This window comes from Eptatretus burgeri, chromosome 10 (genome assembly GCF_056783735.1).
Source record: "Eptatretus burgeri isolate ZD-2024b chromosome 10, Ebu_testis_v1, whole genome shotgun sequence".
Taxonomy (NCBI): domain Eukaryota; kingdom Metazoa; phylum Chordata; class Myxini; order Myxiniformes; family Myxinidae; genus Eptatretus; species Eptatretus burgeri.
The window spans coordinates 69,142,027-69,214,115 of NC_140970.1; the positions used below are offsets into that span (position 1 = coordinate 69,142,027).

General features: G+C 43.4%; 1 protein-coding gene and 1 long non-coding RNA gene across 2 annotated transcripts in view; one reads left to right on the forward strand and one right to left on the reverse strand.

Moving 5' to 3' along the window:
* LOC147018798 (uncharacterized) overlaps positions 1-7,457 on the forward strand; it is a 19,767-nt gene extending 12,310 nt beyond the window's left edge. The window contains exons 3-5 of the mRNA XM_085899902.1: positions 5,386-5,636; positions 6,520-6,603; positions 7,212-7,457. Coding sequence (XP_085756028.1) covers positions 5,386-5,636; positions 6,520-6,603; positions 7,212-7,311 — 435 coding nt within the window. The 3' untranslated portion in view covers positions 7,312-7,457. The remainder of the gene's footprint in view (positions 1-5,385; positions 5,637-6,519; positions 6,604-7,211) is intronic.
* A 7,411-nt stretch (positions 7,458-14,868) lies between these two features.
* LOC147018799 (uncharacterized) lies at positions 14,869-56,670 on the reverse strand. The gene is made up of 5 exons (XR_015062815.1): positions 56,477-56,670; positions 53,566-53,640; positions 23,251-23,343; positions 16,740-16,857; positions 14,869-15,133 (listed from the first exon to the last, which is right to left on the reverse strand). It is a non-coding gene; the product is annotated as an uncharacterized LOC147018799 (long non-coding RNA).
* Positions 56,671-72,089: the final 15,419 nt, after the last annotated feature.

The following is a 72,089-nucleotide window of genomic DNA, read 5'->3' on the forward strand; positions in this document are numbered from 1 at the left end:
GAACAAGATGCAGCTACTTATTACAAATACAAGCTTATACTTGCTCGAAATCATAAAGTAACATGCAACATTAGTGTAGTACATCATCATGCGACTTCAGAACGACACGATTCAACATAAGCGTGTCGAGATTCCACGTCAGCAGATCACAATGCGACAAGAGTACGTTATCATGACACAACAGCAAATCACATGAAACAACAGAATGTCACCACACGACATCAACACGTCACCATGCCACGTTAGCACGTCACAAAGCGACTTCATCACGTAACAATAACAATTGGTGACATAGGCGTGTGAGATGCGACATCAGCACATCGCAGTGCAAATGTGCGTGTCACTTTGTCACAATGTGACATTAGTATGTCAAAATACAACGTTATGTAGCATTTGTTAGGCAGTTTATAAAGAAGGATCAGTTAGTTGGAGGCCTCCCATGCAAGTAGGGAAACAAAACAAGAAGCGCGATTGTCAGTTTACGTCTAAAAATGTTCAAAAAGGAGTTTGTAGTATATGTGTAATTCTGTAAAAAATCGAATTTAAAAAATAAAAAATCGAAAAAAAATCTTTAAACGACAAAGTCGTTTTTGTTATTATTACATTAGTTTTGCAATAAGATAGGGGGAGAATCCCCCACCACCCCCTATATAAATCGATACTAATGAGTGTCAGTGTGTGTCTGTCTGGCCGTCAGTCCGTCTCCTCCATAACTCCAAACCATGAAACCTCGCGGTCCCAAACTTTACCTGTTTACTGAGAGAACTCCAAGGTGGTGCATGAATGAAAACTGGATGGTTGGATTAACTTAAATACCCATTCTGAGGATAACTTAGGGGGGGTGCTCATCCTGACTGCCAAGTTGGAGGTGATGAAAACAGGTTGGGAGGAATCGAAAGCGGTTTTTTTGTATTTTTTTTTCACCAAACGTGGTTAAAAACATTATTCGAGATGTTGTCAGTGACATAAAATACACAAGAATACCGAGATAATCGTTTATTGACGAGGTAGTCTTGCAGCAGTTCAGAACTCACCTCAAATGTTTACTTACCATCACAGTCTAAGCATGGACTCGTCTCAACGATGGTGAATCACCAAATGAGCAGAGATCACTCAAACTGACATGGACAGGACCTGACGGACCAGTCACTTCATGTGACTGTGCTCGGCATTGTATCAACACCACAGGCTTTCTTCGCCTTTGCGACAAGATCTCTCGGAAGATCAAACTGATGACCCGGGGTTTTACAGGAGTTGGTTTTGCACGTGACGTCATTTGACAAGCACCCTCGGCGATCGATCTTGTTCTTGCGAACTTGGGATAAGATACTTTCCTCTTTGGCATGACTGTGAGGCAGGACAAGTCGTATGTGCTGAACTACTGTAAACAGCAGGCCAAATGGTGGCTCTCTGTCTGTTGTTCTCATCAACAATACAAGCCTGGTGTTGGCTTAATGGTTGAGCTATCTGGCTGAAGATCTTTGGGTCTTGAGTTTGTGCCCCTGTCGGGCCGTTGAATTAACTCCAGGTGGGTTGACTCAGCCTACCATCCTTCCAAGGTCAGCAAAATGAGTACCATCTTACCGGTAACAGGGGCACTGCATCAGTGGCACAATCGCAGTTCTAGAAAAATTATGCAACCAGCAGGCACAGGCTGCATGCAAAACAACACCATAAACAATATATCATGCCACAAATGACCCTTCCAAATTAAAACTATAACCCGATGGCACCCATACAATACTTGCCCTGCACAGTCAACGGTTTTGGAGATATAGAGGTGCTATGTTTTTCGGTTTTTCCAAGATGCCGCCTGCACCACATGATCTATGACATCATGATTGTCATGAAACTATGCTACAGGAGGAGGCGCTCCAATGGTGAAAGATTTGTGTCCCACAGACAAACATTTGAAGAGAAAAAAATTTCATAATGATCGGATGTGTTGTACTTGTCGAATTATGACGTCATAATGAAGGCACCGATGACATCATCATGAACACATCTTATTCCCCATGGGAGATAGTTGACAGACAATGAGCCATGTCTCAATTTTTTTCCAAAGAGTGGTTTTAGAGATATCGAGGTGCAAAGTTTTTCCAAGATGGCGCCTGTACCATGTGACCTATTACGTCGTAATTATCATTAACATATTCTTCAAGAGAATCGGACCAAGAATTGCAAAGAAATAAAATTCATACTGATTGAATCAAGCGTTATACTTGTTGAATTATGACGTCATAATTTAGGTACTGATGACGGTACAAATTATAATCATTATGAAGATCATTAACACATCTTAATCCCCAAGAGGAGTACTTGACAGTAAGTCATGTTTCAATTTTTCCCATGGAGCGGTTTTGAAGATATAGAGGTGCAACTTTTTTCGATTTTTCCAAGATGGCGCCTGTACCACGTGACCTATGATACCATAATTATCATTAAAAGAAATTCTACAGGAGCTGCTCATATTCTGAAAATTTCGTGTCCATCGGACTAACAGTTGCAGAGGAAGTTTTTATTTTTCAGACTGATCAGACGAAGCATTGCACTTGTCGAATTATGACGTCATAACGAAGGCACCAATGACATCATCATCAACACTTCTTATTCCCAATTGGGAGTACTTGACTATGAGCCATGTTTAAATTTTTCCATTGAGCGGTTTGGGAGATATAGGAGGCAAAACGTTTTTCCAAGATGGTGTCCGTACCGTGACCTATGACGTCATAATTAGGAGTAAAAAAATTTCGACAGGTAGGGGCACTCATATGGTAAAATTGTGTGTCAATCGGACCAACGGTTGCCGAGAAAATGATTCATTAAAAATGCAGACACGTATGCACACATGTACGCCACATGTACGCCACATGTACGCCACATGTACGTACGTACGTACGCAACCAAATACCGAACCCTGCTTTTCTCTTCACGAGCGCAGAGTAATAAACATTCATGAAATGGCATATACTGCCCTCCAGACTCCAGCCAATGAAATTGGATGGGATAGTGTCTGTACTGCACTCAAGCCTGTAGCTCTGTAGGTCTTTGGTATCACGTATCTTATTGTACACCGCTCCTTCCCACTTCCAGGCAATGAATGACGTCATCGCCGGGCCACAAGGGAGCACTCAGTTTTTACTCCATTTGTTTGTTTTCTTGCTTGTCCAGGCGATATCGCAGCCATCCTTTGAGCAAGGAAGCTGAAATTTGGGGACAAAAGTGAAGATGTGCTTTGGCAAAAAAAAAAAAAATTTTGATAATCAATTAATTGATTAATTACTTCATTTTTATCGAATAATTTATTACTTATTTATTTTATTTCTCACCTTGGCAATATCTCAGGCCCCTTTTGAGCTTGGAAGCTGATATGTGGACGTGATAATGAACAAGTGCTTTGGCCATAAAGAGTATTTTTGATTTATTGATTATTTACCTAATTATTATCGATTTATTAATTACTTATTTATTTTATTTCTCATGCTGGCAATACTCAGGCACCTTTTGAGCTTGGAAGCTGATATTTGTACATGACAGTGACCAAGTGAATTGACTTTATAGAGTATTTTTGATTTATAGATTTATCAATTAATCGATTAATTATTTTCTTTCTTGCTTTCTGGGCGATATCTCAGCCATCCTTTGAGCTAGGAAGCTGAAATTTGGGGACAAAAGTGAAGATGTGCCTTGGCAAAAACAGTAGTTTAATTTTTTGATTATAAATTAATTGATTAATTACATATATTATTATCGATTTATTAATTTGTTATATATTTTCTTCCTCATCTGGGTAATATCTCAGGCACCTTTTGAGCTCGGAAGCTGATATTTGGTCACGACATTGAACAAGTGATTTGGCTACAAAGAGTATTTTTGATTTACTGGTAAATCAATAAATCGATTAATAATTATTCGTTTTTCGATGTATCACTTCATTTTCTAAAAGTTACAGATTCAGATGAAACAGTGGTGATTTTGGGATACTATTAGCTAAGTGATTAAGAAATTAAATATTTTAAGACTATTATTTATTTTAATTATGCAATTAATCAATTAATCAATCAATTATTGTACACTGCTTCACCCTAAATCCATCTGAATATGCTGCATGGCGAGGCAGTATAATTTGTACACATTCACCTCATAAGTACATTTGTACACATAAACTAAGTATCATTTGTACACATTTACCTCAAAAGTACATTTGTACACATAAACTAAGTATCATTTGTACACATTTACCTCAAAAGTGCATCGCTCCCTCCCAATTCCGTCTCCATGTGCTGCACGGTGGCATCACCAGGCACCAAAGGTGCCCTGGCAATGTCACGTGCTGGAGGATTTATTATTTATTTATTTGGCATGGGGCAGTGTACGTTGAATGTGCCTCGACTTGTTTCATTATTTTTTATTTTGAATTTGGGAATTTGTAGATACCTTGTATGAATGAAAGCAATCTGAATCAAATCAAATCCTACCATTTTAAAACACTCAAAAGTATTGACAAATATCACCAAGAAGAGGAAGAGCCCATCAGTGTTCAGAAATAACAATATTATTTATCTCAAAACAAAGACAGTATCTAGGAACTAAAAACATTGTTATATCATCATAACTAAAATCATCATTATATCATCGTAAAACCATCATTACATCATCGTAAAACCATCGTTATATCATCGCAAAACGATGGTGATATCATCGCAAAACCATCGTTACATCATCGCAAAACCATCGTAATATCATCGTAAAACCATCATAAAACCATTGTTATATCATCGCAAAACCATCGTTATATCATCGTAAAATCATTGTTATATCATTGTAAAATCATTGTTATATCATCGTAAAATCATTGTTATATCATCGTAAAATCATTGTTATATCATCGTAAAACCATCGTTATATCATCGCAAACCATCATTATATCATCGTAAAACCATCGTTACATCATCGCAAAACCAACATTATATCATCACAAAACCATCGTTATATCATAGCAAAACCATCCTAAAACCATCGTTATATAATCGTAAAACCATTGTTATATCATCGCAAAACCATCGTTACATCATTACAAAACCATCGTTAAATCATCCCAAAACCATCGTTATATCATTGTAAAACTATTGTTATATCATCGCAAACCATCGTTATATGATCGTAAAACCATCGTTACATCATCGCAAAACAATCGTTATATTATCCCAAAATTATCGTTATATCATCATAAAACCATCGTTATATCATCGCAAAACCATCATTATATCATCGCTAAACCATCGTTATATCAACACAAAACCATCATTATATCATTGTAAAACCATCGTTATATCATAGCAAAACCATTGTAAAACCATCGTTATATAATCGTAAAACCATTGCTATATCATCGCAAAACCATCGTTACATCATCACAAAACCATCGTTATATCATCCCAAATTAATCGTTATATCATCATAAAACCATCATTACTTCATCACAAAACCATCGTTATATCATCCCAAAATCATCGTTATATCATCGCAAAACCATCGTTATATCATCGTAAAACCATCGTTACGTCATTGCAAAACCATCGTTATATCATCGTAAAACCATCGTTACGTCATTGCAAAACCATCGTTATATTATCGTAAAACCATTGTTACATCATCGTAAAAAAATCGTTATGTCATCGTAAAGCCATCGTTATATCATTGCAAAACCATCGTTATATCATTGTAAAACCATTGTTATATCATCACAAAACCATCGTTATATAATCGTAAAACCATTGTTATATCATCGTAAAACCACCGTTTCATCATCGTAAAACCATCGTTATATCACTGCAAAACCATCGATACATCAAACCATCATCATATCATTGTAAAACCATCATTATATCATTGAAAAACCATCGTTATATCATTGTAAAACCATTGTTATATCATCACAAAACCATCGTTATATAATCGTAAAACCATTGTTATATCATCGTAAAACCATGGTTTCATCATCGTAAAACCATCGTTATATCACTGCAAAACCATTGATACATCAAACCATCATTATATCATTGTAAAACCATCGTTATATCATTGTAAAACCATTGTTATATCATCACAAAACCATTGTTATATAATCGTAAAACCATCGTTATATTATCCAAAAATTATTGTTATATCATCATAAAACCATCGTTACATCATCGCAAAACTATCATTATATCATCGCAAAACCATCGTTATCTAAACACAAAACCATCATTATATCATCGTAAAACCATCGTTATATCATCACAAAACCATTGTTATATCATAGCAAAACCATCGTAAAACCAACGTTATATAATAGTAAAACCATTGTTATATCATCGCAAAACCATCGTTACATCATCACAAAACCATCATTATATCATCATAAACCCATCGTTATATCATTGCAAAATCATTATTATATCATCGTAAAACCATCGTTATATCATTGTAAAACCATCGTTACGTCATTGTAAAACCATTGTTATATAATTGTAAAACCATCGTTATATCATCGCAAAATCATCGTTATATAATCGTAAACCCATTGTTATATCATCGTAAAACCATCGCTTCATCATCGTAAAACCATCATTATATCATTGCAAAACCATCGTTACATCATCGCAAATCCATTGTTATATCATCGTAAAACCATAGTTATATCATAGCAAAACCATCGTTACTTCATCGCAAAACCATCGTTATATCATTGCAAAACCATCGTTATATCATCGTAAAACCATAGTTACATCATTGCAAGACCATCATTACATCATCGTAAAACCATCGTTATATCATAGTAAAACCATCGTTACTTCATCGCAAAACCATCGTTATATCATTGCAAAACCATCATTATATCATTGTAAAACCATCATTATATCATTGCAAAACCATCATTATATCATTGCAAAACCATCATTATATCAACGCAAAACCATTGTTATATCAATGTAAAACCATTGTTATATCAACGTAAAACCATCGTTTCATCACCGCAAAACCATCGTTACATCATCGCAAAACCATCGTTATATAATCGGAAAACCATTGTTATATCATCGTAAAACCATTGTTACATCATCATAAAGCCATCGTTATATCATTGCAAAATCATTATTATATCATCGTAAAACCATCGTTATATCATTGTAAAACCATCGTTACGTCATTGTAAAACCATTGTTATATAATTGTAAAACCATCGTTATATCATCGCAAAATCATCGTTATATAATCGTAAACCCATTGTTATATCATCGTAAAACCATCGCTTCATCATCGTAAAACCATCATTATATCATTGCAAAACCATCGTTACATCATCGCAAATCCATTGTTATATCATCGTAAAACCATTGTTATATTTTTAATTTCTCCTCAAGAGTCCTCATATAAAGCACGATAGCAGCGGACTATGTAAACAGCAGTTCACATAACTGGTACTCAGGTACTCGTGCACGGTAAGAAACTAAATGCATACTTCGAAGATGCTCATTCAGAAACCTCAAAAGTGTACTCGCACAGCAGAGGCTTTTGATGGAAGATTTTCTCATTTATTGGAGATAAGATTCTTCCATAATAATTCTGATATACTGTGATTTCAAAATTTAAGTTTACAAATTATAATAATATAATTTATAAGCTATATTGTTAGTTTATAACTTTTAAGATTTAAAAAAAAAAAATCTAAGGAGAATGTGCTGGTGAAGAGGAAGAAGAGGCTCAGGAGCATCCAGAATGAAAAAAAAGAGCAGTTTGTGAGTGTCTCGTCTGGAGCGTACGTTCCGAAAGTGCTTACAGAGGAGTAAGATGCATACAAAGCTGAGTGGTACATTAAAAATTGGAGTGGCATATTGGAAAGCAGACGAGCACATTCAAAGCTGACAATTTTTGTGTGAGTTTTTTTTGCGTGAGTATCAAACCGCTTCTGCTAGTACTCATTGGAGAATCTCATTAAAAACAAGTTCGAATGAGCTAAGATCCTAGTCCTCTTAATGATGACGTTACAAAAACGAATATGACGTCATTATGATGTATCAGGTTTGCGATAAATTATCTGTGCTAATGCCCGGCTTGATTCCTGCAAACAAAATTCAAACAGCTTGGTTAGTTTCGGAGATAATGTTATAGGCGATTTCCATTAGCGCCGATATTATGATGTCAACTTTTTTTTCTTGGAAGAATTTCCAAAATCGGAGATGGTTACTGCCTGCGAGTGGGCTTTCTGCATATACATGACAAGTTTCACGAAAATCCGATGAAAACTCTGGGTTGTGAAACAAAAAATGTCAAAAAATAGGAATGACGTCATAAAAGTTGATATGACGTCATAGTGATGTATCACATGTGCGGTAATTCATCTCTGCCAATGCCCTGTTCGATTCCGGCAAACAGAATTCAAAAAGCTTGCCGAGTTTCGGAGATAATTTTTTAGGCGATTTCCATTAGCGGAGATATTTTGACGTCATAACTTTTTTTCTAGGATGAATTTTCAAAATCGGAGATGGTTACTGTCTGCGCAGGGTATTTTTACATATATATGCCAAGTTTCAGGAAGTTTCGATGAAAACCGTATGCTGTGAAACAAAAACCCTCTCATTAACCCTCTCGGGGTTAACCCTCTCATTCTGAAAAGTTAATTACATTTCTGTACTGTATTCACAGACCTTCTGAAAAGTTAATCTCATCCATTAAATAGTTAATGGGCAGGAAAAACATTGCCCCAGAAATGACGTCGTGTGATTTCCGGGCATTCCTTGACACTAGAATTTCTGTTTCCTTTTTGAAAATTCTCACTGGTGAGGTTTTCTCTGTGGTTGAAGATGTGCTTTTGTTTTATCAATATCAAGCAGTATTACTTGTTTGCTGAATTTTTAATGTCCTGCATTTTTCTTTTTTCCAATTAGCTTACTATGGGTACAGTACTATATTCCACATTAACTTTTACTTGGAAACATGGTGTATGATTTCTATGTATTTAATTTTTTTAATTATTCATCTCGTTAGGGGGGGGGGTGCCAAAGGAAGGGTCCACCCCACCGTGGGTGCCAAATACCCGAGGTATGCCCCTGCCCTGACCCATGACGTTTATTATTATTCAATTGATTTCAGAATGGGATTTCAAATAAATTAAATTCAAATCAAATAGAAGACCAAATTGGCACAGTTCTGCATTGGAGTCATCATAACCAACCCAAACAAGCAAAGAGCAAAGATGAAGTCATCAGGAGGAACCAGGATAGGATTCAGGTTTCAGCTGCTACTCCTCTTCCCTCAAACCCATCGAGGCACAGCAAAGTAAATCTTATTCAAAAAAACAAAAAACATAGGAGAAACACCCCTGGGTGCTCACCTGGTAGCGGCTGAATAAGATAACTAGGGAACCACTGGTAGGCATGGATGACCCACAAAATATGTTATGCAGAACAAAGTAAATACCTATGGAATTTTTTTTAATGCTGTGAACATTTGGTACATCATGGGTGATGAAGGTTGTGGTCAAGTTTAATCGAAATTGTGTGTGTGTAGTTTTGGAGAAGAAAGCAAACATATTTTGGGGGGAACTGCTCCCCCTTACTCCCCATTAAACCCCGAATTTTCTCATGTCATGAACAAACTTTGGTCCATCATGGATGATGAAGGTTGTGGTGAAGTTTAATCGGAATTGTTTGTGTAGTTTCTGAGAAGAAAGCAAATACCTCTTTTGGGGGGAAAACCCCCCGTAGACTCCCATAGACCTCAAATATTTTAATAGCGTGAACAAACGTTGGTACGTTGCGGGTGATGAAGGTTGTGGTCAAGTTGCATCGGAATTGTGTGTTGTTTCTGAAAATAAAGCAAATACCTCTTTGTGGGGCAATCCCTCCATAAACCCCCTTCAGACCCCGAGTTTTTTAATGCTGTGAACAAACTTTGTGACATACATCGTGATGAACATTGCAGTAAAGTTTCATTGAAATTGTATGTGTAGTTTCAGAGAAAAAGTTGCAAGTACTTGTGAATGGACTGACAGACAGACAACGCGCCATCCCATAAGCTCCCTGGAACTGTGTTCCAGGTCAGCGAAAAGTCAAAAATAACCCAGATCAAAAAAAATTAAATTCTGACTGCCAGACCATGCATCCGATCAGGTTGAAATTTAAAACATATGTTCCCAATCAGTACTCGATCATATTTGTTTATTGATGAAGCGGTTCAAGAGAATTTTTTTTTTTTTTTTTTTTTTAGATTTTCACTCAATCCAATATGGTAATTGAATCCAATCCAAATATGGTAAATTTAATAGGGCTGTCAAACCATGTGACCTATGATGTCATAGGTGTGAACATTTTCTTTCACACAGATAGGTGGTCATACCTGTAAAGTTTCACCTCAATCTGTTCAGCTGTTTCAGAGAAGAACATTTTTGTAAACTTTTCAAAAAACAATATGGCTGCAGAACCACATGGCCGATGATGTCATCAATTTTTTTCTGTGAATGAATTTATCCTTAGATGACCAACAAAAGTTTTCATACTGAATGGATGTAGTGTTCTTCATATGCAATTGTGATGTCATGACAAAGGCACCTATGACATCATAAAAAAGTCACACTTATTCCCTACGAGAAGTTCGCCATGAGGAGCCAAGTTTCAATTTTTTTCCTTGGTGCAGTTTCAGAGATACAAAGGTCCAAAGTTTTTCCTTTTTTTTCCAACATGACTGCCACACCATGTGACCTATGACATCATAATTATAATTAAAACATTCCACATGAATAGCCACTCCTATGCTGAAATTTTTTGTCAATCTGACAAGAGGTTGCACAGAAAAACTCACGTTCTGTGCGGCAAAATAAACAAACAAGACAAAGATGTCATGCAGAGCACGACACGTGCAAAATCCATCAAATCAAATTTGACCTCAGCAATAATTGGTGTTTGAATTAAATGACCAAATATGCAACTCCTCTTCAAGTTTCAAGTCAATCAGATGAAAATTGAAGATTTTAGATGCTTCATCTTGAGTTGACCTTTGACCTTTTGATCTCAAAAATAGTTGCTTTCCCAATTCAGTGATGCAAATTTTGTTCAAATTTCAAGTCAATCGGATGAAAAATGACGATTTTAGAAATATACCTCAAGATGACCTTCGACCTTGGACCTCAAAATAAATATGCTTCTCAGTTGAGACTACCTGCACAACTTCGTGAAGTTTCATGATGTTCGGTTTGGAATTGTGACCTGTAGGCGATTGACAAACAGACAGAATGACAAGAAAAAGATGCCGTGCAGAGCACGATACTTGCAAAATCCACACCCATCTCCAAAGGTTACCAGGATACACCAAAATTATCCATTTGATTAGGATTAAAATTGACAATCTTAATCAAAGCTCAAGTCAATCGGATGAAAATGGATTATTTTTTAGATTGAAATTGATGATTTCAGAAGTTTGACCTTGAGTTGACCTGTGACCTTCTGATCTCAAAAATAGTTGGTTTCCCAATTCAGTGACGCAATTTGCAAATCCTCTTCAAAGGCTTCTCAGTTGAGACTACCTCTACAAGTTCGTGAAGTTTCATGACGTTCGGTTTGTAATTGTGAGCTGTCGGTGACTGGCAAACAAACAAACAGACAGACAGACAGAATGACAAGAAAAAGACGTACGACAGACAGACAGACAGACAGAATAACAAAATCGACTGACCAATATACTTGAAAAATCTTCAATTTTGCAAGTAACAAACAAGAAAATGGAGCCAAATGCAATACCCTCTCCTCTGGCGAGGGTAAAAATGCAAGACCTTCTCCTCTGGTGCGGGTCATAATAAACACCTTTTTAATAATTATAAGAAGCGTTTTCCTATTTCACTGCCTTCCTGTATGAACACCGCTAGGTTTGGCTTCATTTCGGTGAACCTTTGGGAAACGTAGTGATCATAATATTAATTCAATGCCATAGAGTAAATCTAACCAACGTTTCAGTCATTTGCGAGGGTCTTGTACCCCCGGCTCAGTTGATTCGTGTTAACGGTCCATCTGACGCGACAATATTTATAGTGGAAATGAAACGTCTGGCTTTAGTTGCAGTCTGTGAAAGATACAGACCCACCAAGCCGAAAGTGGTGCCAACTGCTATAACTGTACCGGCTGTAATAGTCAGCCTGCATGGGGATTATAACGCGTTTTTGACGATTCCAGTCCACCCTTTGGGAAGGGAATGTATTCCCATAATAGCCAGGTGGTCCTCCGGTGTGCATGTTCAGGATAGTAGACATATAACGAGGAACGGGGAGGTTATATAGGTTGGAGGTGGGGAGGTGGGAGAATGTCTTTCCCACCTTTCTTGTCAGGGACATCTTGCCCTACTTTAGTCTAATGTCAGGACATGATCATGCTCAGCTTGCTCTCCCTCTCATGCTTTTCAATTAAGAGTTGGCATCAATAGTAATCAACAACAGCGTATTGGAGCATTATGTTCTCCGATATTTCATGCTGTGATTATCTTGGCTTGTGTTTCATGGACATTACTCAGATTAACCAAAATCTACACGCACCCATACAATGCAATCCTTTTTTTTCAAGTAACTCTTCATACGATAAAATCGTACGATAGTCCCAACCCAAAAGCATACTTTCATAAAATATACAATGGAATCTTTTATAATCAAATTATGTTTTTAATTGGAGATGGAGCAGAGTTTGGGCATGTAGTACTGGATATGAACACATCATGATAATGCTACACCCATCCCTGCACAGCATCAAAACACCAGTTTGTGTGTATTGAAGAAAAAAAATTGTCATCTGTCTGTATGTTTGCGTTTTTTTTGCAAAGACCGCTGGGCCGACAACCACCACATTTGACACAGAGACCAAGTCTGACTCGGGGATTGTCCTAAGAGTATTTTCATCCATCAATTTAGCCTTTAAAGACCCCAAAAACTCCTGAGGCCCTTCAAGACCCTTTAAGACCTCAAAGACCCTTGAGACCCCTTTAATACCCATAAGATCTTTTAACATCCATAAGAGCCCGAAGACCCTTGTTCGGACTACATCCGTCCGTGAAGCCGTGTGACTACATGTCTATTAATTATGCACCGTTTAAACATAAGTTGCACCCTGATTACACGTAAGTCTATTAATTACATACCATTGCATTGTACCTTTAAAACCTTTATACCCTTTTAGACTGTTAAGACCCCTTAGGCCTTTGAAGAGCTTTTATCAAGACCCTTAAGACCCCTCAAGACCTCTAAGACCCCCAAGACCCTTCACTGCACAAAACTACACAAAACAAGTACTGTCGAGGGTCTGCAATCTCTGATTGCCCTTTCCAATCCATTTTTTTATACTTGGTCCCCACCTATGGACCTCTGGTGTTAAGTAGTCCATGCTTCAGCTTTGTTGCATAGCCTCAACCTGTGCCACTGCAGTCAGGTCTCTTTCATCCTTCTCTTCATCCCCCAGTGAGTTCCCCACTCCCATCGTCTTTCTCTTTCTTGCCACTTGCTGTCTGGCCCAAGTTTTAATTTTTTCTCTTCTTATCTTTCTTTTGTTTCATATTTGTACATCATCAACATCACTCTTTCAAAATTGTAGAGTGTGTTCTCTCTGTCCTGCCAGCAAGTTCCAAAGGCAGTTGAACAGTCCATGAATCAGCCAAAGGCCATGATGAAATTTGTGCCATTGCTGGTGTGTTTCACATATTGCCGCTTACTATGCACCTCTCCCTGTGCATACGCATGGCCACTCCGTCCCGTGCTTTGAACCAAGTTGTGGCATTAATAATTAATCTTCTTCTCCTCTCTCCTTTATATGGAGATCCGGATCCTCTCTCCTCTCCGTCTTTCCAACCCTTAACCTTCCACAACTGTCGCTTCCTCACCACTACCAAATCCAGTTATGTTCTGTGTTGCCCACCCCCAAAGGTAATCCTGTGGCTTTCCCGCCACCCTTGAAAGAATGAACCAGCTTTGGCCATCCCATTTTTTTGCCACCAGCTCCATCAGCTCTTGACCCTCTCTATTCTCCGTTCCCCAACCAAATTTACCAAAACATTTCTCTTCACCTGTCTCCGCTACTCCCACATGCACATTAAAGTCCCCTGCAATGAACAGCATCACTTCCAGCTCAAACATTCTCATCATCCACTCCAGTGTGTCCCTGAATTCCTGCTTCTCCACCCTAGTCCTTCCCGTTTTTGGCCAATATACCGACATAACACAAACCATTTGCCTCTGCACCACCAACCATGCCATAGCTATCCGTCCCTTACATCTTTTCACTCTGACTACCTGCTTGCTGATCTCTTCCGATACTATTATTCCCACGTCATTACTCCTTACATCCCCACCCGCATGAAACATCTTGTATCCTCCTATCAACCTCTTCACCCTGTCTCCTTTACATCTGGTCTCATGCACACACAACACTTGCAAACTCCTTCTCTGCTTCATCTCCACCACTTCGACTCATCTCCCCCCCCCCCCCTTCACACCTCCTCATTGATCCCACATACAAACTACCTAGCTGCTCCTCACTTCTGAACTGTTGCCCACCTGGCAGAGCTAGTACCATCTTAATCAGTTTGAGATGCTCTGGTCATCAATCAGCAGTGCTGCCCTGATTGAACTGCTGGACCAACTGCCCTAGCCTGTTGTCATAATCATGTGTGCGCGCGCGCGCGCGCACACACACACACACACACACACACACACACACACACACACACACACACACACACCACTCTTTCTCCCCTCATCCCCCGATCCCTCGTGCCCACCCCTATCCTTCCACACTCGTCTCCTCTCCCCCACCCTCGAGGCATTCCTCCCTACCCCCATTCCACTTACTCTCTCTTCTCTTTCCTCCCCTTCCTTGTGTTCCACTATCTCCGCTCTCCTTAATACATTAAATTTGTGCTTATTCAGCTTAAAAAAGAGATGCTTTTCACAAAAAACGCAGTTCAAAAATGACTCGGTTCTTTCACAAAAATCACAGTCCTAAAGTTACTCAGTTCCATCCTCTTTGCGCTCATGCAAACACGCTTCTCCACACTTGGACATCCACGACTCCACAGGCAGAAAGATCAGCCACCACTCAAACCGCCGACCCACTCCACCCTACGGTGGGCCAAAGCAAGTCCAGGAGTCAAGATTCATCAGCGTTCATAATAATAATAATAATAATAATATTTTTTATTATAATATAATGAGTTCCCTTGCAAGGAGGCAGCACATCTTTAAGTCTTTGGTACAACTCAGCCGGACCTCCAACCACCGACATCCCAGACTCAGAGCAGACACTCCACTTATTAATCCACCGAGGTTGGTAAAACCACCCTTGGAACGTTAACTTAATGAAACCTTTCTTGGAAAATCAGATCTCTCAACATTATTGTCGTTAACTTTACTGCATTGTCAATATTTCATTCGGAGATTAAACTTGAGAGAGCTCTCAAAACTATTTTTATCATTGTTAAGATCATTATTAATCCCTGTGAGAGGTAAAACTTGTTGTAAATCGCAAGTCCTATCAACCTATGTATTCAACGTTTTCAATATTTTTCAGAAAACTTTAATTACAAGATGCGTTTGCCCTACAAAGCGTGGTGTTGGCTTATTGCTTAAGGTGCTTGGCTGAAGATGTTAGTGTCCTCATTTCAAGCCTCCGTCGTTCCTTCAACATAACACCAGATGGGTTGGCTCAACCTATCATCCTGAGGTTGGCAAAATCAGTACCAGCTTACTGGAAATAATGAGCCATTCGAGTATCCTCCATCGGGGTGGCAACCCATCCAGGATTGTGCCCTCCAGCCAAGGAAAAACTGTTTCAGCAGCACAAGCGTTTGAAGATGTGAAAGGAATGGTTATTCTTGTGTTTTTTTCCCCCTAACTCACAGATTGTGTAAAAGCTTTAAAGATGGAAAGGTCATGTCATTACTAATTGTTCCTTATAGATTGTAAAACTAGAAGGGCACTCGGTAGAGCGCATACCTCCGCCCCGGAATGCCTGATCCACGAGAACATATCGGGTCCAATACATTTTTGAAATATCATACTATACAGTGCTGTATCGTTGTTGGCCCCATCTCTCAATGGTGAAGAATCATTTTGAAATTAAATAATTATCGTATCCAGATCCGGATTTGGATGTTCACCAAAATCGAATCAATTCTTCATTGTCACGCACCCATGTCCACCAAGTTTCATCTGAATCCATCCACAACTTTTGAGATATCATGCTATATTTCGTTTTTGGCCCTCTATGGTGAAGAATCACTTTTTAAAAATTTTAGTCATTAGATCCGGATCCGGATCCTCACCGAAGTCTAATCAGTTCGTCCTTGTCGCACACCAAACCCTGTCCACAAAATTTCATCTGGATCCGTCCATAACTTTTTGAAATGTCCTGCACACAGACAAACAGACAAACAAACAAACAAGACGAAGACGTTGTGCAGAGCACGATACTTGCAAAATCCATAAAACAAATTTGACCTAAAAAAAAAAAAATCCTGGTTGAATTCAATGACCAAATATGCAACTCCACTTCAAATTTCAAGTGAATCAGATGAAAATCGACAATTTTAGAATTTTGGCCTGTGTTGACCTTTTAGCCGAGGTGGACCTCCAAAATAATTGGTGGTTGAATTCAGTGACCTGAAATATAAATCCTCTTCAAATTTCAAGTCAATGGGTTAAAAATTAAGGATTTTAGAAATCTCACCTCAGTTGTTGACCTTTGGCGTATGTTGACCATTTGACGTCAAAAACAATAGACTTCTTCCTTGTGATAAACTCTACCATGCGGTGAAGTTTCGTAAAGATCGGTTTAAAATTGTGACCTGCAGGTGACAGACAGACAAACAGACAAAGAGACAGACAAACAGACAGCCAAACATACAGAAAGGGGGTGAAAAAAGAACCTCCTTCACATTCGGTGGCAGAGGTAATAATAAAAATCACAAATGTGGTTCTCGGACTATGGGTGAGCATGTTGTTCAGATAACTTTTCAAATTCCTCTGCTCGTCATACACACTGATAGGTTGTGGAAGTTTTGACCAACTTTTTCCCCTTCCCCTCCTAACCGATCCAAACACCTTAATCCATCCTCCTACTCCTACACCCTCCTAATCTTTCCCTTTCTCCCCAACGGAAAAAGGGTTCTTGGTGCAAAATTTTAACCTTCATGCATGAGTTTTAACGCATCACACATCAGGAATTAATAACACAATGAATCATTACGTAGTTGTAACAGTTGGCTTGGCTGCAGGTCGAAGCAAGTTGGTGCTGAAATCGCAAGCTTACGTTGATACGTGGGAAGTTCAACGATTTCAAATGGACTTCTCGACCAAGAAGACACAAATTCAATATGTCACCTTTGGTTGAGTGCAGAAATATAGTTCGATCCAAAGGTGTGACACGAGATTAGGCTCGGTGGCGCGTTCCTCCATTTAAAAATCATTGGGCATCAATTTCAGTGGAATCTGAAAGGGTATTTGGAATGAGGGTAATATGTATTATATGGAATACACGTCGAATGCATGAAATCCACTTTAAAAAATAATTGCAATTTTCCCCTGAAGTCGATTGAAAGTGTTTGCAATTTTTGGTGACTCTTCATTCTTTTGGATGCAAAATCGAGTAATGAGTATGGCCGCTCAGTTTGGTGAATGTATAAAGTGGGTTGGAAATAAATTTCTCATGCTTTTGCAAACAGAAGAGTCTTCAGTTGTAAATGAATCATCAATTTTGTGTTTCAAATACAGGGTGTTTCAAAAAGATTGATACGATTTTGACTTCCTGCCATTTCTTCGTTTTTTGACCTGCACCGTTTTCCTTTTCAGGATTTGGTGGTTTTACCGTGGTATTTGTTCCCTGAGATTTCTGGCTCCGTTGTTCAACTGTGCCATTGACAGTGAAGCAGAAGACAAAAGTGGTGGCTCTGTGGAATGAGACGAAATCATTTGTAGACACCCGCCGGAGTTTCTGCCGGGAATACGACCTCAGAACACGTGATGAACCAACAAATTGTTTCATTCAACATATTGTGAAACATTTTCAGCACAAGGGTGCAGTGTACAACCAGAGCAAGGGCAACAGTGGCAGAACAGCATCAGTAACCAAGATCCAAGCCAACATCGACGCTGTGTGGGATTCTGCAGTGGACAGTCCCAAGAAGTCCCACCGCCGGCGCTCCCGGGAGCTCGATATCAAACCAACATTACTCTAGCATATCCTCACTAAGAAACTGAAGCTTTTCCCATGCATCATCTTTATTAGGCATAAACTGAGTCAAGATGACATGAGAAGGAGACTTGATATGTGTAACTGGCTCAGTGACAGGATGAAGTGGTACCCAAACTGGATCAACCTGATCTGGTTCAGTGATGAAGCCCATTTCCCCTTGAACAGTGCCATAAACAACCACAACAACATTTTTTGGGGGGCAGAACCACCTGAGGAGATCACTGAGAGGTACCTGAAAGGAACTAAGGCCACATGCTTCTGCACCTACAATGCCAGATGGGGAATGCTTGGGCTTTACTGGTTTGAGAATGACAGCAGCAGGAAGGTGACAATCAATGGTGAGCACTAACATGCCATGCTCCAGAAGTTCCATAATGATTTAGCCTCAAAGGTCACCCCAAACCAGCTCAGCATGACCTGGTTTATGAAGGATGGTGACACCATCACTTTCCTGCGGCAGATCTTCAGAAACCACCTCATTGCCCTGGGTACCGCTTATGACTGGGCACCCCATAGCCCAGACTTGAACCCTCTGGACTACTACTTCTGGGGGACTGCCAAGGGTTCTGTCTACACCAACCGCTCTGCCACACTGGATGATCTGAAGCAGGAGGTGTCAGACTACCTCCAGGCAGTGCCACATGAGACCTTCAGGAAAGTTGGACAGAACTTTGGAGTCAGGATCAATGCCTGTTTGAGCATTGATCCTGTGAGGGTCACACATCGAGAACGTCAATTGCAAGGATTTGGCGTAAATGCCAATTTCAGACTTCGGCTCTCACTAACTCGAGCAGTGACTTACTGCAATAGCAATCAGTGAAAGAAAGTACCACGTCATAAGCTTTCAAGAAATGTTTGGTTCACGTTCCTGAGGTTTCTGTTTCTTTGTAAATCAACATTTGAAGTTGTATCACTCTGTTTGAAACACTATATTGTCCTGATCGAAGCTTCCCCAGGCTCAATGAGGCGTTCCTACGATGTTGTAGCTTGCAAAAAAATTTTTGATTAAATTCCGGCAAGAAAAGCTTCTCTCTAATAATACTACTGTGCCAAAGGCTGTCAAAAACAGATCCAAGGAAACTATGGAGGGAAGGGGGTGGAGGTGAGAGGGGTGGGGTGGGGGGGGGAGAAGATGTTGCTCTTCTCCCTCTGATTCCCTCTGTCCAAATGTCGTGATGTTTGAAAGACATATTTATTGACAAGTTCTGTGAGTTTGTTAGGTGTTAATTTTCTCAATTTATTTGCATGAATATGTACATTGCCTCCCCTTTAATATGTGTATACAGTACTCCAGATTGTTATTGTATGCAGTCAAGGCTCATGAATGAGATGGAACACTGAATGGATCAGGATGAAACAGACAAAAAGAAACAGTAGAAGAAGTTGGAAACACCAACAGCAGCGTTGAAGGACAAAATTGAGGAAGACTTGGACAAACAATGGTTGGTGGGTGGGGGGGGAGGATTTTCCAATTTGGACATAGTGTCACGTCCAGTGGGTCTGCCCCTACCTGGACGGATGGCCAAACAGTTCTCTTTGAGGCTCACAGCCGAGATTATGGCGCACACGGGAAAGAAAGGTCAGCAAAGGACAGAGTCACACGGGTTGTACTCGAACCCACTAAAGATACATGGACATCAGCAACTTAAATAAATAATGATTTAATAACAAGAAGATCAACAATTATAATGGAAATAAATCAAGACCTGAGGTCACCTAAATCTAATTTTGAGGCGCCTCCACACAGACATAAATACAAACAAGGGAACAGAATAAAATAAAGAATTTCAGGAGTGAGTTTCAGTAGCTTGTAGGTCACCAAACCACTTTGTCACTGTGCGGGAAAATGCACCCAAAATGGCACAAAGGCGCTCTCTGGGCGGGCAAATGTAGAGGAGGTAGTTGGGGCGGTGATACTCAAGGATCGTCCAAACTGACGCCGCTGCTTTGCAGAATGGTGCCGTCTCTTTCCCCCCGATGGCTCGTGTCGAGCCATCAGGTAATGGCTTTGGCGCTGGTCCCACACGATTCAGCCAAAAGTCAATGGCTAATATCTTGCTCCATCATGCGGGCAAATTCACAGCGTGACACAAGAATTGTCGCTGTATTTCATCATGTCCAGACGTAGTCAGCCAGTGAGACATCCTCACTATATCGTGTCCTCCCACAACTCTCTGCTCTTTGACCACTGTCCTCCCCTTCAGAACACCGATTGCCTCAATCCTTCTGCCTCCACCAAACCTTTTGCCTCACTCTCTTCTGTGTCTTCTTTCTGGCCGTGTTCCGACCACCGATTATATCCCAAATTAGGTCCGCTTGCCACAAAACAGCGTGACATTTCCTCTCCTCCTGCATTGAGTGGCTTCCCCTGTTCTCTTCCCAGAGATGCGCTCTTCTCCCTCTTACTAATGTCACGCCCATTAATCATCCACTCCAGGGGCATGATTTGTCAGCCGTCACCCCTCGAGGCAGGCTTTCTGCCTGCTTGGACCAACAGCTCGGTAGTTGTTTTTTTAAGGACATGATCCATCTTTATCACCGGTCTTGAAATACAAAAACATAGGAAAAGGTCACGGGGGAAATTACAAACTGGGGGAAATTATCCTTAATCCCTATCTAATTAACACAGCACCACACCCCGTGTGGTGGCACGTAACACTTAAGCAGCCACGTAACCACAGGAAAAAAATTTATGATGTCATCAGTCAAGTGATTCAGCAGCTATGTCTTTTTTGTTCCCCCCCCCCCTTTCAAAAACCTTCTCTGAAATGGCTGAACAGATTGAGGTGAAACATGACAAGTACGACTTGGAAGAAGACTTGGAAGAAGACTTGGAAGAAGAAACTTGGAAGACAAGTACGACTTGAACCATAAGGAAGAAAACATTCACACACATGATATCACAGGTCACATAGTTTAGCAGCCACATTGGATTTACCCTAAAACCTCCAAAAATCTCCTTCTCCGGAATGGCTGGACAGATCAAAGGAAAACTTCACGCAAATGTTCCACAAGCCTTGGGAATACCAAGGTATTCATGAATTATTGATATCACATGGTCTGGCAGGCATATTGGATTGAGCGAAAATCCTTCTTAAAAACTTTTCTCTTGAACCGCTTCATCAATCGATGTCAAACTTCAAAATTATGATCTAGTAGTGATGGCGAATATAAGTTTTAAATTTTAACCTGATCAGACACGTGGTCCAGCAGACTGAATTAAGTTTTTTGAATCTGGGTAACACACCAGTACACAAACACCACACAAAATACACAACACAAAATGACACAAACACCACACAAAAGTCCTGGTGAGCATCCGCAATCTCTGATTGCTATTTTTCTTGTCGATTTTATTCTAATTTTAATTGGGAATTTATGGGTTGTTTGCTTTTTTATCGGGAATTCTACTTTTTAATCGGGAATTTATGGCTTTTTCAAATTTGTGATATGACACAGACTCCATTCTGGTGGCCAATTTCATCTTCTTTAACTGGTCTATGAATCTTGACTCCTGTCATGCATTCATCACTCTTCATGGATTGAATCCACTTTGCAGAAGCTGGTGTTCTATGTCTCCTCTGTGCTCCAACTTTTAATGTTTAGGTTTCTCTTGTGGAGCTTTATTTTTGGTTTTATGGACACAGCTAGCACCTCCCCAGCCTCTCAACTTGGTGCAGATCCCTGTCTTTCTATGAGATGGTCTTTCTTCTCACAAGTGGAGGTGTTTTATTCTTTACAGTGAACATTTTGGCTGCTCGGTGCTGCTGCACAGTCTCGGCACTCTGCCTGTATGGCAGTTTTCTATTTTTCTCAACACAAGATTTGTTTTCATCTTTCCCAGACATTCTTCCGCCTCCCTACCGGCAGCACCTCAGCACCAATCTTTCCCCTCAGGGATTGCCGCATGGGCCGCCTGACATCCCAACCAAGGCTTGAGTAGCATCGAGTCACTTCTGGCTTACCTCTCCCTTCTCTGCCAAGCCCACAATACCATTGCTGCCTATTGCCACCAGCCTTGCAGCATGACAATCGTCGGGGGCTACAAGCAGTGCACCCGAGATGCAAACATCTGCAGGGCTTCGTCTCGGTCCATAGGCCGCAAAGCCTCATTCATCCCTCGGTGATCTCTTCCTCCGCACTGACCGATCCTCTCCAGTCTGGCAACGTCGCTTTCAAATATCTAATTCTCAGCATTCAGGGCCTCACAGATTCCACTGGAGACATGAACAACTGTCCCGACTGTACGCGAGCCATGAAGCCCCACATACCCCGCAACAACCCATGCCTTCGTTCTCTATCGAGACTTTGAGTCTTGCTAATATTGCCAGTCCTCCCTCCAGAACACCTCCTTCCTCCTCTCTCTTCCCTCACTGCCAGGATTGAGGCCTCACAATCACCAGCCGTGAACACAAGTGGGAAAACTGGTCAGTAAGGCCGCTGACGAGGTGATTACACGCCGGCTTAATTGACACGTGTGTGTGTGTGTGTGTGTGTGTGTGTGTGTGTGTGTGTGTGTGTGTGTGTGTGTGTGTGTGTGTGTGTTTAGTCAGGGTGATGGACAACAATTGCCTGATATTCGTCAAAAGACACCATAGAATCTTTAACATCCACCATAAACCAATGCTGGTAGATGTATCATCATCTGAAATTCCTATCTAATGGACAGCACACTTTATGATGCAACACCCTTCCTGTGAAGCAGCAATGTGACAGTTTATAGTCAGGTTTGTTGAAAATCGATCCCAGACTCGACAGTTCAAAGGCAAGTGTGCTATCTCAGCATCATACTTTTGTACAAGTTATGGAAGCAGACATACATTTTAAATAGAAAAGGAAATTGAATTGTTGGAAGAATACAGTTTAAATGTATACTATGAATAGCAGTTGCAATAGAGATGATGATAGTGGGTGTGTGATCTGAGGTCAAAACCAAATGAACATCTTTTAGAAGAATAACAGCCTATTTTTCATCTCGTGATCCTACCTGATGGGCATTGCAAAGTGAGGAAACATGAATATCGCCAAGGTGTCTTCCAGCTATTTGAAGTACAGTACTCCATGCCACACCAAGTCAAGGCTGTGAATGGGGCAGTTGGAGACCCAAACAGGTTCTGTTAGAAATAGGTCCTAATAAAGTGGCCAGGAACTAACTGTTCATTGGCATTTATCATGAGAGTAAAGGTTCACGTCTCATGAAAAAAAACCATGTGCAAAGTCAATGATCATGAGTATTCTCCCTCTCTTAACACATCCCCTCCCCACCCCCACCTGCTTTCCTCAACATTGCTGTTTTTAAATATTTACTGCACAATCTTCCCCCTTTTATCTTCTACCCTCTCCTTATCTTTTTTCCCCCAATTTTCTGGGGTTTTCCCCATCACCGTGGTCTTATTTTGCTCTTGCCCGCTACTTGTGCTTTGCAGATCTATCATCAACCAGGATGACTCAAAATAGCTCCGCTCCCTGATACGGAGGTAGTGGGTGAAGGAAAGTGGTTGGGGGGGGGGGGTGGGAAGAGGGTGTTCGGGCATGGCAGGACTCCTTGGTTATTGTGGCTAGGATCCCATTAGAAGCACGATCAGATTAGTGGTGCAGCTAATGAATTTTCCGCTTGAGTTCGGAACGGCAGCAAACATTCAAGATTTCAGATGATAGGCTGAACTGTATATGGGACTAAATGTTTGGTAAAGGAGAGAGAGTCAGGAAGTGAGGTCAAGTAAATGATGATTACAGGGGGGTCCATTTATAGACAAGGAACAGGACCCGACTGAAAATGGTCCCACTAAGCCCACACCGCAGACAAGACGTGCTTACGTATTCTGTTAGGAAACCTTCTCTGGATGTGTCCATGGAGAGTATAAAGTCAAACTGTGTGTGGTATCAGTTTTATTATTTTGCCTATTGTTTGTGATGGGGGTCATACTCCAAGTAATGGAAACGGAATGGGTATGTGGTTACAACAACACATGTATCTTGGTGTCACATGTCGTTTTTTTGACAGATATGGTCCAGCAAATGTTATCAGCATAATCATCATCATCATTAATGGCAATACTCCACACCATCATAGTTAATCATTATCCTGAGTCAATAGCATCAGCACAGTCCATGGATTATAATGAATACAATCTTTTATCCTCATCATCATCATCACAGTCACCATCATTATCATGATACACAATTTATCTTTAGCTTGATCACATCACAGTCCATTGTCATTGTCATTATCATTGTCGTCGTCATTGGCCTAGTATATGGAGTTGCACATAGTCACCCTGCCATGCACACACATGCCACTGTACAGGCAAGGCCAGGCACTCGACATGTGCAGTTGGCACAGCAGCAAGCAGACTTCACACAGTGACAAGCAACTAATGCCATGGAATCTGTTGGGGCTTGGTCTTTGGTCATCATTTTCGCCTTGTGTCATCTTTGATTTCATACCCATGTCCAGCGGGTAAGGGCATATCCTGCTTGGTGTCCGTGCTTCTCTCCACAGGGGGCCCTGGTAGTTGGCTCATTTAATATGAATGGCCAAACTGTCAGATGTAGCTGGCAGAACAACCAGTACCTCACTTTATCAGTCGAGGTCCCAGTCATCTTTACACATGTGTAAAGACTATACACAAACTGCTCGCATTTTGCACGGACTGCTTTGTCTACAGATGATTTATGTTCAAGTTCTGAAAGGGCTTTCTGATTCTCACGGCTAGTTTTGAGAATGCTTAAGGACTTCTTTTTACCAACTCCTGACAGGGCACTTGTCATATTAGTGCAGGAGTGCTGTCATGTCACTTGTCATGCAGGGAGTGCTGCACACAATGTTGGGCCTATATTCTCTGTGATGTAATTGATGGATATGAACTATATTTTGTTATGGCTCCAGCGAAGAACGATAGCTCCTTACACCCAAGTGCATTGAAGTGAGCGACACGGTGCACGCATGGCCACATCCGTGTCTGGGGATTGATCCACTATTCCGCAGCATATAGATGTGCCATGTTTGGCATGGAGCGGAATCCTGGTATCGGCGTCTTGCTGATCAGATTCCAGATCCTCATTTATCTCACAGTGACCGTTGGCGATGCACACTGCTTTTTCCTCATCCTGGAATCCTGGAATCCTCATCCTCTGCAAACCCCTCACAAATGTTTTGCAGGGAATAGCAGAATTGATCACAACATGAAAGCCACTCTAGTTGGGCACTCGCTGCCCATCAGAATCCACAAGCTCAATCAGAGGGATGTCCACATCAAAGAGTTCAGTTCGACAAACGTTTCACAAGAGCCCAAGCAAGATCGATGTCGCAGAAAGATGAATGCAAGGAATTCATGCTCAGGAACCAGCACTCTCACACTTTGTGAAGAAAGTCACTTTTGGTCGTTTTTCCATGCCCACTGAACTCACCAATAACTTGGTTCATCATGATAGCGTCAAGAGATATCCTTCTCTGAGAATGATCTGCTTCCATCTTCGCTCTGGAAATGATCCAAACTGTTCTTTTATAAATCACAAGGCTTGTTGCATGTGTGGTATACTTGCCATACAACGTTTCATCAATTGTCATTGTTTCACCTGCTTCTGAACAGATGCACCAGGAGAAATATAAGATGCAATGACAATCCCACATTCTTCTGACTGCACTAAAAGTTCCATGGTTAGACTAGTATATACTATTTCTGTGTCATCATAGGAGTAACAGTGCCCCAATCTGTTAATCAAGGTGGTCAGTTCTTTTGAGCCTGTTACATGGCATATGTCATGGCAACTCATGTGCTTAGAGGTCTTGATATTTGCATGTGAAGCACAGTGCAGAATATCGTGGGCCACAAAAAGCACTCTTCGTTCATCTGATTGTTTTTTTTACAGTATGGAAATATGAACTCCTTTTGTTCTCCACTATCATCAAATCAAATGCTCCATTGTAGGGGCCAGTACAGACTATCAGGTACTATGGCCTTCACTGATGTGAGATTTATAACTATTGTCTTTATGTGTCTGATACCAATACTTTCACATTCAGAAATGTCACCTTTGATCATCAATGCTGTCAGTTACAAAACTTTTTGACAATTTGTCTGTTCAGAAACTACAGACTGGTCACCAGCAGGCTTTCCAGGCATAGAATGAGATGTTGCCTTCCTGAAGGCTGCATTTGGAACATCTTGGTAGGGAGATTGATCTGGTATACTGAACTGGACGATATACCAATTCGGATTTGTTCTTGACTTGCTGTTGATGGAACACTATGATGTTACGAAAAAGTTTCAACATCCTTAGCTTCAGATGTTGCTTAGTTTAAGAAGCAGATGAGATCCTTAGCTTTACACTTGTAAAGAAGTCCATCAATGTCATAAGCTCTTCCAGCATCCAGTTAATTCTGAATATTTTCAACTAAGTCACTGGAAGCATTGGCATACTTTGTCTTCTTGCTTGCCTTCCTTGAACATTCGATGCTAAGATTGTTCGTTTCTTACCGATATAGGAGGAACAGTAAGTACACTTGTTGGTATTTAGCTCCAGCTGCAACTACATTGGAGTTCCCACCACATATTATATGCAGCATATCCTCATCACCTTATGCAACTGCTGCTTGTTCAATAGATTTGCATGCCTCAAATGTTCTGCCATTCTTCATTTCCATCAACTTTTTTATGGATTTGGTTTTTACAGAGGATACACCCGGACCAGTCCATAGCGTTTGAGCGTGATCGAGATCGCCTCTCATAGAACTCTGAACGGGATGGAATTGCTTCATCCAGCAGTGACATTTCAGAAGGACAAGGTGATGGTCCCTTTTTTTTTTTCCAGAATTATGATGACTTGTGCATGACTTGAAACAGTTTGGATGGCAGTGGACCTCTACAGTCTCTAGTATCTTTATTCCTGACATCAATTGCTCATAACACTCATTGCATCTGCACTGAAGTAAAGCAACCATTAAGTCTCTTTGACCCTGCATTTCTGACAAATACGGTTGTCAAAGGAAGAATGTTACTGCTGTCCTCATCACTCATGATTTACTGAATATACAACTTCACAGCATATATCTGCAAGACGAACACAGCGTTGAGAAACGAGCACAAATTTAAGTAACATTTCAAAATTCTGAAACATATAAGTCCAGGTGAATTATTTTTATTAGTACTCAAAACTAGAACCGTAGGAATAATTGCACTTGGGGCCATTTTGGGGATAATAATTCATCTGCAAATACGCTCAAACAAAGAGTTTAAATTGTCCTTCTCCTTCGACTCCACGGTGTCAAAATTAGTATGTCTTTGTCAGTCCTTTAGGTGTATACACACAAAATATGGTTACATTCTGGCAAGGGGACACATGAGTTATTCCAGATACGATATAGAAAAGACTCGCAGACAAGAAAATGTCTGCAATTTGGGACCAGCTGATTGGCGGAGCATCGGGAAATAAAAATGCATAGATATCACCAAAAAAAAAAAAAACATTCAGTGATGCAATTGGTATCTTTTTATCCCTAAACTTAAAAAATAACAAAAAAACGGGGGGATATTGTATTCGGCTCCGTCTGTCCATCTATCATGCTATCTCCTAAACAGTTGTGCAGAAATTCACCAAACTTGGGAGTTATGATCGCTGTATGGCAATAAGATGCGAGAGTAGTATCATTTTTGGCCCTGCACTCTGGGGCTCTGGGGTGAGGTCAAAAGGTGAAATATCCAAAAATGCAATTATGGGCACTTTTCAAAACGTTTTTAGTGAAACTTTGTCTATGCAATAAATATTGGGGGATGCATGAAATATGTGACGATTTTTTGAGATTTTACCTCCGGTTCATGCCCCTGGGGTCAAAAGAGATTTTTGACAAAACCACTGAGTGTAGAGGTCCACAGGAAGCCAATTATTTTTTTTTTTCTAACTCAGCATGTGATATTGGGTCATTCCTGGTGGAACATTTTGCCATCTTTCAACTTTGCTTTAGGTTGGAAGCATGGGGATTTGCATGGCGCCTCATCGACTTCACTCTAGTTACCTCGCGCATGTGAAGCAAAAAGCAGGGTTAAGCAATTGGTTTATGTCCGTCCATCTGTCTTATCAGTTTATGATTGAGGAACAACTTATTTAAATTGAATGTTATATTTTGAACACGAATCAGAAAATACACCTACCATTTAACGGTACTTTGTCTCTGAATTTGTCCCGATCACGCATGTGCAGACAGGAGTGAGATAATTATTTTACTCTGTGTACCTGCCTGGCATTAAAACAGCATTGGAAATCATTCCAAACAAGAAACTCGCTGTTTTTAAGGATTTCACAAAGGACACAAACAACAGGCACAAATAACTGATCTAACGTATTAGATAGGGTTGTGTAATCACCACTGCACCAACGGCAGTAAAATGGCGATAAATTCAGGAATTCATTGATTTATACGACTTTTACAATCTTTAATTAATTCAAATTGAATTTTATACTTCAACACTGGAGAACACAAATAGCCTTCTTTGCACTTTCAAACCCCTTCTGTTTAGCACATGTTAAATAGGCTGGTGTTATTAGGGTGATGTATAAAACTGCCTCATTGAGTTAAACTTCTGGAATTTTGTTTTTTACGATCTTTAAAATCATTGTTTTATTTCAATTGAAGTGCAGTATATGCTTGAACACTGCATGGGGTAATGTGATTTATGAACTCTCTAATTATCCCATTCCTTGCAGAGTGGAAGTGGGCTTTTGCAATCGTGTGTGTGTGTGTGTGTGTGTGTGTGTGTGTGTGTGTGTGTGTGTGTGTGTGTGTGTGTGTGTGTGTGTGTGTGTGTGTGTGTGTGTGTGTGTGTGTGCGCTGTAACTTTTTTTTTTTTTACAATTTGAGCTTTTATCATCATATTTTCAATAAAAATTTATTATGAGAATCTAGAGAAGACAAATTAATAATTTTGTTAAAAGGTCAGCATCACCAAAACTCATCAATTTTCATCCAATTCAGCTAAAATTCTAATTTATCATTTGAACTTTGTCATCAAATTTTCAACATAACTTTATTATGAGAACTAGCAGGGTTACCAGACATTGCCTGGGTCGGGGGGATGGGGGGGGTACTGACAAGTGGGAGAAGCAGGAGAGCCAGGAGGGTTAAGAATGGGGCAGGCGGCTCGGGGGCAGGAGAACCGATGGGGTGGGGGTGGGGGAAGGAAACTGTGTAGGGGGCAGGAGAGCCAGAACACCAGGTGGTAAAGGAGTCTTAAAGGAACACCAGTGGGTAAAGGGGATTTGAGGGTCTTCAAGGGTCTTGGGGTCTGAAAGGTCTTTAAGGTCTTAAGGGTCTTATGGATCATTTGGGTCTTAAGGGTCTTTGAGGTCTGAAAGGGTCTTTGGGTCTTCAAAGTCTTAAGTTCTTGAGGGTCTTCTTGAAGGATCAAAGTTCTTAAGTGTGTTCAAAGTCTTAAGGGTCTTTGGGGTCTTAAGGGTCTTTGAGGTCTTATGGCTCTAGGGGGTTTTAGGGGTCTTAAGGTTATTCAAAAGACTTAAGGGTCTTTCAGAGTCTTAGGGATCTTTACCATCTTTGGGGTCCCAAGCGTCTCTGGGGTATTAGGGGTATTAAAGTGTCTTAATTCAATGATCGGGGAATTCAATGGTCAATGGTCTTAAGTGTTCGGGGAATCCAATGCTCTTAAGGGTCTTATGGGTCTTTGGTTCTTCGGGGGTTTAAGGGGTCTTATCTCCAAAGCATTTAAAAAGTCTTCTCTCAAGAATGTAAAATGTCTTCTCTCACACATGTTTTCTAATCTCTCAAGCATCTAATCTCTCAATCATGTTATAGTTCTTTGGGGTCTTTAAAAGCTGAGGTGGTGGATGAAAATACCCATAGGACAATCCCTGGATTGGACTTTGGCTGTGTGCCAAATTTGGTGGATGTCGGTCCAGCAGTCCTTGCAAAAAACGCAAACAGACAGACAGACAGACATCCGATGAATCTCATTTATTAGATGGAGAAGACAAATTAATTATTTGGTCAAAAGGTCAAAAGATCAAAGTTCAGTGTCACATAAAATTGTCAATTTTCATCCAATTGACCTGAAATTTCAAGAATTAGCATATTAGGTCACTGAATTGGTTCACCAATGAAAAGCTATAAGCTGATTGTTTTTTCAAGATCAAAATGTCAAAGGTCAAGGTCGCATAGAATCGTAAATTTATTGTCATGCCCAGGGGGGGTTAACACCAGCCTGAACGGATAACTGAATGGTTCTAACTCTGAGGCAAACAGCTGAGATCCCTGGAGATTATGGAATGCGCGGGATGGGGAATAGTGGAGGTGCCCACCATAGAGCGTTTACCAGAACGGGAGCACATGGGTTTATTCTCGAACCTACAACGAATAGACGAACACAAGTAAATTGAACAAATAATGGTTTAATGAACAAAAATCAAAGACTTATAATGAAAATAACTCATGGGTGAAAATGAAAGCCGAAGGTAAAATTAAATCCTAATTTGAGACGTCTCCACTCAGTCACAAAAACAGACAAGGGGAAAGATAAAAATTAAAGAAATTCCTCCCTTTATGCCAGTTCTCAGCTTTGTGTCCAGAGACGACCTTTTAGGAGCCTCACAGTCATCGAGCCTCGAAGCCACTGCACGGGAAACACACAAAATGGCCTAAGTCGCTCTCTGCGGTCACGTACGTGAGGTAATTCACGCGATGATGTTCAACGCCAGGGCCCACAAACCACCGTACAGTTTCTTCTCATGATCGAGATTGCCACACCACTCCTCTCTCAGCACCAGACCTGCTCACAGCAAATGGCGCTGTCTTCTTCCTCAAAACATACAACGGGATACTGCCAAGTTATAGCTGAGAGACACGCTCCTCTTCTTCTCTTCCTCCCCTCATAAAGCGTACAAACTTCACAACTTAGTCAAACATGCAACGGCCAGCATCCTGTTCCAGAATGCGAACAAATTCACATGAGCATGAACAATGAGAATTGAGCTGCTATTTTGTCGTGCAGAGAGGGACCAGAACCTCATGCTTTGCTTCCAACCACCCTCTTGTCTCTCTAGCACCTTCTTCTTACATCACACTGACCAATCCTCAGCATTGGGGGCGTGGCCTGCCGGTATGAAGCCAGGAAGGCAGGGTTTTTACCTGCTCGGAAACATTTGGTTCTGTTGTTATTGTTGTTGTTGGAAGTCGTTCCTTTTTAAAGCCGGCTTTGTAGATGCAAAAACATAGGAAAAGGTCACGGGGGCAATCACATACTGGGAGTAACTAGTCTTAACCCTGACCTACTTAACACAGCACCACCTCTCCATGTGGTGACGCACAACAATCTTAAGCTCACAGTTTTCCCTACAAGAGCCTGGTGTTGGCTTAGTGGTTAGGGTGGCTGGCTTGGGATCCTAAGGTCCTGAGTTTGAGCCCCGTTGGCTGCTGCATTAACACCAAGGGGTTGACTTAGCCTGTCATCCTTCCGAGTTCAGCGAAATGAGTACCAGTGTCCTGGTCCCGGTGTATGCCCCGGTTAGAATACGTGTACCATATCCCTGTGTGTCATAAGGATTGGCGTCAGAAAGGGCATCCGACCATAAAACATTGCCTCAAGAAAAGCTAACCCCTGCTCAGCAGGGAAAAATGGCTGTAAAAACGGCTGTTTGTTACAGTTTTCCCGACTTAATTTACATCGAGATGTCTCCTACTTGTCCACGGACCATGCTATACTATACAATCCTATCTTCATTATGGGATTCCTCCATCTACCACATAAAGTTTTTTTGTTTTTATTATATTTTACCTTGATGAGGAGAAATATTTTCTTTGCTTCACGGTAGCAAGCATGTACTTTTAATTTTTAAATATTTAACATATCATAGCATTTGAAACATAAAGCTTCTTAAGAATTTTCGGCTATTTGAAAATAATTAAAGCCTCCCCACTTTGGCTCTGATGTGGGGATTAAACACTTGTCTTATTATCATTCTTCTTAAAAACAGGTGTTCAAATAATAAGAGTGACTGTGACTACGACTGTTCCCACCTTTTTGGGGATAACTAAAGATTTATGAATTAGAACTTTAAGTACCCACAATTCATCCCCCCATGCGAATTGTATGAGGTCCATATAAAAAGTAACGGGACTGACCACAGAAATTTTATTCCAAAAAATATATTGAAATCACAGCTTGTCCCCTTCAATATAGTTTCCCTCCAGTCTCACACACTTGTCCATCTTCTTCTTTCATGCTTCGATGCACCCCCGGAAGGCTTCTTCTGGAATCCTCAGGAGCTCTGTCGTCACGGCCCTTTTTATGGCCTCCACATCAGGAAGTTGGGTCCCCTTGATCACCCCCTTGAGCTTGGGGAAAAGGAAAAAAATCACAAGGGGCCAAGTATGGCGAATATGGGGGTTGCTCCAGAGTTGGCACGTTCCTCTCTGCCAGAAACTGTCGGATGTTCAGGGCACTGTGAGCAGGGGCGTTGTCATGTTGGAGCACCCAGGCGTTGTTCTCCCACAGATCCCTCCTCTTGTCCCGGTATGATCTCATGAGGTGCCAGAGGATCTCCTTGTACACTTATTGATTCACTGTTTGACCCTGTGGTAGAAACTCGAAGTGGACGATGCCTTGATGTCAAAAAACGCGATGAGCATTACCTTGACCTTCGACTTCGACATCCTTGCTTTCTTTGGTCTTGGTGATGCCAGACTTTTCCACTGACGACTCTGACATTTGGTCTCGGGATCGGATTCGAATATCCATGATTAAACGCCAGTAATGACTCTCCCGAGCAGGTCTGGATCGTCCTCGAGGTGCTCGATGTCTTGACAGACAGTGACTCTTTGCTGTTTCTGGTCCTCGGACAACAGCTTGGGGACCATCTTTGCTCACATCTTGCGCATTTCGAGATTTTCATTGATGATGCTCCAGACGGTGTCCTTGTTGATGGAAAGTTCCTCAGCAATCATCCGCACCATGAGTCGACGATCTGCGCGCACCATCTGCTTCACACGCTCGATGTCGTCTGCCATTCTGCTCGTTGAAGGTCTTCCGGACCGTGGATCGTCTTCAACCTCCTCCCGTCCCTCTTTGAACCTCTTGTGCCATTAAAATGAACGTGTACGTGACATCGTTTCTTCCCCGTAGACTTGCTGCAGCATTGCGAAGGATTCTAAACGATTATAGCTTTCAAGCAGGCATTACCACAAGGTGTCATAGGAATAGAAACTAATTTAAATATGTAAAACGTAGAAATGGGTGTTACAATTAGAGAGATGATGATGATGATGATGATGATGATGATTTCATGATCCCAGTTGGAGAACGTCCTTGCAATTTATGTAAAACATACACTGATGTTTTCTAATATGCTTGTCTCACATATGATTTATGTACAAGCTCTTCCATGAGCCTTGATCATTGCAAATCAGTAAATATCCTTATATCAGTAAAACAAAAAAAAAAAACCCAAAAACCCCCCACAATTTGGATGAATGAAGGATGAAGAAAAAAAATCTCAGGTTCTTGGATAACCCAAAAAGGACGTAGGCCGTTATATTATAGCAAAGTGGCCATCTATTTCCAAAGTGAAAAATGATAACATCCTGAGTAGTGGTCGATCCATTTTTGAAAGGTTGCTAATCATTGTAAGGAATTGCCTGGTGATTTGCATACCCTGTTTTGTTTAATATGTGTCATCTGTTTATGAATCAGTCCTTACAGGTTTGAACTCTTCACTGGCCATTCATTATGATTCACACATTGTTTTAAAGCTATTTCTACGTTTTCCTTTCCCATGCTGGCATGAATGATTGTTTAAATTCCCAGGGGGGTCCAGAAGCCATTTTCATATCACAGTCAACTTAGTTGGGCTGGCAGGAAGGCCTAGAGGTATGCACACTTACTTATAAGCTATCGAGCCTGGGTTTGAATCCTGACACAACTATAAACTGTCATCCAGATGTTTCACAAGTAGGGTGATTCATCATTGTGTGTGCTGTCACTAGGATGGATGTTAAACTGGGCATCCCGTCTGCCATCATTAGTTGGTGGATGTTAAATATCCTACAATGACCTTCATGAAGAGTAAGTTAGCTATTGCCGGCACTATCAACAAATTTCAAATTCCTTTCCTGACTTCCTGAACAGGAGTGGCAACCTGACCAAGATTGTAGCCTAGTAACTGCTTCATCACCACCAATGCTTTGCATCAAGCATGGTACATGATGATGATGATGATTTTTTTCAACACCATGACCAGATTATGAGCCCCTGCTGGACTTAGTCCAAAACAGGGGGCTTATGGATTTGGTCTTGATTTGCGTGTGTGTGCATACGTCCACAACCATATATCAGGCATGTATTGATCAATTTAATCCGTACTTGGCACAAAGACAACATATGATGGCATACATATGCATGTCATTTTATTTCAACATCAGATCCAAGATGGTCGACTGGCGGCCATTTTAGTTGTAAAAAACCCGATGTTGAACACGTCCTCAGCCATTTCTCGGACATGCATTTCCCGATGTTGTTCAAACTTGGCACACAGATAATGAATGATGGCTTACATATATATGCATGTCCTTCTGTTTCGAGAACAGATCCAAGATGACCGACTGATGTCCATTTTGTTACTTAAACGTGTCCCCAACCATTTTTCTGACATGCATGGTCCGATTTTGTTGAAACTTGGCACAAGTTCAGTCTACAATGGCATTCTTAGAAAAAAAATGCCAGTGACATACAAAAGACCATTTTATATGGTATGTGCCATGTGACAAATTATACAAAAGAAGGGACATTGCATGGCTTGTAGAAAATGCCAAACAATAGAAAAGAAGGGACATTCCATGGCATGTGGAAAACGCGAGATGAAAGAAAATAAGGCACATTCAAAAAAATCTCATGTGCATGCTGTACTCCCCTTGTAGTACTACCTTCAGAGGTGCTGAACTACCTAAGGAGGAGCAAAGTAATGCTCTCAAAAAGTTAATATAAAGGGGCACCAATTTTTAAAACAAATTAAATCACACACATGCACATTATCTTATGTGTTTTTCGTTTTCAAGGTACACAAAAAAAAAAAAAAAACTTTACGTACTGATGGGTTTTAACCTATATATGTAAGGCACCCCATTATATGAAGTTTCATCAAAATTGTTTGTGGTTTGGGAGAAGAAAGCAAATACCTATTTTGGGGGACAACCCACTTGTAGGAATTTTCAGTCCCTGTGTTAAAGTTGCATTCAGAGAAACCATTCCATAGAAAGGGAGGGGCACTTCACATTTCCCTTGATTGCTGCAGGAGTCTCGGCTTCTAACAAGGCTGCCGTTGCATACTTGTACCACACAAAACAGAACTCAAGCTATTAGCTAATGAGCAAAAACTAGCAAAAAAAGAAAAAAACTTTGGCACTTCGGTACAATTTGTTTTGAAAGCCATTAACTGGACATATTGGCTGATGTATATTCCAAGTTTCAGTTCGTTTCAATGAATAGCCTTTAAGATATGAGCGCCAACAGATTCCAGGCGGACGAACGGACGGACAGACTGACAAACGAACACCAACATGAATTGAGGGTTTTCATTAAAAACTCAAAAATGCAGAAATGGGACGTTGCTGAAATATGGAACATATTACCTCGACGTACAAAGGATTTCCTTCTGAAATTTGCAGCCAATTTCCTCCAGTATAAGCTGAGAAACGAATTTTCAGTCCCCATGTTAAAGTTTCATACAGAGAAATCATCCCATGTGAAGGAAGGGGCGCTTTGCGCCTCCCTTGATACACATGCCCCTCACTTTATTTTGCGATTTGATCAAAGATGGCCGACTGGTAGACTGGTGGCCATTTTAGTTGTACATAAATATGGGCTGGCCATTTCACTTCACACAGCAAAATTACAAAAAACAACGGGGGCTATGACATTTTTTTGTCTTTTTAACTTGTTTTATAACATTTTTTTCTATATCAGGACCAGATTATTTTGCTTCACTTAGGGAGATTTTGGTAAGATTACCTTCACCTAAAGGTCATAAATGAGCCACCGAGATTTTCAATCAGCAATCCCATTTTTAATGAACCATTCAATAGGGACAGGGATTATCTTATAGCAGTCATTTGTACCTTGCGTAGGTGTAAAGATGGATTTGTTTTCATACTGATCTCAAGCTGAAGATGAAGCTTATACATTGATCACATTTGGACAGACGTGAGGGTACTTTATATGAATTACAAGGACATGAGTAAACATTGGACTTGTCAACAAAGTATATGGGATTTTAACTTGGTTGCCCAGCATCATGACCTATGACTTTACATAACAACAAAAAAAGCTTCCCGAAAAATATCATGATCCCTTTTTATGAACAGTGTGTAAAGGAATGGAAAAGCTGGTGTGCCCGTTATGACACAGTGACTGGTTTAATTCCTACTCCTCTGTTCGTTTCTCTTGGCTGCAGTAAAAAGTCCGTAAAACAGCAGGTATGAGTGTGCACGACGTGCATGCCCTAGTATTATGTGGCATAAAGTGAGTAATTACAGCAAACCCTGTGCAGTTATCTGTGAAAGAGAGTTTGAGCAAAACGAGGATGAGAGAGTGAGGTTGAAGAGGGTAGACATAAGTGAAAAGAAGATTGCAAAGAAATAGGTAGTTGCAGGATTATGGGATGGCAGATTTTTTTTTTTATTAAATGTAAAATTCAGGATATGTTAAGATGCTTGATGTTGCTATCTGAAAATTTTGCAAGCAGAAAATCCAAGCACCACAAGAGTACAAAAGGCAGAGCAACTGTGTAAACCTCACTGAATGCTAATAAGTCTACATGGCTGAAAGATGCATGGTCTACAAAGTAAGTTGAGGAATAAGTGGGTAATGAGCAGACATACAAGCTTGGCATGTAAAGTAAGTTGAAGCATTCTCTCTTTTTTTATATTTTTTTGTATACCTTGTCGAGGCTCGTGTAAGAGCAAACACACAACGCACAGCAAGGGGAGCATGAGACAAGAGGGGAGGGAGTGGGAAGGAAAAAACAGTGGGGAACAGAGGAGATCTGTGGAAGGGAGAGGGATGGGATGGGGAACATGGGGAATAGAAGATGGACATTACAGGGACTTTCAGTGAGGAAAGCAGGGAATTTGAAGAAGGTGGGCTTGGGTGGATTATCAGGGGTAGAAAAGATCGAGGATTTGGATGGGGGAAGATAAGAGGTGGTGGTGAACAGCTGTTTTGAAGGCCTGGAGGGAAGAATGGGAATGAATAGAGTGAGGGAGTTTATTCCAAAAGCGGGGGAAAAGAGGAATGAAAGAGTGAAGGTGAGCAGTGATTCGTGATTTTGGTAGTTTTACCAGAAGGGGGTTGTTGGCGGACCTTGAGCGCCCTGCGGAAATGTGGTGGGGGCAAATCGCAGTGAGAGCAGGAGGGGGCGAGGCTGGAGAGGAGACGGTAGAAGACAGAAAGACCACCGACCAACCTGCGGTGATTGAGTGAGAGGCCCAAAGACTCAGCCTCATCACGGAAGATGCCAATGATCTGAAATGCCTTGGTTTCCACAGCATGAAGCCGAGAAAGGTGGGAGGCAGGAGCACCAGCCCAGAGGGGAGAGCAGTACTCCATCAGGCTGCGGACAAAAGCTTTGTAGGTGGTCAGGAGCTCAGGTGGGCCGAGGAAGGACTTTACAGGGCCGAGGAAGGACCGGAGGATTCCCAGTCGGCGGCTGGCTTTGGAGGCGAGGTTTGAAATGTGTCTTTCCCGGGAAAGGTCATGGCAGATAGTGAGACCCAGAAGCTTGAAAGAAAGGACTTCTTCCAGAGGATTGTTGAGAAAGTGGATGGGGGGGGGGTTCTAAACAGTCCTTTTGAAGAGACATAGTGATAGTGTGAGATTTTTCCGGATTGAAAGACATGTTCCACGTGTTGGACCAGTTTGTGATTTTATCCAGATCTGCAGTGAGCGAAGAAGCTGCTGCTTGCCGGTCTGAGGGATGACCGATGGTACGGCAGAGGGTGGAGTCATCAGCAAAGAGATATGGAGGATTTTCCAGAGAGTCGGAGAGATCATTGATGAAAACCAGAAAAAGAACAGGGCCCAGAACGCTACCTTGAGGAACTCCAGCCTGGACAGGAAGAGGGGATGAAAGAACTCCATTTAGGGCCACACGTTGACTGCGACAGGAGAGGAAGTCTGCGAGCCATGAGTGGAGATGGCCTTGAATACCATCGGAAGAGAGTTTGGTGAGCAGGACAGGATGCCAGACTGTGTCAAAAGCACGTGATATGTCCAGGGATACGGCTCGGATTTCCTGTCTGGCATTGAGGACCTCCATCCATTGTTGGGAGAGCAGAAGCAGCATATCCAGGGTAGAGTGACCTGGTCTGAAACCAAATTGATGATCGTAAATCAAGCCATTGGAGAAGAGGAAGGATTTAATGTCTGAAGCGATGATGGATTCCATAACCTTGCTGATGATTGGGAGAAGGCTGATTGGTCTGTCGTTGCAGGGATCTGTTTTTGCACCTTTTTATGCAGGGCAGTGATATTTGCTGATTTCCAAGCAGATGGCAGACGGCCTTGAGCAAATGAGAGGGTGAATAGAACAGAGAGAGGGTGAGCTAGAGCAGAAGAGCAGGCTTTGAGGACACGTGGGCTGATGCCATCTGGACCGGTTGCAGAATCTGACTCGAGGTTTGAAAGCAAGCTCTCCACTTTGTCAGGAGAAAAGGATACAGAGTCCAGGGACAGTTGGATGCGACTGGGTAAGGTGGGTAGAGAAAGTGATGGGTTTTGGACACAAGATTTAGCTGCAAACACCGAGTTTAGGCAATCAGCTTTTTCAAGTGCGGTATCAGCAGTGTGGCCATTTGAAGTAGGGGAGGGGATGGATGGGGAACATACACGAGAAACAGATTTGATTAGACGCCACCAGGATTTTGAGGAGAGAGAGAGGTTTGAGAGTTCAGACTTGAGATTAGAAAGATGTTGTTTTCTGCTTTCCTGAGGGTAGATACACACTTGTTCCGAGCTTTGTGGAAGGAACTGAGATTGCCCACAGTTGGCTTTGCTTTCCATGAGGCAAAGGCAAGTTGTTTCAGGACAACTACCTCACCACAAGCTTCAGTGAACCAAGGGCGGGAGGAAGGGTCGGACAACTGAAGACGAGAGGGGATAAATCTGTGCATGAGGGAGAGCAAGTTTCTTTGAAAGAATTCCCAGCATGAGTTGATGTTGGAGAAAGTAGTGATAGGAGACCAGTCTATAAGTTTGATGGCTGCTTGGAGACCCTGCCAGTCGGCTTGAGTGAAATGCCAGACTCGACGGCAGTGAGGTGGTTCTCTGATAACAGCCAGAGAGATGTCCACTTTAATAAGGATGTGGTCAGAAGAACCAATTGGAGCGAAGGAAGAGCAGCAGATATTGTCAGAGAAATTTGTCAAAATCAGATCCAGAAGAGATGGAGTACCATTGGTTGAGATCCGGGTCGGGAAGTTGACCGATTGAGTCAGTCCCAATGAGTCACGGAAAGCTTTTGCTGAGGTGCCATGACAGGTGAGAGAGGTACCCACACCAAGTCAACTGGCATGATGACAATTGAAGTCGCCACATATGAGGAAGAGAGAGTTTGGATGAGAAGAGAGAAGTTGGTCCATGTTTTCGGATAGTGAGGTGTAGATGGAGTCATCACTGTTAGATGGACGGTACAGTACACATATATAAACATGAGGTGGGAGTGGAGGGGAAGCCGTAGCCAGAGGTATTCCTGGGGGTGTGGGGAGTGAGAGCAGTGCATGGAGAGTGAGGAATAGAGTCTTTGATGAAGAGAGTAACTCCTCCACCAGGATGAGGCTCAGGTCTGTCATACCGGAGGAGGGAGTAACCGGGGAGAGATACTTGGGAGTCAGACATGTCTTGGGGGAGGAAAGTTTCTGTTAGGCAGATTGTCTGGTTTGTCAGTGGCAACCTGTATGGAAAGATCTGAAAGGGTTGAGCGAAGGCCCTGGATATTTGAGGTCCATAGTTTTAATGAAGAGGTAGGGGAGGAGGCTTTGGGTGCAGGGGGTGGGGGGGGGGGGGAGGGTAGGACAAGGGACGAGGGGGAAGGTAAGGAGGGTTGTTGAAAGAGTGTGAGGGATTGCAGAATAGCTAGGGGAGGGGCCGAATGAGGAGGAGAAAAGGCTCTGTGGTGCTGGGGGAGAGGGGAGACAAGAGAGGGGGAAGACGGCAGTTGAGGATTTGAGGAGGTGGAGTGAAGAGATGGAGGTGAGAGGGCAGTGGAAGGAGGAAGCTTTGTGGATGAGAGGGGGGCAACGTTGAGAAGGATGAGTGAGGGGGATGAATGGTGGGAGAAAGGTGAGGGGGAAGTTTTTGAGAGAGGTGAGAGGTGAGAGGTACAAGGTGCAGTGGGACGCAAGAAGCACGCGCGCCAGCATCAACTCCGCTTTATTGCGCGACCAGAAGTACACTCCTGCCACCCCTAGCGGGCGAGGCATGATATACGAAAACCCAATCACGTGACACAGCACACTCCTCCCCTCGTAAAATGACCCGTCACACGATGAACGGACAATCACAACATGACCATCTGAAACCCATCAACACTCATAATCCTCCAAGTACCGCGGCCGCACCCTGACCCGCCTCGGACGGGCAGCGCCGCCAGACAATCCAGGCTCAGACGCCTCCCGGCTCGGTCGAGGTGACACCCTTGCCGGACTCGCACTTTCCGCAACACCAGCCACCCCCAACCGCCCAGCCTGCCCGACGTCCCCGGGTAGGACGGCATCAGGTGAAGACCCCCTTGGCGTCGGCCCAACCAGCCCCGGCGATACAACGTCAGGTGCCGGCGATACTACCGGTGGGGGTCCCACCCACATCGTTTGGCCCGGGAGGTGTGGGGGGGGGCAACGCTGAACAGCGATCATGCATTTGGTCCACGTGCCGCTTCCACACATCCCCATCAGTCCGCACCATGCAATTTGCCGGCCCCAGCACCACAGAGACCACCGCCGGCACCCACTTGGAACCGTGGAAATAATCGTGCACCATTACCCGTTGCCCCACCTCGAAGCTGCGCAGCCGCGTCGGACGCGACATCGCCCCACTCCCCGACCCTCCAGGTCGCAGCAAATCCAGCCTAGAGCGCAATGCCCGTCCATAGAGACGAATGGCAGGCGAATCACCCGTGACAGGATGAACTGTGTTCCTGTAATGGAGCAAAAAGACATCGACCACCGTGCAACACCCCCCCTGCGCAAAGTCCGCTTCAACATCTTAACAAACGACTCAGCTTGGCCATTCGTCTCAGGATGATACGGTGCGGACCTTAGATGTCGAATACCATTCTGGCGCATAAACTCATCAAATACACCTGCGATGAACTGCGGACCATTATCAGAGACCAGGATCTCCGGCAACCCTTTATTAGCAAAGATCGTCCGCAGTTTCTCTACTGTAATGTTTGCTGATGTATGCTGCATTACTACAACCTCCGGGCATTTAGAGAATGCATCGATCACAATCAAAAACATTTTGCCATTAACCGGTCCCGCAAAATCTACATGGACCCTCTGCCAAGCTCGGTCTGGCACAGGCCAGAGACCCGAAGCCCGACGCGGGTTATCAGCATCTGTCTGGCACGTGGCGCAACGCTTAACCAACTGCTCAATGTCTTTGTCCAACCCCGGCCACCACAACAGGCTACGAGCAAGACTCTTGGTCTTCACGATGCCAAGGTGACTGACATGCAGTTCTTCCAAACACCGCTGCCTGAACCTCGGTGGAATCACCGTCCTCATTCCCCACATTACGCACCGTTGGACCAACAACAGCTCCGATGCGTGTGACGTGAAAGGTTGAAATGCCGGTGTCGAAGGCAGATCGCTCCAATTCCCCGTAGAAATCGCCTGGACGACACGGGCAAGCACCGGATCACGAGCCGATTCCGCCGCGACCTGCCTGGCCGTGACCGGCCCGCTTTGGACCTGGCCCAGCGCGAACACATCGACCCGGTCGGCCAACTCAGACGCAGCTGGACCCTCCGCACACGGCAAGCGTGAGAGCCCGTCGCAGTTAGCATGCTTCTCGGTGCTTAGGAACTGAATATCATAATCGTAAGCACCCAGAAACAGACACCACCACTGTATTCGCGCGGCTGCTACCACCGGCACCCCGCGTTCGGGTCTCAGGATGAATTGAAGCGGTTTGTAATCCGTCTGCAAAGTGAAATGCCACCCCAGCAGGTATTGATGAAACCTCCGCACACCCCAGACGAGGCTGAGAGCCTCACGCTCAATCTGGGCATATCCGCGCTCTGCTGTGGAGAGGGTCTGGGATGCAAAACAAACAGGCCGCTCGGAACCATCGTCCATCCTTTGGGAGAGCACTGCCCCGATGCCATATGCAGAGCTGTCGCATGCCAATAGGAGCGGACGCGCAGGCTCGTAGTGCACGAGGACCGTATCCTCTGTGAGCAGCCGCTTGACGCGGTCGAACCATGCCTGGTGTGCAGGCCCCCAAGCCCAGCGCTCGTCCTTCCTGAGCAACCGCGTAAACGGCGCAAGTTGTGAGCTGAGCCCGCGCACGAACCTTTGGTAATACTGGGCCATACCAATGAACGAGCGCAGCTGCGTCTTGTCGCGAAGCGGTGGCATGTGCTGAATCGCCTCCACCTTCCGAGGACCTTTCAACAGCCCCTCCGGCGTGATGATGTGCCCGAGGTATTCCAAGCGCTGCTTGAAGAACGCGCACTTGCCCCTGTTCAAGCGCAGGCCGCACGCTTCTAGCTTTGTCAGCACTTGGGCAATGTTCGCAAGATGCTCGTCCGCAGTTTTCCCCGCAATGAGCACATCGTCCAGATAGGTCTCAGCGGGCAGGCCAATACAAACCTGATCCATGGCTTTCTGCCACAAAGCTGGGGCCAAAGCAATCCCAAAACAGAGTCGGGTATATCGATAGAGTCCTTGACACATGTTGATTGTCAAAAGCTCGCTACTCCCGGGATCCATCGGCAGGTGAAAATATGCATCACACAGGTCTAGCTTCATGAAGTATCGACTCCCCGCCAATCGCGCATATATTTCATAGATTGACGGCAATGGATATTGCTCCACGCTGAGCCCCGGGTTAACCGTGGATTTGAAGTCCCCGCACAATCGGACGTCTCCATTCCGTTTCAGCACCGCGACCACCGAGGTGGCCCAATCTGAACACGACACCCGTTCGATCACTCTGCAGGCCTCCAGCCTATCCAGTTCACCCTTGACCTTGTCCCGCAGGGCATACGGCACCGGACGCGGTTTACAAAACCGACGAACCACCCCCTCCTTCAAGAAGAGTTTGGCCTCCATGCTCTTGAGTTTCCCAAGGTCGTCGCTAAACAACCCTTGATGTCTTTGAAGAATCTCCTCCAACTGATCCTCCCACTGGCTCGGCACGGGTTGCACAAGGTGAACTGCGGCCCAGTCTAGCCTGATGCGGGCCATCCAATCTCGGCCAAGGAGAGACGGTGCCCTCCCCCGCACGACGTACACCCGAAGCGTGGCGACCTGGCCTTGATACCGCACAGACACGTCTGCCATCCCGACTGGCGTTATCTTCTCGCGGGTGTACGTGAACAGCGTGAGGTTTGACCTGATAAGCTTCAAGCCGTTGAGTCTATGCGCGGTCTGTTCGCTGATGAGCGACACCGCTGCTCCCGTATCGACCTAGAACGTGATCGGCGTTTTGTTCACTTCGACTTCCACCGTCATCGGGCGCGCCGTCGCCGGGCCAATTGAAAACAGGTCCATCAACGGCTGCTGGTTCCGCCCCGAGTCGCCTCGCACATCGCCGTCCATGACCTTAACAGTGGCCGGCGCCCCACGGCACACACGCGCCAAATGACCCACCTTGTGACAATTCAAACACACGTTGCCTTTACACGGGCATGCACGGCGCAGGTGTCGACCTCCACATCCCAAGCATGTCCGCGGGGTCACCCCGCCGCACGCACGGCCGCGCGGCGACATCCGACCCGCATCGAAGGTCGTGTGCGCATCCTGGGGTGCCCGCGACCCCGCGTGGCCGGTGATGGCTCGAACATCCCCGCGAGTCTGCTCGACCGCTGTAGCCGTGCTGACCGCCGAGTCGAATGTAATGGCTTCACCCTTCAGCCGTAAAACCGCTGAAACCATCTTTGCATCTTGTAAACCAGCAATAAAACGATCTCTGAGCCGAGCTGGCCGCTCCCCTGCCGTGAACTTGCAGGCCACGGAAGAATGCTTAATCAGTGCCACAAAATCAGCGACGCGTTCCTCTGCTCCTTTCGAGAGGCAATCGAACTGGAATCGAGCGAGCTGTAATGACTTCTCCGGCACCATGTGTGCTTTCATCTTCTGCACAATGTCCCGAAACGACAGCTCGTCATCCCGGGGCCTGTTCGGTGCCACTAAATCACCCAGTAGCCGATAATGCTCCGGCGAAAGCGAAGCGAGCAAGATCGACTTCTGTTTGCTCTCGTCGACCACATCGTTCGCGTGGAAATAGCATCCCAATTGCTCCGAAAACAATTCGAAGTCGTCTCCGTCGAAAACGGGCACAAGTCTGTATTTATCCATCCTCGTCGCCAACTAGAGTGTACGAAGTGCAGTGGGACGCAAGAAGCACGCACGCCAGCATCAACTCCGCTTTATTGCGCGACCAGAAGTACACTCCTGCCACCCCTAGCGGGCGAGGCATGATATACGAAAACCCAATCACGTGACACAGCACAAGAGGGAGGCTTGGAGGGAGAAGAGTGTGATGGTTGCTTTGAAAGGGAGGGGTGAGAGGGGTGAGTTGGAAAAAAAGAATGGTTGATGGAAAGCGAACATTCATAGCAAACTGGGTTTTTTTTTTTTAAAGTTTTAGGTCAGCTATGCGATTTAACACAATTATTGATGGATGCAATAAAGGGAATGGAGCGAAGAAATGCTGTAACAGTTGGATTTTTTAGGCAAGGTATGAGGGAGAGGTCGAATTGAGAGCAGTCTGTTTAAATAGCAGAAGAGTAGTGTTATGATACGGTATAGAGTACCACACGTGTGAACGAAGAAGATGAAGCATTATAAGAGATCGTTTTTGTTGTTATTGTTAATGTTTGAGAGAGTTTTCAACAGATTAGGTCATGGAAGTGTTGTAGTAAAATCGAGGAAGAAGAGGAGGAAGAAGAAGAGGAGATGAAGAAGAAGAAGAAGAAGAAGAAGAAGAAGAAGACGACTCGAGACTCGTGAGTGTGCAAGGAGAAAGGTAGTATTTTTTTTAATTTAAGATAAGAAATAGAGTGATTAGTTGGGAGGGTTGGGGGACGTTAGGAAAATGGGGAAGATAGAAATTGAAGGTAATGGGGAGGAAAAACAAAATAAACACGATCGTACACAGAGGGGAACCAGTAGGCCTCAAGCCTCAAGGGTAGGCCTCAAGCACCCAGGAAGACAAGGTCAACAAAATCTCACAAAATAGCACGATTTTTGAAACAAAACCAAACTAGGAATGCACAGTAACATGTAGGTGAGAAAAATAAACAGTTAAAACGGGACAGATAACGACCGGAAACTTAACTTTGAGATCGTCAGCAGAGAGCCCCGAAGGAGACCTGTCGACACTCCAAACCCAGAACCGGAAGCATACATCACTAACATTAAAACAAGCACAGATACATCATCAGGGCTTTGTGGGGGTGTGATCTCCTTCACTTTTAAATGGAAAACCAGGAAGTAAGCCCTCCTCCCCACTTTTTGTGAAAATTACCCCCCCCATTTCCCCCACCCACAATTTTCCCTAAAAAGCCAATAATATAAATATTCTCTTAATGGCATTGCTCAAGGCCAAACTGTTGGAGGTGATGGGGTGGAGGTGGGAGGGGCAGAGGTGGAGAGGTGGTGGTGGGTGGTTGGGGTAGGAAGCGGGGTGGTGAAGGTGGAGGGTTTGGTGGGAGTGGTAAAATAGTGGACATGTGGTGTCAAGCTGCAAAGCAGAAGAGCTATTCAGATGTTATAGTGGAGATCAGTGGTGATCTCCGTCAAAAGGCATGAGGCAAAAAAGGACAGGTTGGAGTTGTTTTTTTATTGAAGACTTCAAATATTAATAATGACTGTTTTCTTTCCTCTGCATGGGTTGTAATCAAAACATATTTTTCCTTCATGATATATGATGTGTTGTTCAATTTTCAAATGTACATTAACTCAGAAGTCCTCTTGAGTGCACAATTTTTTTCTTTGGGCAGTGTATAGGCAATAGACTGCTGCCTCAATCTCTCCAGAAAATAACATGCATTACCTCATTTCTTGTGCATGTGGGTTGCAATCACAACCTACCTTTCTTTCCTCTGCTTAGGTTGTCATCAAAATCTGACTATTTCTTTCATGTTAGAAGACATGTTCAATCTTCAAATGTACACCAGAGGTTTGAAGCCAAATGACCTTGGCCTGAATCCTGAGGCCTATAAGTGGTGACTAAAATGGCAGATGTATAATTTTTTATTTTCAGCTTACAATTGTGGGTGTAGTCATACCAGTAAGCTAAGCTCTGCCATGGATTGACAGAGCTTCAGAGCAACTCCTGGAGAATATAATAGTGGATGCCCTGCCTGTTAACTACCAATCACATGGTGTACAGTTGGGTCAGGAATCAAACTCAGACTGGACAGATAAAAGACCTGTGCACCATTATCATTGTATATCCATCTTACTAATTTGGTTGGTTATATATATATATATATATATATATATATATATATATATATATATATATATATATATATATATATATATATATATATATATATATATATATATATATATATATATATATATTGTTACTGATCTTACTGATCTTTTGAAGATAAAAAGCATGGGTAAATTTCCACTGGTAAATTTGTCTTCCCTTCATTCTCCTTCTCGTCCAAATTTTTTTGCAAACAGGACGAATAATTGGCCCGTCAGAGAAGTGACAGGTAAGCTCTGTTAGATTGTTATAATTAAAAGTTTATTAAAAAAAAAATATATATATATATATATATATATATATATATATATATATGCAGGGGATAAGGAAGGACAGGACAATCAATAAATAATGGAACAGATCTGACGATCGACAGACACAAATCGGGATGAGGAAAAGAAACACGATCTTATATACAATGATAATAATAATTCCTCCTCCCTCCACCTCACCCCCCACACGATGGTGCAGACAATACCAGATTCTCACAGCGAAGGGAGCAGAAGAGGACTTAAAGCAAGCATGAGCTGGTCTTGGGCTGGCGTCATGCAGGTTGGCATAACACAGAGTGAAGTGTGGTGCTCAGGGCAGAAGAATGGTAATGTGGAGGCCAGAAGAAGTGATCTCTCTGTGGCTTTCCCAAAATGGTCCTTTATGGGGAGCAATGAAACAAAGAGATGGGGAGAGATGTTCCCATCGTCTGCTGCCTTTTTGGCTGCTGGTTGCATTATTGGTTAGGTGCGCGGCTACACCGCTGATGCAGTGCCACTATTACCAGTACACTGGTGCTCATTTTGCCGACCTCGGAGGATGACAGGCTGAGTCAACCCCCTGGTGTTAATTCAGTGGAAACGGGGCTCGAACTAAGGATCCTTGGATCCCAAGCCACCACCCGAACTGCAAAGCCAACACCAGGCTTACAGGAGAGATGTTAACTCCCTAAGTTCCAACCCCAACTGCTGTATACATGAGTGGACAGGGCCTTTTCTTCCTCTAAGATGACAGTTAGGATTGCCTTCGTGGGTACCATATCCCATTATCGGCTGCCCATGGTCTGTGGGAAACGCCATCTTTTGGGCCATCCTACCCCACGAGGCGCTCCTTGATATAATTTTTCCACCCTCAGCCAGGGCTCTGCAGATTACTATAGTGTCCTGGCCCGCTGTCTGCCAGGCAAACAGTCCGTGATGACTCCTTTCAAAGCACCTTGTGCTTTCCCGTGTACCTTTGTACCCAACTCCTCACCTGACCTCGCCTGTGCAGAAGGTTTTACACCACAGAATCTTGCTCTATCCTTTACAATCACTGCACCATCAGTGCATATATAACGTACGACTTACCCAAAGATGGATTAAGGGTGTCTTAGGCCCCGGGCAGTAAATCAACCATGGGCCCTCATACTCCCCTTCCCATCCCCTTGTAATAGATATCAGTTATTTAAGTGTTACAAAATATTTGGGTAAGGGTGTGTTTGTGGGGAAATTGGTACATTCTCAGCTCTGCTGACTTAGTTTATTTGGGTGAGGTTTGAAGCTTTGTTTAAGATGCCAGTAAGGCAGAAAACTGGAGAAATTAACTTTCAATCATAGTGTCCAGATCGTTAGAATAGAAGTGGGCAAGATTTTCTGTGGCTTGTTTGATCTCATGTAGAGAGAGAGAGTGAGAGAGAGAGAGAGAGAGAGAGAGAGAGAGAGAGAGAGAGAGAGAGAGAGAGAGAGAGAGAGAGAGAGAGAGAGAGAGCAGAGAGACAGGGCAGAGAGGGGAGAGAGGAGAGCGAGGAGAGCGAGAGGAGAGAGAGGGGAAAGAGCGAGGGGAGAGAGGAGAGAGAGGGGAAGGAGGGGAGAGAGCGGAGAGAGCGAGGGAGAGAGGGGAGAGCGAGGAGAGCGAGGAGAGCGGAGAGAGGGAGAGAGAGAGAGAGAGAGAGAGAGAGAGAGAGAGAGAGAGAGCGAGAGAGAGCTAGAGAGAGCGAGAGAGGGAGAGAGGGAGAGAGGGAGAGAGGGAGAGAGGGAGAGAGGGAGAGAGGGAGAGAGAGAGAGAGAGAGAGAGAGAGAGAGAGAGAGAGAGAGAGAGAGAGAGAGAGAGAGAGAGAGAGAGAGAGAGAGAGAGAGAGAGAGGAGACTGCGAGGGGAGAGAGGGGAGAGAGGGGAGAGAGGGGAGAGAGGGGAGAAAGAGGGGAGAAAGAGGGGAGAGATGGGAGAGAGGGGAGAGAGGGGAGAGCGAGGTGAGCAGAGAGGGGAGCGAGGGGAGAGAGAGGAGAGAGGGTAGAGCGGGAGAGCGAGAAGGGAGAGAGAGGAGAGCGGAGAGAGGGGAGAGAGAGCGAAGAGAGAGAGGGGAGAGAGGGGAGAGAGAGGAGAGAGAGGGGAGAGAGGAAGAGAGAGAGGAAGAGAGAGAGAGAGAGGAGAGCGAGGAGAGTGGAGAGAGTGAGCGGAGAGAGGCGAGAGAGGAGAGAGAGGGGAGAGAGGGGAGAGCGAGGAGAGAGCAGAGAGAGAGGGGGGAGAGAGGGGAGAGAGGAAGAGAGGGAGAGAGAGAGAGAGAGAGAGAGAGAGAGAGAGAGAGAGAGAGAGAGAGAGAGAGAGAGAGAGAGAGAGAGCAGACAGAGACAGACAGACAGAGAGCAGACAGAGACAGACAGACAGAGACAGACACAGAGACAGAGACAGAGAAGCTCGGACAGTAATCCAAACTTATTGTTGATTTCCTTTTCGCCTCAAGACTGTGTCACTGATTCGCTGATCAATGATGGCAAGGATCACCTCAGTCTTGATTTTTTTTCTTTGGGTGACAGCACAGTGGCCATCATGATTACAATCATTCTTAATTGCAATGATAATTTGACCCTGCATGAGCTCCCTCTTTGATTGGACCCCAGTCAACCGCCCAATCCCCCTCCTTTAATGCAGACTTACGCCTGTCAGATTCCAAATACAAGAGTAACTAGAACGGGCACTCAGTAGAGCGCATACTTTCTCCGACGCTACATTTTGCACCCCCCTCCCCCCCAGAAACCGTTGATTGCGAGGGTATTTAATCCCATACCACATCTGCCATCTCATATGTGTTATGATGGCTTAAAAACATTAAATTTCCTGCTGTTTGACACTGATTCACGTACATTGTACAATTTCTGTATGAACTCCCTGACCTTTTTGGGTGTCGGTGTCAAGTCAATCTGATGACAACTGGTCACATGATAAGAAATTATTTTCTGGCATTTTAGGGGCATTTAGCACACACGAGTTTCTATTTTTCTAAATCAGTTATTTATTGTGAACAAACAAACATTCATTGTACAAAAATGACGATTTTGACCTTTTCATGACCTCGACCTTGACCTTTGTACTCTTAATTTTGTAATTGGTATTAGAGTGTGGGGAACAGAACAGTCAACATTTTGGTGTTGGTTTCATGCAAATCGGATAAGAATTGACCGTGTTATGACTAAAACCGCACATTTTGCAATGTCGTGACCCCCCCTGACCTTTGACTCCCAACCGCTAATAAGGGTTATTACATCATTGTGTCGTGTCACATATCACAAGATGGGGCATTGAATTCTGAACATTTTGCCATTAGTTGCATGCAAATTGGATACAAATTCACCGCGCTATGGTAAAAAGACGATTTTGACCTTTTCATGACCTTGACCTTGACCTTTGACCCGATCGCTCCCAAAATGTAATTAAATGGTCCTCGGATAATAACCAATCATCCCACCAAATTTGCTGCGATTCAGTTCAATACTTTTGGAGTTATGCGAATAACAAACAAATAAACAAACAAACAAACAAACACACATATTCACAAATAAATAAATAAATAAATACACAGCGATCAAAACATAAGCTGCGCAACAAAGTTTGCGAAGGTAATTATAACCTACTTGAACACACGGTCTCTACTATTCTTACCACAATCTATCAATGGACCCCCCCCTTCCCTTCTCCCCTCTGTATAATATATTATAATGTTAGAGAAAAAATAATCCAAACTTTTTGTTACAGATTTTTAGATCCTTGCATGTGGGACCTTTACAACATTTATCTCACAAAGGGATGATGCTAGTTCATTGCAAAGTGTTCAGGTACAGAATTAAGTGAAATGCCTCAATGGCTGCAGGATTGTGTGGCAACTGAACTATCTTAGCCCCTTGACTTGAGAGCACACATTAGGAGTAAGTTGAGTACCAGTTGGGGTGGACGGGGGTGGTTGGGGGAAGAAGGGAAAAGAGGGGCGGGGGGAGGGTGGAAAAGGAGAAAGGAAGAGTGGGGTTGCGGAGGGGGGGGGTGGTGATCAACTCTGAGCTAACGAGAGCCAGTAGTCGCCCTCAGGCAATGTTGGAACGATTCATCAGAAGGAAGAGGATGGGCTTAAAGCCATCACAAAAACATCACGTGATAGAGCCCAGGTCAGTAGTTACTCTGTCATGCAACCAATGCAATGCTTCAATCAGGCATTTACGTTTGATCTCACTCATTGTTTTAATTATCAAAGTAAAGTTTCACATCATTTATGTTAACTCTGCTGTCTATCGTTATAGCCTTTCTGACTTTTACTCGGAATTAAACTTAAAACAATCAATGACATGTGATTCCTGCTAATTCAGTGGATATTTAAATAATAATAAGGCAAATCATTATATGCCCAAAAATCTTTCCTTTTACACAACTTTAAATTACTCATGCTTAAAGGTTTACAGATGTTTTACACAAATTCCTTGAAAATCTTGGTTACTTATTGCTCAAAACAACTACGTTTGTGTTTGGAGTAAGATATTCTATCAGGGACAACCCAAAAGTTCAATCTCAGACATGAGACATATCTTGAGCATTTGATGTACAGCACCCCTCCTTGCTCTCCAAGATCTGCTCTTACGACATCCAGGCCACCTGCACACAAGGCTTACCGACTTACTCTACTCTCCGATCAACGCACGGTTCTCAACAGCATCCTCTCAACTCCCCTCTATGTCAAGGCTGGAGTGCCCCAGCCCCCAAGACAGTGTTCTGGGTCCAGAACTATTCCTGATCTTTATCGCTGATTTTTCTAGCTCTGGAAACTCCTCTTTATCTCATTGCTGATGACTCCACCCTTTGCGGTAAACATCCCTCATCCTTCAGACAGGCAGGCTGCAGCCTCTTCCTCTCTGCAAAACCTTGAAAAAATATCACAAGCTGGTCATACACTTGAACTTTGTCGTTCAATCCTGACAAATCTCACATTCTCATGCTGTACTCTCCAGAAAGGTCATCTGGTGAACCCTCCCTTCTACTTTCTTTACAATACACTTGAATAAGTTCAGTCACTCAAGTCTTTGGGTCTCACCATCAGCCATGATCTTCCTTGAGCAAACCACATTTCAATGTTTTCCCCCAAAGCCATTCGCTGACTGGGATTCCTCCATCGAGAAATGTCTTTTTTTGGCACATTCTAACTTTTGTCCACTTACAAGGCTTTCATCCTCAGATTGATGGAATACCCTGCTCTCCCAACTGGGCTGGCACTGCTGCTCACAACTTGCTCAGTTTGACCAAGGTGTTCAAAATCATTGGCATCTGCTACGAAGCTGAGTCTCTTCTGGGACTATCACTTTCACATCGCAGACAGGTTGGTGGTCTTTGTCTTCTTCCACTTAATTTCCAGTTTGCACCCTCTGACCTTTCTCCTCCCCACAAGTTTCTGTGGGGTGCATGCGGTCTTCCAGTAATCCCCTTCCGATTAAACTACCAAAATCCAGACTCACTGCTCACTTCCACTCAATTGTTCCACTTTTTCATAACAGTAGAAACAACTTCAGTCTCTTCAATCTCATTCTTCCCTTAAGGGCTTCAGGAGAGCTGTTCTTCACCATCTCAGGTCATGCCCCATCCATAACCCTGATCTTTTCTACCCCCAGTAACCCTCACAAAGCCCACCTCTTCCACTTCTGTGATCAAGAGTTCGTTGCTGTATCAATCCGATTCACCTTCTGTGTCCTACCCTTGCTCTCATTCTCTCCAATGTCCATTATCCCTCCAAGTCTTCCTCTATTTTATCCCTCAGCTCTGCTGTTGGTGTGTTCCCCTGCCCCTTCTTCCTCCTGCTCTTTTTGTTCTGTTACATCCTGGTCAGTTCTGTGTTTCTAGCTCCTCAATGAGCCTCGACTCCGAAGAACACGGCATTACAGTTGAATGACTTTTTTTCTTTTTTTTTTTAAATATGATCTAAGGCTTGTAGTGGAGCTGCCGTACACACACACACACACACACACACACACACACACACACACACACACACACACACACACACACACACACACACACACACACACACACACACACACACACACACACACACACACACACACACACACGACTGTCAGCTAAAACAAACACAGCCACTGAGCTTGGGGGTAGTGCCATCATTTTCCATGGTAGTCTGGGTACCAGCGACATTACAACATTGGCACCGCCTTTCTCACCACATTCAGCAGGGCATTTCCAAAGGAGGGATTTCCTCCTCCTGATAGATGCCAACCGATTGGTATTGTCTGTGCTCTTAACCTTTTAAATGCGAATGCCAAGCAAGGAAGCAGTACGTACCATTTTTTAAGTCTTTGGTGTGGCTCGGCTGGGGTTTGAACCCCTGACCTCCCAGACTCAGAGTGGACGCTCCAACTATATTATAAAAAAGAAACAAAAACAAGCAAGAGGTAAGCACATCACATCAAGAGTGAAGATTTGGGGAAAGGAGAAGTGAGTGTAAATTGGATGAAGCACATTATGAGTGAAGAGAAGTTAAACAGATTTTCTTTGTGTCAGCATCTTTTCCATTCTTAAAGGAGACATTGTCATGCAGCACATCATTGCTGATATGCTGTCACAACTGCTGATGAAATCCATTGTCATAATTATTTCCCACCTGCAATTCCATGAATCCGAGTGGAAATCGTGTCCAGAAATGAAAAGAAGCACAAGAATCGGTGAACTATCTCAAATCATCATTTGTAATGTTACAATTTTATTGGACCTCTTGTTGGTTCTGCAAGACATGGCAGTTAATGTATACACTAAGTTGACTCACCATTTCGTGTTCAGCCTGTGGCTGCTGGTTTGCATCATTGCTGGGAGTGTGGTCATGCTGCTGATGCTCTGCCCCTGCCGGTGAGGGCAGGAATTTGGAATTTGGCCAGGATGCCACGGGATGTTTAACGTCCACCGACCAATGCCGGCAGACGGGACGTCTGTTTAACCCTTTGGACCCTAGCGACCATTTTACCAGCTGCTATTCAAACCTCCGTACACCTGATGCAAACCTTTTTCTCCAGGGTGGGGGAGCTGAAAGTCCAAGGAGCTCAGGGTTCAAAGGGTTAACGTCCATAGAGAGCACGCATGACAGGCCAAATGGCCTCATTTTATGACAAAGTTCCTTATATATCCTTTGAAGATGTCGCCATCAGGAAAGATTGGGGAAGATGCCCCCTCCAACACCGAGATAACCTCATTAATCCTGAACATCGACACCAGAGGGATCTCGAGTTGACGGTAAGTATAGCATTTTATTTCAACTGAAACATGTTCAGGATACTGAACAAAAAGAGCAAAGTGTATCTATGGTGGGATTTGGCCTTGCCCTACCTTGCTCTACCATTTACGAATCATTCACATCAAATTATTCCACATAAACTCCATCCTCTTCAATGCACTTCATCCAGCGGTCCATCAACTTTTTGCTCCCAGCACAGAAACCTTCTCACGATGAATATTGTCCCTCTTCAACGGATGCAAAAACATCCTCCCAAAAGAGTTGTTTGCTTAAATCATTTTCAAGAGGAATTTCATGTGCGTTTTCGTTCCGGATCACCATGAATTCAATAAAGTTCAGAGGTCTTCCTTACCTCGTGATTGGATGCCATTTTTCAATGAAAGATTGAGACTCATCGAAGAGTGAGGAAGGTAAAGATGTAACAAGCTCTCCAGCTACCAGAGAGGGGTAAATGGGGCAACAGTTGGACAAAATAATGGGAGAGGGAGAGGGAGAGCGAGAGGGCAATGCCACCAGCAAGTAAGGTTAGGTCAGGAAGGTTTAATGGCAGTGATGGAGATTGTGGGTGAAAGGTGGTTGGTGGGTGGTAATTTCCCGACGGGACATCATTCCCGATCTTACTCCACACATTTTCCCTGAAGTACCTTATTGCTGACATGTGTGTCCCCTGTTCGTGCGTACACGTGACGAATATTCCCAAGATGTCTTTTCCTTTATACAGCTATGCTCACATGAAGTTTAATAGGTATAACGTGCACATTGACGAGCAATTACGTCGTTAGCGACGTTAGTATTAATGGGCAAAAGATTTTCAAGGCCTGAATATTTAACTTTTGGGATCCTTTAAAGTCCAGGAAAATAACGTAATCCTCGAGCAGTTTTGTTTCTTGCCAATTCCTTCGGGCACTTCTGTCTCAACGGGGCTGTTCGAGGCAGATCAACATATGGATCGCGAGTACAACAAATTGGCGCTTACTTGGTCACACGCAACACTGGTGGAAGAGAAGCACGCGATATTCCTGTTAGTGCTGTTGGTGCTGCTATTGTGATTCCAAAATGTTGAGACAGCGCAAGCTGCCCCTCCCGGGCATCGAGGGGCGACATGAGACTGGAAGAGAGAGAGAGTGTGTGTCCCGTACGTAACATCACCGACACGCGGAATGATCGTGCCCGGAGAGGACGCTAATTGGTTAGAATCCTGAGCGCTGCGCGAAGTGCTGCAACAAGCACGTGACCCTCTCTTCGCCAAATCACGCTCGCGAGACGAGACGCCTCTCGAACTTCGTGACGATGTGGATGCGTCACGTGTTCTCTCGACGAATGTTATCATTTAATTACAATCTGCTCACTAAAGGTCATCCAAAAATGCAAGTACTACAAAAACAAAAAAAATGCAGGTAAAAGTAACAGGTAGAGGTAAAAAGTTGGCGATTATGAGCTGGGTCACCTGACTCGTGTACGAACGATGATCGGGGGACGAAACGATGTTGAAAACGAAACCAAAGAACCTCGAGTCAGGCCGTGATGGAAGGGAGATCGCAGCAGACGAAGCACAGGCATGACAAAATGGATGAAATCAATGAATGCGGGACATCGATTCGTGAAGGTCACGCAGTTGGACCAAGCAACCACACAATGCCACCTGAGGCACCTGAGGAACCTGAGGCACCTGAGGAACCTGAGGCACCTGAGGAACCTGAGGCACCTGAGGAACCTGAGGAACCTGAGGCACCTGGGGAACCTGAGGCACCTGAGGAACCTGAGGAACCTGAGGAACCTGAGGAACCTGAGGCACCTGAGGCACCTGAGGAACCCTGCCTCAGGTGCCAAACGAAAGTGATTCCGAACAGGTCTCTCGCAGCGTGTAAATGCAATCACGTAAATAAATTATATATTGGAACGAAAATGGTAAATTCCGTCCATCAGGGACATTTTGATATTTTCTTGTCATGTTCGTCGGAGTCTCACCCGTCCAGGATGGTGTCCAATAGCTCGGGAGACAGCTTTCGGCAGCACCGACCCTCTGTACAGGGAATGGTCCCAATGGATGGATGGATGGATGGACGTCTCATATGTCATGCTCATTCGAACGACTGACTGACATGAATGTTTGGTATCCTCGAAGTGATGGAGAAAGCTGAAATTTCGAGTGCTCACGAAAATCGAAGCTGATACACTGGGGAGGGGGGAAGGGGGGAGAGGGGGGGGGGGAAATCACAAAACCGTTGAAAAGTGTCTTTAAATGAGAAAATTAATAAATAAAGAAAAAAAGTTGCAGGTGAATGACCCGAGACAATGGGGGAAACACGGTTCATTATTGCTTACAATGTGTAAGCATACCCTGCTAGTATAGGACCATACATACTCATGCATATATATATATTTATTATTATTATTATTATAATTTATTATTTTTTACAGATCCAGGGTTCGTGGTGGTGTCTCGTTACCTCCGCCACCGAAGGTGAACGAGGTTATGTTTTCACCCCTTTCTGTCTTTGTCTGTTACTTGCAACATCGAAGATTTTTCAAGTATGTTGGTCAGTCGATTTTGTTATTCTGTCTTTTTGTCGCCTACAGGTCATAATTTTAAACCGATCTTCACAAAACTTCACCACGTGGTAGAATTTGTCAAAAGGAAGAAGCCTATTGTTTTTGAGGTAAAAAGGTCAAAAGGTCAATCGAGGCAAAAGGTCAATATCTTATGTGAGATTTCTAAATTCCTCAATTTTCATCCGATTAACTTGAAATTTGAAGAGGATTTATATATCAGATCACCGAATTCAACGAGCCAATTATTTTTTAGGTCAACATTGACCAAAAGATCAGCATAGGCCCAAAGATCAACAACTAAGGTGGTATTTCTAAAATCCTCAATTTTCATCCGATTGACTTGAAATTTGAAGAGGATTTATATTTCAGGTCACTGAATCCAACCAACCAATTATTTTTAAGGCCAACGTTGACCAAACAATCAATGGTGAGCGCTCCGTGGCCATGCTCCAGAAGTTCCATAATGATCTAGCCCAAAAGGTCACCACAAAGCAGCCCAGCATGACATGGTTTATGCAGGATGGTGCACCCCCGCATACAGTTGGTGACACCATCATTTTTCTGTAGCAGCTCTTCAGTAACCACCTCGTTGTCCTGGTAACCGCTCATGACTGGGCACCCCATAACCCAAACCTGAATCCTCTGGACAACTGGTTCTGGGAGGCTGCCTATACCAACTGGAACAAGGCTTTTCAGAGCTCTGTCTACACCAACTGCCCTGCCACACTGGATGATCTGAAGCAGGAGGTGTGAGACTACCTCCTGGTAGTGCAACATTAGACCTCCAGGAAACTTGGACAGAACTTTGAAGTCAAGATCAATGCCTGTCTGAACCGTGGAGGGGCACACATCGAGAACGTCATTTACAAGGATTTTGCGTAAATGCCAATTTCAGACCTTGGGCTTTCACTAACTCTTGCACTAACTCTCACTAACGCATAAGCTTTCAAGAAATGTTTGGCTCACGTTCCTGAGGTTCTGTTTCTTTGTAAATAAACATTTAAAGTTGCATCACTCTTTTTGAAACACCCTGTATTTTGGGATTGTTGAAGTGCTCAAACTTGGACCAATGTTGTGATGCTGTCATCATGACAACACCATGACCACAAACCCAGAAGCACCTCCATTACAAGAATGTCAAACTCAAAAGCTGTCACCAAGCAGATGAAAAGCGAAGCTCCCAAACAGTTTTACCCTTGTTGGGGATAATCACGGCAACACATTGCTGTTTCATTCACTTTGTGATTTTGAAGCCTTTTGGGTTATATACTGGCTAATGATGCACCACTAACTGTGAGTGTTGAGGCCAGATTGTACTTGGAACCCACAAGTGCCATCTGCCACATGGACACATTGTGTTTCACACACCAATCACAATCAGGAAATATCACCAATGATCAAGAACGAAATTCAGCTCAGGTGTTGAACGGAACGTTTTGCCCACCAATCACAATCAGGAAGCATCATCGTTGTCATTAAGCAGTTGAGAGATGTACAAATGGGATTATTGAAGTGTTCCAAACTTGGACCAACGCCGTGATGATAATAGATATCTGGAATGTTGTTCGTCTTTCGGCTGCTCCCGTTAGGGGTCGCCACAGCGGATCATCCGTTATGATCCGCATAATGATTTGGCACAGGTTTTACGCCGGATGCCCTTCCTGACGCAACCCTGGTCGCCTCTTACGACACAGGGATAAGGATTGGATTTGGCCATGATTCAGGGCTGGCCTACACCCTCTCATAGCGTGGCCCAGCACAGAGCTCCCGTCCTCAAGCGATCCTCCAACCCAAGCCTCCGAGTCGCCGGATTACAGGCGCACGCCACTACGCCCGGTATAATAGATATCTGGAATATGAAAGCTAAATGTTCAACATTTTTGAAATATCGTGCAGACAAGCCAAGTTACTGAAATGGTTGCCACGGCAACACAATTCAGCCAATCATAGCCATTATCTAATCAGGTTGAGATAATGTCATGAGAAATGGATATCTGCAATTTAAAAACTAAATGTTCAATGGTTTGTGAAATATCACATACACAAAAGTACATGCACAGATGATCGGTCTGTCGGTCGGGGCTCATTTTAATGTCCCCGTCTCTGACCTTGTTAGAAGTGAGGGGGACAAAAATGGCCTAATTTTACAGGGTCGAAAAAATTTAATATATTATTATTATTATAACCGCCCTCAGTGATATCATGGCCACAGTGTCCACTCTGAGTCTGGGACGACAGCGGTTCGAATCCTGGATGAGTCATACCAAAGACTTTAAAAATGGTACGTGCTGCTTCCTTGTTTGATGCTCAACATTTAAAAGGGTAAACAAAACTGGGAAGACCATGGCAAACCACCCAGTATAACCCTTGCCAAGAAACTGCTTTGGCAACACTAACGCTCTGTAAAGAGCCCAGTACATCAAAAATGTAATTAAAAAAGCAATAATTGACAAAAATGAATGTAACTGGCTTGAAATGAAAAAAAATATTATTGTGAAGACCTATGATGCATTTAAAATTAATCATAAACTGATTTAATTTTTTTTTTTAAAGCTATTAAAATGTGTCTGATTTTTAATTCTGATGGTTCGCTTCAAAAATATGGAAGAGATAAAGTTGGCAATGCAAACTCTTATACCTCACAGGGATGTCATCATTAATAACACATCCTGCAAAAAAAAAATGAACTCATTAGGCAGCTTTGTAACAATATAATAAAAGAAAATGTCACAATGGTTGGAGAGGGGCATTGCTTGTAGGCATGAGGAGGGTGATGTAAACTCCATCTCCAATACAATTGTCCTTGCATAACAAGGCAAGAAGAATACCCAGGTCAATGCTGAAGATGATGACATTTTTGTTTTCCTGATGTGCTTTTGTGTAGAAGTGGCAAAAACATGATGTCTCCATGCAGATGAATACGTTTGATGGCTCGCTCATCGACATGAACACTTCAGTCAAGGAACCTGGAGCTGCATGTGGTAATCTGCTCGCTGCACACACCTTCACAGGTTGTGGCACTGTCTCCTACTTTTTCAAGAAGGGTAAAGCTTCTGCAATCACTGCTATGAAAACGCACAGACACCTCCGGTTGCACATCTTTGGACAGCTCATTGCTGACATTAAAGAAGCGTTGGTGAGGTCTTTATGTGTATTCTCTCTGGTAGCAAGAAGGTTGTTGCCAAAAGGGACTCGCGGCTTAAGATTTTCAATGGAACACGTCCACCATCAAAATACTCCCAACAACAGAACCCGTATTAGAGTGCCACATCATTCAAACTCATCTCAAATGCATTATGTGGAAGACAGCAGATCAGAAAGGTCAGCCATCTCTCGGTCATTAAATTTGGATGGAAATTGGAAAGTGGAGTACTCCAACCTGAGAATGGGATCAAAGTCGCATGTGCCTCCAGAACTCATGGAAATGATGGCATGAGGGTGTACTTCTGAAAAGCCATGTTCCAGAGTTTCATGCAGCTGAAAGACAGCAGGACATTGTTGCACTAATTGTAAATGCTCAGTAGACGTGACAACTGTCAGAATGAATTCACAGAGGAGGCTGATGTAGAATCATCTGAAGATGGTCGTGAAGATGAGTATGATGATTATATCAGATGAACTGTCACCTGATTCCATGTCTCGCTGATCACAGTGTCACCTGTAAGTGAGAGCAGCAATTTGTAATTTGTTCAGGGTGTCGGTGATAGCTTGTCTACTCTTAGCAAAGGACACTGTGGGAAATTTAACATCCACCAACTAATGCTGACAGATGGGATATCGAGTTTAACGCTCATCTGAGGTATGGCACGCATTGATGCCTCGCCCTGCCTGCAAAACTCCAGGATTAAGGTTTCTATCTGAGCCAAGATTCTAACCCAGGCTAGACAGCACAGAGATGAGTGTGCATAGCTCTCGGAGATCCTGCCAGCTCATGAATTATTTTGAGAGCTTTAGATTCCAAACAATCCAGGAGACATTATATGACATTGGGTAAACCAGCAAAGATAAAGCAGTACACCATTAATCTCCAGACAAAGGCGTTGGAATCGATGAGTAGTCCTGCTATTTCAAGGAATGACTTGGAATGATGGTGGATGTCCAGTCTTCAGTCGGTTTTGGAGACTAATTTGTTTATATGGTCAACTGAGGAGAGGTCATGGTTGATGGTGAGGCATATAAGTTTAGGAGACTGGCCTTTTTTCAGTGGCTGACAATAGAAAATAGGTAGATGGGTTCGTTTGATAATCCTTCCAGAGCGACAGCATAAGACTAAGATTTGTCAGGATTAAAAGATGTATTTTATTTATTAAACAACTAGCAGGGGTACCCAGCATTGCCCAGTGCTGTTGTAATCCTGTTGGCATTTTGAAGAAATCAAATTGTTGGGTTTTTTTTTCTATTTTTTTTTTGTGGGGACTTAAAACACTTCCCGACACCTACTAAGGAATGGGGTCGGGAATCATTTAATATTACCTTTAATAAAGGTACAAAGGCTTCGTCATTATAGAGCGATTAAAAAAAAAAAAATCCAACTTTTTTTTTTCAAATTTTAAAAAAGAAAACGGTCGCCTAAAACACTCCGTGGCATTCACTGATGAACCTCTGCAAGTTTGATGAAGATCTGTTTGGCAATCTCTCAGAAAATGGCGACACAAACAGACAGACAGACGAGCATCTCTTTTCTAGTATAGATAATAATCTAATCAATTCCAGGTTAGCAGAGAGTGATGCAGTTGCTGTCTGTCCATTAGTGGGATGGAGTACAGTGCTGTACAACACAATGTGGTGTCATCTTTTAAAATGAATGGGAGGGACTTCCAGATTGGGTAGATTTTATTAAAGTACGGATGAGGAACAAGACTGGGCCTAAGAAAATGGCTTGGAGAACTCCTACCTTCACTGGAAGAAGAGAGGAGAGGGTTATGTTAATAGCAATGCATTGAATGTGTCAGTGGTGCAAGCCAGCTAGCCAGGTATGAAGGTGTTCTTGTCGGCAACAGGTAGTGAGCTTGGCAAGCAGAAAGGGATCGCAGACTGTACCAAACACGTGAAATAAATCCAGGGATGGGATATGGTCCTGACCTCTTGAATGAGATTTAGGACATTCAACTATTGCTGTGAGAGGAGCAGCAACAGGTTCCAAGTTGAGTGCCTGGAACAAAATCCAAACCGATGTTCTGATATCAGGCTGTTTTGAGTAAAGAAAAGCTTGATGTCAGGAGCAACAATGGTTTCCTTGACTATGCTTGTAAATTGAAGTAACCTTCCTGCTTTGTAGTTGATATTATCTGTTTTCACCCCCTCCTTGAGGATCGGTGTGATGTTTGCTCACTAGCAGGAAGATAGGAGGTGACCAAAGGAGGACTCACTGAAGAGCACTTCTTCTTTTTCTGGTGTATGGCAGCTTGGCTGCCAGGTAGCTCTCATTTTGTTGGAGCACAAATATACCTCTGATGCTGTGACCCCATACCAGGACACTGGTACTCATTTTGCCGACCTCAGAAGGACGACAGGCTGAGTAAACCCCACCTGGTGGTCATTCAGCAGCCAACAGGGCTCAAACGCAGAACCCTAAGATCCCAAGCCAGACACCCTAACCACTAAGCCAACACCAGGCTTGCTGAAGAGCACTTACAATGGATTAGCAAAAGCACAGAACAGAACTTGTGAATATGGACAATGATGCCATCTGGACCTATCGCTTAAGAAGGGTCAAGGCTGGACAGAACTTTGTCTACCTTTCGGGTGAGAATGATACAAAGTTCAGTCAACAGTGGGGATGGTAGGGGTAGGAAGGTGACAGAGTGGGATAGGTTTAGAACATGAAATTTGGTCGCAAACACTGAGTTGACACATTTTGTCTTCTCTCATGCAGTCTGCAGTGATGCTGTTTCAGGGAGTTGGATGGAGGAGCAGCAGACACTTGACAGACTTGACAAGCCTCACAATGACATTGAGAAAGTTTTCTGTTTGGAGAGTTCAGCCTTGAGATTTGCAATATGATGTTTCATAGCTTGCCTAAGGATGGACATACTTGTTGTTGGCCTTATGGAGTGAACTAAAATTGTTCTGATTTGGGTAGGTTAGCCTTCCATCTTGAGAAAGCAAACTGCTTGACTACAACTGCCTCACTATAGGGTTCAGTGTACCAGGGTTGAGAGGTTGGTTAGTATAGCTACAGATGGGATAGGAGAAACCTGTGCACGAGAGAGAACAGGCTTTCACAAAAGTATTCCCAGACAGAATCAATATCAGATGCCGTGTAGATTTCAGCCCAATCCTTTTGTGAAGGGACAGATTGCATGCTCTACCAGTTGGCCTGAATTGGGCAAGATATGAGCTTGGACAAGAACTCGGTCAGAGGGGCAGAGACTGAGAGGAAGAGAAAGAGCAGCAGAGGTTGCATGGAATGCTAGTCACTTCCACGTCCAGGAGAGAGGATGTACTAATTGCAAAAATCCATTTGGGTTGTGAAGTTCACAGTTTAGCTCAGGCCCACAAAGTCACAGAATGCCTTTGCTTCAATGCCATGGCTGGAGGTTGCAGAGCTAACACTCAGCCAGCTGGCAGGTTGCAGTTGAAAGAAGATTTTTGTTCAATTTTGAGTTGTCATAGCATATATACAATTGTATTGGTTGATGAGAGCAGGTTCATTGTGAAATACAACGGGCAGAGGGAGAGAGAGTCTGAAAGACAAAACACTTCACCTTTGTCAGGCCATCCATGGTGAGTTGCCTTGTAAACTACTTTTAGGTACTTAATATCCAAACCAAAACCAATGGAACCATGACGCAAGACAGACATAAAACATGTACATGTAATAACAGTTAACTTCCCCATGACAGTCATGACCCTGCAACAAGCACAGGGAAAGGTATGTGGAAAGATGGAAGCAAAGACAGAAATCAAAGTTGCAGGGGAAGAGAATAAATAAATTAAGAACCATACCCTCCCCCACCCACCCCCCCCCCCAATCTCTGCCATGCTCCTCCTTTGTCCTGGAAAGAAAATGGCACCGCTTTGTGATCCCAAGCTGGAGAGAACTCTCATGTTGAGTGGTCGAGCCAGAGAACTCTCGGGGCAGTCTCGGAACGTTCTTCCACTGGGTCCATCACTCATCTAGGGCTCAAACTGGCGTTACTGGGCTGGACTGCAGCTCTCTCTGCACCTCAAGAGCAAGTCTCACCGTCCAGACGTCAACTTAACTGCCATTCAGTCATCACAAGATGGCGTCGCTGCAACCCAGAGTTCTCCGGGAAGTTACTTCCCCCGAGATCAAGGGTTGTTTTTTTTGTCTCATGTTAAAAGTCAAGTCCTATGTTGTTTGTTCTTCCTGTCTGCATACATGAGCATGATTTGTGTGTGACAGCTTTTCCATGAACCTTTGAGACACAAAATTGGATTTGGACTCCAATCTTCAAAAAGTGCTTTGTACTCAAGTGCTACATTAATAATATATGGTCTCTCATCGTGAACTTTAATGCAGGAGGAGGCCATTAAGCCCTTGAAAGCCTGTGCTATGATTATAAACATATGGCTGTTTATCCATGCTCTATCCCTTATAAATGCTGAGTGTCAAGCAAGGAAGCAGCACATACCATTTTTAAAGTCTTTGGTCCAACTCAGACTGGAGACATTTTGAATTTGTGGCATGCTCATTCATTGTGCGTCGGTTTTCTTGTTTGTTGTCTTGTTTTTCATTTGTTTGTTTCTATATTTTTCGTCTTCTTTTTTTCTTTTTCATGTTTGTCCTGCTTGTTTGTTTGTCTTTCCCCGCCTTTCTTTCTCTTGCCCTCCTCCTGGTCTGGTTGGCTTTGTCCATCGGCTCGGTGAGGAGCCCTTCGGTGTGCCCCCCTTTTCCAAATTTCTCCCTGCTCCACCTCCAAGTGTTGTATTTCCCCTCGAAACCCCGGCATGGTGATCAGACACCATAACTGTGAGTTTAAATTTCCCGCTAAAGGCCGCTGTCCTCGCTAGCGAGACTTTTGGCAGAAGCATGTTGTTGGGGATTCTCGGGTTCAAGGCTGAAGACTTCTTCTGCCTGGTCTCTCTTGCTTGCGGCTTTGATGTATCATTAAAAATGACAACGGCACTTGCCGAGTTCTGGCGCCAGTGGGCTACCGCTCAGTCAGCTGGGACAATTGCCGACTGACTGGTCGAGGCTCTCTCAGAGATTCATGAGAGGGCTGTGTCCATCTGCCTGTACAAAGGAAGATGTGAGCGACTACAATATCAATGTTTGGCTTATTTGCTATGCGGACATCCAATGGCCAGTTCGGTTCATCCGGAATGTCATTGGCATATGGACTGGGACTTGTAGAGTTGTGTTGGTCTGAGAAATTATTCTGAGGCGATTAGCCGTGCTCAGAGTGGTTGTGTGTTCAATCGCCCCTGACCCTGGTCAATGTGTATGGCTGTGTGCCCCACAGATTGCACAGGAAAAGATGGAACTCCTGCTCCAGTTGGAGCTTCTCCTTTCTACTTCTACTCCTGTGATTGTTGGGGGTGATTTTAATATAGTTTGGTCACATTTGTCCAGGATTGCTTGACGCAGGCCTATCCGAGCCGTATCCCTGGACATATCACGTGCTTTTGACACAGTCTGGCACCCTGCACTACTCACCAAACTCTCTTCCCATGGTATTCAAGGCCATCTCCACTCATGGCTCGCAGACTTCCTCTCCTGTCGCAGTCAACGTGTGGCCCTAAATGGAGTTCTTTCATCCCCTCTTCCTGTGCAGGCTGGAGTTCCTCAAGGTAGCGTTCTGGGCCCTGTTCTTTTTCTGGTTTTCATCAATGATCTCTCCGACTCTCTGGAAAATCCTCTATTTCTCTTTGCCGACGACTCCACCCTCTGCCGTACCATCGGTCATCCCTCAGACCGGCAAGCAGCAGCTTCTTCGCTCACTGCAGATCTGGATAAAATCACAAACTGGTCCAACACGTGGAACATGTCTTTCAATCCAGACAAATCTCACACTCTCACTATGTCTCTTCGAAAGGACCGTTTACAAAAACCCCCCCCCATCCACTTTCTCAACAATCCTCTGGAAGAAGTCTTTTCTTTCAAGCTTCTGGGTCTCACTATCTGCCATGACCTTTCCTGGGAAAGTCACATTTCCAACCTTGCCTCAAAAGCCAGTCGCCGACTGGGAATCCTCCATCGTGCTAAGTCCTTCCTCGACCTTCTTGAGCTCCTGACCACTTACAAAGCTTTTGTCCGTAGCCTGATGGAGTACTGCTCTCCCCTCTGGGCTGGTGCTCCTGCCTCCCACCTTTCTCGACTTCACGCTGTCGAAACCAGAGCTTTTAATATCATTGGCGTCTCCCGCAATGAAGCTGAGTCTTTGGGCCTCTCACTCAATCACCGCAGGTTGGTCGGTGGTCTTTCTGTCTTCTACCGACTCCTCTCCAGCCTTGCCCCCCCTGCTCTCTCTGCGATTTGTCCCAACCACATTTCCACAGGGCGCTCAAGGTCCGCCAACAACCCCCTTCTGGTAAAACTACCAAAATCACGAATCACTGCTCATCTTCACTCTTTCATTCCTCTTTTTTCCCGCCTTTGGAATAAACTTGCTCACTCTATTCTTTCCCATTCTTCCCTCCAGGCTTTCAAAACAGCTGTTCACCACCACCTCTTATCTTCCGCCATCCAAATCCTCGATCTTTTCTACGCCGATAATCCACCCAAGCCCACTTCCTTCAATTCTCCTGCTTTCCTTCCTGAAAGTCCCTTTAATGTCCATCTTCCCCTCGCCATGTTCCCCGTCCCATCCCCATCCCTCTCCCTTCCACAGTTCACCTGTGTCTGTTCCCCAATGTTTTGTCCCTTCCACTCCCACCCCTCTTGTCTCATGCCTCCTTGCTGTGAGTTGTGTGTTAGCTCTCATACGAGCCTCGACCAAGGTATACAAAAAAAAAAAAAAAAAAAAAAAAAAAGGCCTGTGAGAAGTTAATTCAGGATTGCGGGTCGAGGGACACGGGTGTGCAAATGAGTAATTTCACCTTGACCAATGTGACTAACACCTGGCAGAGTAGAATTATTCATTTTTGTCACCAGATTTTGGCACTTTGGACCTGGTACTTCACTTGGTAGCCTTTTCTCATAAATATTGTTTGTCTTTGGATGTAAAGCTCGACAGTGTGCGCACCCGGCACTGTGAACTCTGGAAGCTTAACTGTTGCCATTTGTAGGATGGCAGTTTAGTGTGGTCCTATGTTTGGAAGTATATGGATTGACAAATGGTTAGGTGCCTCTTCCCTTCCTCGTCAGCCTGGTGAGAGGAGGTGAAAGGTATGACTGTGGTGTTTTTCTGTACGGCTGAGTGAATGAGGGCCGTGGGGAAAAGGGAGAATATCAGACACAAGCAGGCTTACCTTCGATGCTGACATAAGATACTCTGTGAAGGGATCGACATGTCTGAAAAGATTTCCCAGGTTAATGGGAGGATCTTTGGAGTTTTATCATTGCCCTTGACATGCTCTTGGAGAAGGTTATCACCAGGTAGTGTGAGAGTTAACAGCCTCTCCCAAGCTTCCAAATTCAATGCGCCATGGTGCGGGGACCCTCACGCACAAAAACGGTGATCTGGAGGACTCGTCCAACTGGTACCAGATCACTTTGCTCAATGTGGACTGAAAAATACTAACCAAGGTGATGGTGAGGTGGGAGCATTGTGTCACCGGAGAATATCTTGCACCCAGATCAGACTTGTGCTGTTGTGGGTCACAAAGTGTCAGACAGCATGGGTCTGGTTCGAGAGGTGATCCAATTTGCAGAGGAAAGAGTCCTCCCACTGAGCATCATTAATTTGGACAAGGGGAAAGCTTTTGACAGTGTCTTACAAATACAGGATGGCTGTTTTGGACCATTTTGCTTTTGGGTCAAATTTGTTTCATTGGGTTGGCCTCATGTATAGGAATGTTGGAGCCTGTGTTTTTGTTTATGGACATCTGTCAGGAGTTTTCCCAGACACTTCTGGGGTTATGCTGGGCTGCCCCATATCACCTGTCCTTTTTGTCCTTTGTATAGAACCGTTTGCACGTGCACTGAGAGTGAACCCGTCCTGCCCTCAGTTCTCGGTACCTGGAACCCATGGGGAGCACCTTAAGGTGAGCCTGTACGTGGATGATGTGCCAGTGTTCATCATCGATGCTGTTGCCATGTACGGGCAGACGGGTCACTGCGAGCACCTTGAGTAGGACTCCTCTTCCAAAGTTAACCCAAGGAAGAGTGAAGTCATGCACATTTGATGGCACAGGATGGGCTTTGCCCCTTCTTCCAGTATATGGAGCAAAGTGATGCTTTGGAGATCCTGGGGGTGTGTTTTGATCCTGGTGGCATAGTCGCTGATAACTGGTGAGACATTAGCAGAAATATTGAGCAGAAGGACATGTCTTGGCAGCTTCGTCATGGAGGGGTGTAATTCAATGATAAAGAATGTGTTGATTGCTAACTTATTGTATTGGGCTCGAGTCAGCCCGGTTCCTCCTGCAGTGAGATGGGCCCTGGAGAAGCTGTTTTTCAGCTTATTCTGGGGCACTCAAGCAAAGTGTAGGAATAGAGTTGTGGTTAAAATGAGCCTATCCTTGGGAGGGAAGGTTGTCCCCAGTCCTGTGGTTGTATGCATATCTGCGTTTGCGTGTACTCTTATGGAGTTAATTGTGTCAGAGAACCCAGGTTGCCTACTGGTGTGGAAAGTTTTTCTTTTTCTTGAGGCCCCTCATTTGATGCTGGAAAGGCAGCCCCTCCTGCTGTTTCAGCTGTTATTGGAATTGTGCCCATGGCATTTTCAGATGTTTGAGGAGTTCACCCAGGAACAGGGCCTGCTGACCCACTGGCTGAAAGGCTGATGGTTGTTGCAGGTCCTAGACCACCTGCACCCCAGGGAGGTATTGTGAGAGGTGCACAACCTTTGTGAGCAACCTCTTACTGTGGAAAAGGTTTGGTGGAATGTTTCGGCTTATTGTATCACCAATGATCAAAAGGACTTCGCATAGCAGGCTGCCCAAGAGTGCCTTCTCATCCAGGTGTTTCTGTATCAGACGGATCTGAACAATTCTGTCGAGCGTCTTTAACCTTCATGTACAGGGGACGAAACTGTCCGGCATGTCCTTGGGACTGCCCTTTTACCAGGAGTGTCTGGTCACTCATGGCAAACCTCCTTGAGCTCCAAGTGACTTGGCTGCTGATGAACATATGGAATGTCTTTGCATTCTGTGGGCTGAATCCACACCCAGTGACCTGCTTCAAATGGTAGTGGGCCTGTAGGATAGTCAATGTCATCAAGACTGCCCCGTGGTGAGCACGAGCCAGAGGAGTCCACCAGAAATATTGGATGGATCCCTGGCAGATCTGGGGCATGGTCTTATTCTACCTCTGGAGATACAGACTGAGCAACAGTGGGGGTGTTGAGGTACTGGCAATAATGATGGGTCAGGTGTGCCTTTAAGCCCTCCCCAGAGTGGTAAAGTTGGGCTGGCTGTGCCATAAGGAAAGAAAGTGTCCTGCCAGTGGAAATTCCCCACAAAAGTGTGGGTGGCAGTCTGGTGTTATTTTCTTTGTATGGAATAGTCATGTATGTTTAATTATAAACGTTATAATTGTTTTGGCTATATTATTACTCTTGTCAGAGAGGAGGGTATTGCATTTGTGTCTGTTTGTCTGTCCGTTTGCTGTTTTGTTTGTCCACATAGAACTTCCGTGTTTTTTTCTGCAACTGCTTGTCAAATTGACACAAATTTTTCACCATTGGAGCAAGTGCTCATGAAGAATGTTTTAATGATAATTATGACATCATGGGTCATGTGGTGTGGCGGCCATGTTGGAAAAAAGGAAAAAACTTGGGATCTCTGTATCCGCCGCACTATGGAAAATATTGAAACTTGGCATGTAGCAAGTACACCTTATGGGGAATGTATGATTATTGTATGATGTCACAGGTGCCTTCATTATAACATCATAATTGCATACGTAGAATGCTACATCCGATCAGTAAGAAAATTTTTGAGGGTCATCTTGGGATAAATTGGTCAACAGAAAAAGTTGATGACGTTATTGGTCACATGGTTCAGTAACCATTAAAAAAAAAAAAAACCTTCAAAAATATTTTCTGAAACAGCTGAACAGATCGAGGCGAAACTTTACAGTTCTGACCGCCTATGAGGTATGATCATGAGGAACAAAACATTCCCACCTATGACATCATAGGTCACATGGTTTGGCAGCCATCATGGATTTACCGGAAATCTTTAAAAAAAATCTTCTCCAGAACGGCTGGACAGATTGAGGGAAAACTGCACACACATGTTCCCCAAGTCTTGGGGATACCAAGGTGTTCACAAATAATTGATAGGTCACATGGTCTGGCAGCCATATTGGATTGAAGGAAAATCTTTAAAAAAATTTATTTCTCTTGAACCGCTTCATTGATCAATGTGGAACTTCACAATTATGATCTAATACTGATGGGGTCTTCATTTTGATTTGGCTCTGCCTGGATGAGTTTGATGGTAGAGGAGTAGCAGCTGAAACCCAAATCCTATCCATGCTCCTCATGATGACTTCATCTTTGCTTTTTGCTTGTTTGGGTTCCTTCTGATTACTCCATTGCAGAACTTTACCTACAGTATTTGGTCTTCCATTTGATTTGAATTGTATTTATTTTAATCCCATTCTGAATTCAACTGAATAATAATAAACGGCATGGGTCAGGGTCAAGTGTCCGATCAAAGCAGGACATCTTGGTACCCAGTCATCTTTGCCAACAGTTACAAAGTGACAATTCTAGTTACGTCTATTATCAATTACCTAACACAGGACACAAAGTCAGAAACACCACAGAAAACAAGTTCTGGCGAGGGTCTGCAATCTATGATTGCTTTTTTTAGATCCTCGTGGAGGATCTCGAAGTCTTACTCACATTGTTGTTCTTGTGGACTTTTTTGTTTCACAGCCGACAGTTTTCATCAAAACTTCCTGAAACTTGACATCTATATGTAAAAATACCCCGCGCAGACAGTAACCATCTCCGATTTTGAAAATTCCTTCTAGAAAAAAAGTTATGACGTCAAAATATCTCCGCTAATGGAAATCGCCGAAAAAAATATCTCCGAAACTAGGCAAGCTTTTTGAATTCTGTTTGCGGGAATCGAACAGGGCATTAGCAGAGATTAATTACCGCATATGTGATACATCACTATGATGTCATATCAATTTTTATGACGTCATTCATATTTTTGACATTTTTTGTTTTTTGTTTCATTTGTTTCACAGCCTGCAGTTTTCATAGAAACTTCCCGAAACTTGGCATATATATGTAAAAATACCCCGAGCAGACAGTAACCATCTCCGATTTTGAAAATTCCTCCAAGAAAAAAAGTTGATGTCAAAATATCTCCACTAATGGAAATCGCCTAAACCATTATCTCCGAAACTAGGCAAGCTTTTTTAATTCTGTTTGCGGGAATCGAACAGGGCATTAGCGTAGATGAATTACCGCACATATCATACATCACTATGACGTCATATCAATTTTTATGACGTCATTCCTATTTTTTGACATTTTTTGTTTCACAACCCAGAGTTTTCATTGGATCTTTGTGAAACTTGTCCTGTATATGCAGAAAGCCCACGCGCAGGCAGTAACCATCTCCGATTTTAGAAATTCTTCCTAGAAAAAAAGTTGACGTCATAATATCGCCCCTAATGGAAATCGCCGATACCATTATCTCCGAAACTAGGCAATCTGTTTGAATTTTGTTTGCGGGAATCAAGCCGGGCATTAGCACAGATAATTTATCGCAAACCTGATACATCACAATGACGTCATATTCGTTTTTATGACGTCATCATTAAGAGGACTAGGATCTTAACTCATTCGAGCTTGTTCTTGTTGTTATTTGCTTTGGAGATCTTTTGCTCATGTTCCTTGTTTTCCTGCTTGATTTATGTTTATCGCTTTGTTTCATTGCTTTTTCTTGGTTTCTCTGAATTTGTTTTGATGTTTTTTTTTTTACCTTTTCGTAA